Source organism: Megascapheus bottae, chromosome 8 (assembly GCF_031878675.1).
Source record: "Megascapheus bottae isolate mThoBot1 chromosome 8, mThoBot2.hap1, whole genome shotgun sequence".
Lineage (NCBI taxonomy): Eukaryota > Metazoa > Chordata > Mammalia > Rodentia > Geomyidae > Megascapheus > Megascapheus bottae.
The window spans coordinates 61,133,488-61,205,576 of NC_143516.1; the positions used below are offsets into that span (position 1 = coordinate 61,133,488).

Consider the following 72,089-nt stretch of genomic DNA (forward strand, 5'->3'; position numbering starts at 1 on the left):
TGTCTTATGCTTCACCATGGCACCCAGAACTGCAGGTGAGCAGTGCAAAAGATGAAGATCTTAGCTGGCATCACTGGGATACCAAGGGACATGCCAAGGTCTACTTCTAGACTTTTTATTGTGCTGGTCTGGGGCTTGAACTCAGGGCCTTGCATTCTCCTTTATCTTTTTCCCCTCAAGGTTGACACTCTACCATCTGTGCCTACCTCAACTTCCAGCTTTTTTGGTTGGTGATAGGGCTTGAACTCAGGGACTAGGCACTGTCCCTGAGCTTTTGTGTTCAAAGCTAACACTCCACTATTTTGAGCTACAGTGCCACTTCTAGTTTCTCAGGATTAATTGAAGATGTGTCTTAGCACCTTGCCACTGGACTATCCATTGGCGAATGCATTCGTTCTAGGCGCTGGTTGATAACCATCCATTTTTAAGTCCATTTCAAAACAACAGTATTTTCTTACTAGCCCAAAAGAGGATGAATAAAATGTATGGGACTTATGGATCTCTTTTTTTTCTTTTCTTTTCTTTTTTGCCAGTCCTGGGGCTTGAACTCAGGGCCTGGACACTATCCCTGAGCTTCTTTTGGTCAAGGCTAGCTCTCTACCACTTGATTTACAGTGGTTCTTCTGGCCTTTTCTGCTTATGGGGCACTGAGAAATTGAACCCAGGGCTTCATGTGTGCTAGTCAAGCTCTCTATCACTAAGCCACATTCCCATTTCTTTTACAATGTCTAGATCCTATCTCTAGAGCACAATAGTTCCTGAGATTTCTTAGGCCTCCAGGTATTTTGCATGATGCTTTTGCTTTCATTGTAACCTGTGGCAGAACATTGTCCTCATGGGCCCCCCAGAGAAAAATGAAATTCTCCTATGCCAGGTACTATTGCTTCACATGAAATACAGAGGCTTGCAACAAATCCAATTAGAAGGGATTTGAAGCTCCACCCAGCCTAATGAGACTATCTCCAACACATAAAAGTCACCTGAGCCCCTGGAACAGCTTGTAGCAAGACTGTGACTGTCTGCAGAAGACACACTTTGTCAGCTTTCCTAAGAGAATGTGCACTGGAGAGAAGAGTCGCCAATGCTTTTCCGATGACTTGTTCCCACCACACAGGCTTTGTAACCTAATGCAAAATGATCTATTCCTGGTAAGAGCTTTTTTTCCCTGCCTTCCTAGGCAAGAATTACTGTTCTCAGAGAATGCTCTTCACAGCCCACTTCCTATGTCTCTTGGTGGACAGATGATTCTAGAACAGCTGGGATGAGAGCACAGCTGTTTGACTTGGTTGCCTGCAGACATTTTGTTTCCTGGGGTAAGTGGAAGGCCTCCTGTGGCCAGCCAAGGGTTGGGTCAGGGCAGCTGCTTCCAGACAGGTGCCCCTGGGGAGAGCCAGGTATCCAGTGTACACCGTGGATATGACAGGGTTCTGAGGGGAAGCATGCTGTGGTTTCTTTAGTGGGAACGTATGTAGACATTACAGAGTATGTGTTGGCATTGCTCTATTTGCTTCACAAAGACTCACTGGGGGAATTCCCACTAGTGACCCTCAGGATCTTATCAAACAGTGGAGAGATGAAGGCACTAACAGGCTGGAAAGCCTGTGCAGAATCAAATACACAACTAGGAGCTGGAGAGGCTGGGCACATGGCCCGGATTCACTCCCTTCATCCCTGTTTTGTGCTCTCGCCAAGAAATCCTCATAAAGTAAAGGAGTGGGCCAGGTGTCATGGTGAGTGGGACCCAGGAACAGGAGCTCAGAAGTGCAGGCTGAGGGCAAGGATGGGACGTCTGTGGGAGAAGAGCACTGGTGGCTCACACCTATGTCCTGGATACTCAGAAGTCTGAGTGAGATCTGAGGATCTCGGTTCAAAGTCAGCCCGGGTAGCAAAGTTCATGAGAGTTACACACCAAAATGTCAGAAATGAAGCTGTGGCTCAAGTGATAAGAGTGCCAGCCTTAAGTGAAAAAGCTCAGGGACAGTGTCCAGGTCCTGAGTTCAAACCTGTGCCAGAAAGGGAGAAGGAAAAGAGAAAGAAGGAAAGAAAAGGAAGGAAGGAAGGAAGGAAGGAAGGAAGGAATAAAGGAAGGAAGGAAGGAAGGGAAGAAGGAAGGAGAAAAATAAAACTTAGAAAAATGTGTTAAAAGCCGGGCAGTGGCTCACACCTGTAATCCTAGCTACTCAGGAAACTGAGAGCTGAGGATTGTGGTTCCAAGGCAGCCCAGGCATACAAAGCCCAAGACTCTTTTTTTTTTGCCAGTCCTGGGCTTGAGCTCAGGGCCTGAGCACTGTCCTTGGACTTTCTCAAGGCTAGAGCTCTACCACTTGAGCCTCAGCACCACTTCCGGCTTTTTTCTATATATGTGGTACCGAGGAATCGAACCCGGGTCTTCATGCATGCTAGGCAAGCACTTTAACCACTAGGCCAAACTCCTGGCCCCGCCCAAGAGACTTTTAACTCCAATTAATCCCCAGAAAACTAGAAGTGGCATGTGGCTCCAGGGGTAGGGTAGTAGCCTTGAGCTGAAGAGCTCAGGGACAGCACCCTGGCCCAGAGTTCAAGTCCCACAACCAAGGTGTGTTCACTAATGTACATAGATCTTCCAAATGCAGATAGCAAAAAATTGTACTGAGTCATAAGTCACATTTATTAATATCTCAAAAAATCCCATAAAACGAACTGTCTTCTGGCACTGAAAAGCCATCAAACTCACCATGCAAGAAAGGCACTTTATGAAACTCTTATCTATAGGAGTTAAACTTTATTATTAACAGAAAAAACCCCACCACAGTATCAGCCAAATTGGTGAAAAAAAGTCATCTTCAATAGTGAGTGACTGTGTTGATCTTTTAGAAGGTGCCTGAATAATTAAAATTCACATATTCCCTTTATTTTCTGCAGAATGTGGCAGCTAGCTTAGCCTGAAACCTGGTGCTTTCCTTAGGAACCCTCCTGCCTTCTGGAGCACAAGTAACCACTTGTCCACAAGTTGCTGTAATAGTTGCAGAAGTGCTGGGCTGGCCCTTACTTTCCATTCAGCACCTGTGCAACAATAGCTGGTTGCAAAACTGCAGAATGGTTCTCACAGTTTCTGTTCTTTCAGTGAAAGAAAAAACTAGAAGATGTTCCTTTTGTCCTTCCCAAGCCCTAATAATCTCCCATTTACTTTCATGCTTTTCTTTCCTCCTTCTGAAATTCCACAGGCAAGAGAAAACATTCAAGAGTTCCCTAAGGGATATTAACTTCTTTCACATAACCTATTCATCAGCAGTTCCACCATTTGTCTTTAAATGACTTAATTTCCTTCTTCCTGTTGAACAATACTATATATATATAATTTAATGTGCTCATTGATGAGCAAGTTAGTAGAAAATGACATGATAAATGTTTCTATAGACAGCTGATGTTGATTCTTTTGTGTACATAATTCTTTTGCAGGGACATAGCTGAATCATTGTGTTTAACATCACATTGATTTCCATAGCGACTAGCCTAGATTTATATTCCTACCAATAGTATACAGGGATCCTTTCCCCCAATATCTTCTGCAACATTTATTTATTTTTTTGTTTTCTTGATGATAAATAACCATGCTCTCTGGGGCAAGCTGGGCTCTCAGTGTAATTTTGATATGCATTTCTCTGATGGCTGGAGATGCTGAATCAAACTCTTTCTTTGCCATGATGATGCTTTTGGATGGTATCTGTCCAGATCACTTGTCCATTTATTGACTGAATAGGGTTATTTCGTCCTTTGATGTTTGTTTTGAGTTCTTTTTATTAAAACTTAGATATGGATCCCTTGTCTGATGGATAGGTTACAAAATCTTATAGTCTGCCTCTTCATTCCAGCAGTTGTTTTCTTTGTCCTGTTATTTTGTTACGACCCCGTCAGTTGGGGCTGATACGAGCGGAGTTAATGGTTGCCCTATTCAGATATTGCCTATGTCTATGACATGAAGTGTTTCTCTGGATGTTGCAAAGGTTTATGCCTAACATTCACATCCTGTCCTCATTCTGAGTTGATGGCATACAGCGTGTGATAAGAATATTGGGGCAGGTTTGTATGGGATAAAAAGGAATCAGAATGAAGAGAGGAAATGATGCCCATTTTCAAAAGGGGCCCCTTCTGCTCCATGTCTGTGAAAGCCTCAGTACAACACACAGACAGAAAAGCCCATGAGCTTATGCAGAACCCACCACTGCACTCAACGACCCATCCTGAAAAGCCCACAGTGAGGTTTCCAGGAACCTTGGCCAAAAAGACTGAAGTTCACGCACAGTAGCACTGATGGAAAGTAAGCAGCCAGAGTCTGCGAGGCCTCCCTGCCACCTGCCCACCACAGAAGCAGCAGGAAAAAAAAAAGAGCTCTTAGGGATGGAATATTCTCCTCTCCCAGCTGGCTTGGATTTGTAAAAAGAAAAAAAAAAAAAAAGAATAAAAATTCAACTCACTCCATAATGATTATTTGAGGCCATGAAACTGGATCTTACAAATATGAAAACTCATATCTCTTTGATGCTTTTGACTTTGGCTAAGAATGGAAAGAATGGATCTCTCCAAAGATCTCTTATGTTTTCTATCCCACCAGGCCCAGCACGGCATGCCTGGGAGATGTCTCCAATACCTTGTGTTGGTGCCTTTCAATTCCCTGTAAGGCACTAGTCCAGTATTGTTGCATTCAACCACATTTCTACCACAAGGATTAAAAAGTACTGAAGTATAATTTTATTTTACTTTGCATCAGTTGCATACATACAAAAAAATTGGGGGGGTCACTTAATAAGTTACCATATTTTACATTTTAATATTCATAACAAAGAAAAAATGATCAATTCCTGAGTAAAATAGAATATATTGCTAATAATACATTACAATACTATAGAAACATAATCAAAGTGATCATTTACACATGGTATGGTAGAACTGTAATACAATCTGAATGTGAGAAAATCTGTAATCCATACCAAAAAATCTTGCATGTCATTGTTACCAGGATTGGCTGTCCAGGTAAAAATCAGTAGTAAAAAACAAGACCAAGAAGTTACCTCAACTGAGGGAACATTTCATTTAAGAAATGGAAGCTTGGACTCTAGTTAACCATTAGGACATACAAAAATGTTCACTTAAAAAAATGCCAGTCAATTTCACATGAAGATAACTGATGAATATAAGACAATGGAAGTTCTTCGTTATGCCGTAAAACTATGGATCTCATCCGTCGAAAAGGTAAGATCATACAGCAACCTGAAAAAGAAGTGCGAAATGTTGAGTAATATTTAAAGACAAAGCAATAGTAACAAAATTTATCTTTGTACCATAGTAGATTTTCACTAGGTAATTTTAATGTAATTTTACTTTTGAATCCTTGGGTTCGAGTCCTTGGTACCACATATACACGAAAAGCTAGAAGAGGAGCTGTGCCTCAAATGGCAGAGTGCTAGTCTTGAGAAAGCCCAAGGACAGTGCTCAGGCCTGGCAAGAAACAAACACAAAAGCAAACTATAGTTCTTAAAGAGTGTTCAATTTTCATTTGTTGACTTTTAAGTTGTTTGAGTCAATATACTCATTGTGATGTACTCATTAACGTCAGTAAATAAATCTTTTACGTATATTTTTCTCTTTAAATTCTTTCTCTCCTTCCTTCACCATTCCTCCATCCCCATCCACATCTTGCAATGTATTTGTTTTTGAAAAAATTAATTTGTCGAGTCCACTGACTAACAATCTGCACTTTGCAGTCTCTCGGTCATGTTTCTTGGTAATATGCTCCTGTTACTTCAGTCCCCAAACTGAATACTGCATCTAGAGATTAATGAAGGTTTAATTCTGCCTGACAAAGCCAGTCCAAAATGCACATGATACATAGTTGCCTGTCTTATTACATTGTAGCAAATACTGATGACATTCTACTTTTATCCCTAATATTTGAATTACTTTTTGTTCACTAGATTTCTGCTTATTATGTAGTTATCTAGATATCTGGCTCATAAAGAAAAGGCAGAACAGATGCTTGATTTCTGTTTCTTTATTCACTAGTTTTCAAAATAAGGAATTGATTCTAGCGATCTACCTTCATAAACAGACATACCTACTGAAATGCAATTCACCCTGGAGAACAGCATGGATGGAGAGAAAACTTTAGGAGTAGCTCTGCTTCAAATGCTGCTGTAAACAACCACCTTTTATCGCACACTTACTAAGCCATACATAGCTGCCCCATTATTAAGCATTTCACAAGCAGACTGTGGTTTATTTGACCTCACTTTCTGGGTAGCATGTGATTGTAAGTGAGGAGGCTGGCACTGAACCTCCAACTCCAAGCTCCTTGAACTTGTACAAAAAGGGCCATCAGGCATCTAGAATGTGGATCCGCTTGGGAGGTTTACAACAGACCCCAGACTCTTCACAGAGTCGATATAACAGCCACCATCTTGCGACACACTTGCCATTGCCCTGCAGAATGTGTTTCTTTAATAAGATTCTTAGTCCTTGGGTTCTAGAATGGATATCATCTGCACAGGCATAAAACAATACTCATCTCACTGTACCAGGTGCCTTGTCAGGGAACAGTACTATTTCGAAAGGAATCCGTTTTCCATTTGGAACAGGAAATTTCATCTGTAGGTTTCAGATATTCAGTGAACCATGCTGAAAACAACAAACTGTTATCTAGGCTTTGTTGTCCATTTACACAATATTAGCATGTTAAATTCCGTACAATTCTTAAAAGTACTAGGGTTTGGGAAATAGCAGAGGAACATCAGGTTCAACCTGAAGTCACAATCTGCATTCGGCCCTAACAAGAGAGTCCTCTGAATGTTTGAAGCAAGGATGCAGAGTAAATACAATTCTGTGATCTAAGTCATCCATTCTGCAGTATTTCGTTATGCAACCTCTGGCTGACTAATGTGGAGAGATGGGAGAATGGATTTGATCACATGCACAGGCTGTATCGTATCTATTTCCTATGCCCTGGCTTACTTTGAGGCTATTAAATTCAGCCCATTTGGATGATGTGTATGGAAATTTCCCATTATAATTGTGTATTTATCAGGCTTTCCTTATATTTGTGACAGATTGTGTTTTACTTATTTAAATGCTCTGATGCTTCATGCATACAGGTTTACAATTTACTCATACATTTTGCCTCCTGAAATTGTATAATATCCCTGTCTGTTTATTCTATTAATGATTCTATCTTTTCTGTGTTTTTCACTTTAGTTGTATTAATAATTGTCTAGTGTTAATATCAAAAAAAAGGGGGGGCCATCGGGGTACAGGAGTTCTACTCCTGCAGGGAAGACTCTCAGTAGGTGGTCCCAGCCCACCTCCCAGCTCCCTTTCCTAGTCTAAGGCCTTTACTCTAGCGGAGCCTGTCTAGTCTCTGATTCCCTTTGCCCCAATGCATCTGCTTGGCCCAGTGTTTCAGTCATCATTCAAAGCATGTAGCTTCCACCCCCATCTCACACCAGTCCTCTGTACCTGCCCAGAAGTTTATCTTCAGTGAAAGTACTCACAATGTGAGTGATGGGCACGTGCTTTGATTCCCACTACCAGCTAGAGCGGGCCTCTAAGCGGAGACTGGTTTACTCATCTCTATAGTACAGGGAGTAGCTGACCAATCAAAGGAATATTATTTGCCAAGTAATTATACGCTGTTTATCTTTATTAAAACAAGGGGGAGGGGTTCTGAGTCTTCTGCTGCTGTTCATTTGCCCAGAATGAAGAACATCCATTGAATATGGACAATTACCCCGGCAGGAAGGCGGGGGAGTAGGGAAATGGGGTGTGGGGGGAGGGGGAGTCTGTAGTTCACTCATGGAGAACAAATCTTCAGACACTCAGGTCCTGCACATAAAGCTATGGTGCATTTGCATCCTCCCATACACCTTACAGTGTATTCTCCAGGCTGCAGATGCACAGCCCCTCACCTGCAAGAAAACTAAAGCTGCCCTTGCTGCAACAGACTGAGAGACAGGGAAGAGTCTCCAGAAGATCTCTACTTCCGCGCACCAGGCATGGCATGCCCACCGCCGGCACTCACCGAGTTCCCTGCTCTGTAAATGGGGCCGGGCCACAAATGCAGAGGAGGACTTTGGAGTTTTCTAGGCTTCTTTTCAAAAACTCAGAAAGAAGAGCTGGTGCAATGTGTCCCCGTTTGCCATTCCATTCCAAAGCAGGTGCTGAGAGAACAAATTCAACATCAAATCTAGGGAAAAGAATCAGTTTTTAAAATTCTATTATTTTAAACGTACTATTAGAACATTTCAAATTCAAGAAGATGCTCCCCGAGAGAACAATTTACAATGTGACCCTGGCCAGACACGGGAACAGGGCAGAAGAACAGCTGCAGCAACTTGGAAAAATACATTAAACAAAGTAAGTCAGACCCAAAGAAACATAGGCTGCATGGTTTCCCTCATTAGTAATAACTAGAATGTGCCAATAAAGGTAAGGGTTAATCCAATGGATAGTAAAAGACAAATATTACACTAGAATTGTTTTCCATTGGCTACACCAACATTTCCATGGGAAATACTCAAGTTAGGGCCATAATGGGTATCAGTATACTGAAGGCTCTAAGAAATTCTGTATCATGTCACTGCTCATCCATCTTTATCACATGTTTTATCTGAACCCAATCATACAGGGAAGTATGCGATTGTAAAACTGTGTACACACTGCAATTGTTTCAATGAAACAACACAGTATAATATACATTTAAATGATACTTTACATAGACTTTATCAAACAGCATTTTTTAGGGGGTTGAGGGAAGTATTAACATTATTTGTTTTGAAAATAAGGTTAATGGGGGCCAGGAGTTTGGCCTAGTAGTAGAGTGCTTGCCTTGCATGCATGTGAAGACCTGGGTTCGATTCCTTGGTACCACATAAACAGAAAAAGCCAGAAGTGGTGCTATGGCTCAAGGGGTAGAGGTCTAGCCTTGAGAAAGCCCAACGACAGTGCTCAAGCCCTGAATCTAAGCCCCAGGACTGGTAAAAAAAAAAAAAAAAAAAAAAAAAGAAGAAAACAAAATTAGGTTAGTTTACTTTTTTCTTTGAAGAGGAGGCTTCCTGATCAATCTGAAGCTTCAACAACATGAGTTATAAGGCTTATACTTACTATATAGATATGAATATATAAATTTAGAGTTAATACCAATATAATACCTTTCACTTTCAAATGCTAATTTCTCCAATTGGCTTCTCCAAATTATATCATCCTCCGTTTTATTGAAGAACATCAACTTTATCTTCCTTAAAAGAAAAACAAGTCTCATTAAATATAATTATATTTAAAATATGCACATGTACAGAAACTAAAGTGAATTAAGGTGAATGCTTTTTTAATGATAACCAAAATTATAAAAAGCTGAAATGCAATAAAGAAGCAAGTTAATATACTAACTAAGACTTGAGGAAGCAGAGTAAGAAATGATAAATGAGAGAATGACAATAAATCTATTAGGGTCCAATGAATGATTAATTTAGAATACCTTAAGTTAATAAAAGTCTCACAAGCAACAGTAATTACGAGATAAAATTACATACCTGAGACTGGGTGTATTAGTCAAAGCATAATTCAGAATTTTAACCATTGGTGTGAAGCCTGTTCCGGCCGCCAATAAAAAGAGATCTTCTAATTCCTGGAGTTTGGATATGTTAAAACTGCCCTCAGGACTGCTTACAGAAACAAAATCTCCTAAACAATGAAATATAAACTAAATCAGAAAAATGAAACAAAAACCTAGAAGGGAAACTGAGGTTAAAAGCTGGATTTAGAAAGTTAATAACACCATGGCTATTTAAGCTGCAGACACTCAAGCAGTCTTTAAGGTGTATCAGGAGTTCTCAAGTAACCTCGGCTTCACAGTAATGTAAGGATTAAGTCTTGTAATAATAATAATGAGATTTTACTATATCGTTTCCCACAATTCTCCTCTCCAACAAGCTGAAGCCAGAACTTTACACATCACTACAAAATATTAATCCACAAATACTCTGTACAGGTTTGACTAATAAACTACACTACAGGCACCTCAAAAGCAGATCCCTATAGACCTGTATCACATGGCACAAGACAGAGGAGGAATACTTGCTGCTCTTCTACTGATAGGATTGGTAGGAGAGAGCTAAAACATTTGAAATGCATTCAAAACCTTTATGTTAGGCTGTGCTAACTTCTCCATGAAACTTTCTGAAAACACTACTGATTAAATCAAAGAAAGCGATGCTGAGTTTAATTCCTAGAAAAACAAAGCAGAATTAGAAAGCAGCAAGCTATGCTTGGAGCACGTTGCGTCCCCATCTAGAAGGCCCTCAGTGAGGAAGCAGGAGGAGGGGGAAGGATAAGTGGGTAATGCCTGCAGTAAGGAAATTACAGCCTGGCGACACTTGAAACCTGTCAATGCAATTTTACAAAGAAAAACTAAAGCTGTGGGCCAGGTTGGGAGTTTGGCTGAGTGGTAGAGTGCTTGCCTAGCATGCACGAAAACCTGGGTTTCATTATTTAGTACCACATACATAGAAAAAGCTGGAAGTAGTGCTGTGGCTCAAGTGGAAGAGTGTTGGCTTTGAAGAAAACCCTAGGACAGTACTCAAGCCCTGAGTTCAAGCCCCAGGACTGGCAAAACAAAACAAAACAAAAGCTGTGTATGCGATTTATAAAGAATTTCAAATTTTTGGGCTGGAGAATTTGGACTAGTGGTAGAGTGCTTGCCTAGGAGGTGTGAAGACCAGGGGTTAATTCCTCGGTACAACATACGACATACATAGAAAAACTCAGAAGTGGTGCTGGGGCTCAAGTGATAGAGCTCTAGCCTTGAGAAAGCCCAAGGACAGTACTCAGGCCCTGAGTTCAAGTCCCAGGACTGGCAAAAAAAAAAAAGAGAGAGAAAGAAAAGAAAAAAGAATTTCAAATTCTCTAATTTATTTCAAATGCTAAGATGTTCAGTTTTTTTCCCTTGTTTTTTTTCTGTTTTTTTTTGTTGTTGTTGTTTGTTTTTTGCCCCTAGATAGAAATTCATAGCAATTGATGAAAGAATTTAGAAGAATTTAAAGTAAGTGGGGCTCTGGTGGCTCACGCCTGTAATCTTAGCTAGTTAGAGACAATAGGAGAGACTAGCAAGAGATTAATACAATAAGTATCAATATGCCTGTTTTTAGAGGGTGGCAAAGGAGCAGAGAGGAAAGAAGGGAAACTCCTTGGTATTCGGGTGGCACTTAGTGGCTGTCTAGACCAGCAGAGTGACAGTGGGAAGATCCAAGTCTCCAAATAGAGTGGAGAACAGTGAGGCTGTAAGCAGTAGTAAAGATGAGAAGATGGAGGGGAGGGCTTGGGCTGTAGACAAGCTCAGTTTAAGGGACTCCAGCAGGGAGGCATGGAAAGGGCATTCTACCAGATCTGGAGCCCAAGGGAGGCTTAAAAACTGCAGAATTACTCACCAATCTGAAGATGATCAAGCTCTGGTGTGAGTAGTCCAGAAGGATAAATTTTGATCAGAAAGTAGATGTATTTATTGTTAGGAAGAACTGGTTCTTTGAACTCTGAGACTAAGGAATCAGACACAGGTGTATATGGCTTTACTATTTCTGTACCTAGGAAAAAAAACAAAGACATTAAATTCCAAAATCCTAAAAAGCACTTATAGAAGATAAAACACAAAATTTAAATATATAAGTGTACATTTTATACTAATGTGTATATAACTCTAAATATCTGCTCTATGGCCACGTACTATATACATTTATACTTCTGCTTATACCTGATGAAATAATTTTAACAGATCAAAACCTTCCCATAATATAGACAATCCATTTTTATTGAATATGATCTAAAATAAAAAAGATAGTAACATATTTAGACAGCCATCTGTTCTATCAGCATATGCATTTCATAATGGGTCAGAACAAAAATGGCACAAAGGTTCTCCATGGCAACAAAGAGATATCCATATAATAATTTAATTATATGTATGTCAATTTTTTAATTATAGCAATTGCCAATGAGATCATTTGGGAGAGAGAAAGGGAGAAATTGCATCTTTAATTCTATATATTTGAATTGACTTAAAACTTTAGCATATGCTATTTTGGTAAATGAAAGAAATATCAATCCAACTATTTCCAAGAAAATGTTCTATTTTAAAAAGTAAAATGAAAATGCATAAGTTAATTTTAGATAACTAAACTGCAAAGAGAAGAGTCACCAACCATTTCAAAGCTCAAAATTTTGTACATGGCTCCTGGACCTGTATACCATGAATTCACGTGTACCAGGCACAGCTGGGTACACTGCTCAAGCAGTAGTCCCGCATTCATGCCATGGTAACACAGAATGTCTACCAGATCCTGGTTTGGAGTTGCTTAGACTCACTGCTGAAAACAGGACAATGAGGATGGGAATTTTACCTGTCACTGCTTCAGGGGGAATCGAATATGGAAACCATTAAGAAGTATATTTAAAACATTAGTAAGACAAGTAATTTTAGGAAGAAAGCAAGGAAAAAGAACTTTCACAGCCAGGAAGACAGTATTATAGCTTCTTATACTCGTGGCACACATAAAGAAATCATTTAGATGGATCAGATTGATTTGAACTATCTAGATCCAATGTTTTAAGTGACATACACCAAGCAACGTGAAGAACAGATGCAGATAGCAGCCTCCGACACTGGCGTCCCTAGAGGACCTCGGCCGCCCCTCACCCTCCTCCTTCAGGGTTATCACAGTGCGAGGCTCAGGCCCCTGGGATGACAGCTGTCTGGGGCCACTGTGCTAAGGGCAGCCAGGCATCACCAGGGTACCAGCAAGTGTGGGAGACACTGCATCCACAAACACGTGCTGATGAGCACCAACACTGAGCCATCACTTCAAGACCACCTGGAGCTAAGTGCCTTACCTGCGATGCTTAGTTTAAGGTAAACATGGTGCCCCACTGGCACCTGCAGATGAGTGCCTGGAGGCAATGCCACACAGAAGAGCCTCGTGTCCGGAGTCACTGCTGCCTTCGAGACCAGCCGGCACTTCCTGTAATATAAGCCTAGAAAGCAAACCATTATGTCCTAAGGAACTAAAGCCTGTTTCTTAAGTTTAAGTAGTTTAAGTAGTCCCATCTTCTAAGCTTTATATTTACAGTAACACATTCTACATGGGAGAGATACCTAAAGTACTCACAGGATGTTTAAGCTGGCTTCCTGACTTGGGCAATCATGGCCAGGCAAGAGACCCTGAGGCCTCCTCAGAATAAAACACTGAGCCAGAGGTGGGGGTGGAATCTGGCTTTCCTATCTACAATAGGAGGAGTAAAACATGAGGACTGTGGTCTACACATAGGACCAGTTAGAGACCAAGACCCAATCTCAAGAACAGCCCAAGTAAAAGAGAGTTGGAAGTGTGGCTCAGTGGTGGGCTGCCTGCCGTGCAGGTATAAGCCACCAAAATGGAAAAAGTATCACAACTAATAAATCTGAAGAACATAGAGATTAGAGATGAAAATTCTAAAACATTATCTGCAATTCCTAAAAATTAAGGATAAGAATAGGAAGCTAAAACAACAGAACATTTTTCTTTTAAAAGCCCCAGGACTGGCCAAAAAAGTTTCTTTAAATTAGAAATATTAGTGGAAGCCAGATGTGGTTAGGCAAGCTGGAAACCCACCGCTGAGGATGCAGAAGTAGGAAGTTGTAGCAACTGTGAGGATCAGCCAGCCTGCAGGTCTTCCAGACCCCGTCACAAAGAAAGAAGAGGTAGAGGAGATACAAGACATAACTGAAAAAAGTCAATAAACAGCAGAACAAAAGGACAAAGTTGAAAATGAGAGAAAATTGGAGTAACTGATTAAAGGCGGTTAGAGTAAGAACGTCTAGAAAGAAGAAGGGAGGAAGGAAGTGAAATGATACTTTTCAGAACTGAAGGTCACAACTCCCATACGGCACAGAGATCTCAAAGGATCACAAAGGTCAAATGCAGAAGGATGAAGGATAAGAACTGACACACACGCTGAGAGATCACTGTGAAACTTCAGAACACAAGGAGCAAGTGCTGTTAGGCCAATGAGAAAACTCAGGATACATTCCTTGTGATCTTCCAGCAAACAGAGCAGTTTGCAGGGGCATATGTACTCTTTCTGCACATACATAAGACTGAAATAAAGAATTTTTTTTTGAAAACAGAAACAATGAAACAAAAAACTATAAATGAAATGAACAGTATTATCTTCTAAGAGTAAACTGAACAACTTGTTTGCTTGAGCAGAAAAATATTAAATGTGTCTTTCACAGAAAAAATAAAAATGTGCATATAAGGCATAAACATAAACTGTGCACCTTTAATTTAAAAGACTGGAAAGGAATAAAAACTTAGATAATAGTCTAGCCCTAGTAGGGTTCTCCACTCAAGGTGTTATCTAATGACTTTGTGAAACCTAAATATGAGACACTTTCATCTGAAATGCAACCTCTGTAAAAAAACTAAAATAAAAAGTCCCTGGCAGACAGTATTTCTCTCAGACCTCCCAGAGGGAGACACCAAACCTATAGACAAATACCGTGACATCTTTTTTTTTTTCAGTTGGTCATGAGGCTTGAACTCTGGGCCTGGGTACTGTCCCTGAGCTCTTCAGTCCAAGGCTAGTGCTCTATCCATTGAGCCACAATGCCACTTCCGGTTTACTGGTGATTATTTGAAGATAAGAGTCTCATGGACATTTCAGTGCCCGGGCTGGCTTTGAACCGCCATCTTCAGCCCTCAGCCTCCTGAGTAGCCAGGATTACACAGGTGTGAGACACAGGGCCAGGCCCGTGACATCTTTTAAATGCCACCATTCCACCACTGCAATCCCAACATCACCAACATGAAATGAACACAGCAAAACAAGAGCACACACCTGCATCTTTCCTTGGAATAAATGAACTATGCTTCTCCAGGGGATGGCCAAGAAATTTCCAGGAAGTATTCTCTTTTTTCTTAAGGGTAATCTCTATTTTTCCCACATTCTCAACAACCCTCACTGAAAAGAAAAGAAAATTCCAGTGGTATTATTAATACTAACCATGATATATTTTTTCTATTTATTTATTTATTCGTTTGTTTATTGCCAGTCCTGGGGCATGGACTCAAAGCTTGGGCATTGTCCTTGGACACTTCTTGCTCAAGGCTAATGCTCTGCCACTTGAGCCACAGCACCACTTCTGGCTTTTTTCTGAATATGTTGTACTGAGGAGTCAAACCCAGGGCTTCATGTATGCTAGGTGACGCACACTCTAACACTAGGCCAGACTCCCGGCCCACCATGATTTTTTTTTTTTTTTTTTTGCCAGTCCTGGGCTTGAGCTCAGGGCCTCAGCACTGTCCTTGGACTTTCTCAAGGCTAGAGCTCTACCACTTGAGCCTCAGCACCACTTCCAGCGTTTTTGTATGTATGTGGTACCAAGGAATCGAACCCAGGTCTTCACGCATGCTAGGCAAGCACTTTAACCACTAGGCCAAACTCTCCGCCCCCCCACCATGATTTTATTTTAAAAGTCCTTTCAAATGGTCAGAATGTTCTGATTCTATACAAGGATACAGATACTTTGTGAAAAAAGTAAAATTTTGTTTACATATTCACTAGAATTATATGGTACTAATCCATCTTATTTTAAAATGGTTGCCAGTAAAAATGGACCTGTGGATCTTTGATAGTTAAAAACCTTGTAGATTTTCTTCCTTTGAATGATTAAAGTAGTTTAGTATTAAACTACTGCTAGGCATCTGTGGCTCACACCTATAATTCAACTACTAAGGAGGCTGAGAGCTGAGCATCAAGGTTTGAAATTAAGCCAGGCAGGAAAGTCCACGTGACTCTTACATCCAATTAATAAAAATAGCCAAATAGAGCTCAAAGTGGTCCAAGCCCCTGGACCACTGGCACACAAAAAAAATTATGTTGTATATTATGTATGTGTGTGTATGTATCTGTGTATACATATACATTTTAGCATCTCTCCATATATAATAGTAACCATATATACATTTTTTAGTAACTATACATATTTACATCTGTGTAGACTTCTTTATATTGATTTTAACTTGAGTCATTGAACATGCTTTTACAGGTACAAAACATTTCAACTGGGTTAGATGAACCTAGGTTTTGTGTTCTTTAAGTACTGAGCTATTTTCTTCAGACACAATAATATCTGCTCCTCTCCACTGCAAACCTTGCAACAATCTAACATTTCAAAGTAGATTAGCCACAGGAATTCAATTGAATGATCACTAATTTGAAGCAGCATGCTGTCTTTGAATATGCAGCAGGGATTCTGACCTAGTGAAATGCCCTGGGTGGGAATCTGAAGACCTGAGAGCAGGAGCTAGCCATGTGTTTGCAGCAACATGGTGTCAACAAAGACACTTAAAGCTATCATCTAAGAAAACATACCCAGCTAGGGCAGTGAGAGACAGTGCAAGATGAAGGAGATGGAAGGAAGAAGAGAGAGGAGACAGAAATTGTTTGGTTTGTTGTTTTGATTCTACTGGTGCCAATCCTGGGGCTTGAACTCAGGGCCTTGGCACCAAGCCTGCCATTGGACCACTTGAGCCACAGCACCACTTCTTGGTTTTTCTGAGTGGTTTTATTAGATAGTATCCTCAGATTATCCTGCCCAGGCTGACTTCAAACCAGGGTCCTCAGATCTCGGCTTTCACAGGCTTGAGATACCAGCAACCAGCAGAAGTTGCTTTTTAAGTATGAGAAAAAGGAAAAACAAGCCAGGTTCAGTGGCTCACACCTGTAATCCTAGCTACTCAGGAGGCTGAGATTTGAGGATCCTGGTTCAAAGCCAGGACAGGCACTAAAGTCTGTGAGACTCATCTTCAGTTAACCACCAGAAAACCAGAAGTGGCACTATGGTTCAAGGGGTAGACTGGTAGCCTTGAGCTGAAGAGCTCAGGGACAATGCCCAGGCCCAGGGGTAGGGCAGTAGCCTTGAGTTGAAGAGCTCAGGGACAGAGCCCAGGCCCAGAGTTCAAGCCCAACGACCAACAACAACAACAAAAAAAGATAGAGAGGTAAGAGAAACAGTAAGAAAGAAGGGGGTGGGAGGAACAAGGCATACATTTTTAAATCAATGTTTTGTTTCTACAGAAAACATTTATAAAAACTACTTTATAACATATAAATATGTGTGAGAAAATAAAATAAAGGATGTGTGTGTTTGGACATGTATGCACAAAAACAGTATTTTATTTTTGGTAGCTTACCAGAAAAGTCTTCCTGAACCTCATGGCTTAGTCCTATGTGATTTAAAAAAAAATGCACTTAATTAAAACAATTCATACAGCTGTGAGCACTATACAAGACTTCTGAACTGAGGGCCTTGAGGTTGTTCGGGCTGGCATTCTATCACTTGAGGAATACCTTCAGTCTAGGTTTTTGCTGCTTAATTAGAGCTAGAATCTCAGAGACTTTTTTTTCTGCCCAGGCTAGCATTGAACCATGAGCTTCTAGATCTCAGCTTAAGAAGCTAGTATTACAAGGTGCGAGCTACTGGTAAACAGCTCAAAATCATTTTTAACATACTATTTCAAAATCCTTTAAACAACAACAACAACAACAACAACAACAAAATACCAGGAAAACATTTTCTGAGAGAATAACTAAAAGTCTAATTATTTAAACACACATTTCTTCCATTAATTTCCCTCCCTATGAACTAAGGAATAAATATTCAACTGCCCATAAATGGCCAATCCACATCAGTCCCAGACTCAATCTTAGAAAGCAAGGTGCATGTGGTCCAGGCAGGAGAGCACAACTTAGCACATGGGTGTCTGGTGTGCATGTATATGCTGCACAAGCGCAGGCCACACCCAAGTCCAGGTGACTTTTTCTCACCATTGACTCAGGAGACAATTACCCATCTGATACTAAAAAACAAACTCCTGGGCAGATACTTCCCAGGTAGGATGGATATAATGGCCAATAAAAGAAAATCCTCTGACCCTGTGGAAATCAACAGTCAGGAAGAGAAAACGTAAGAAATACCTTTTCTAAATTTCACCATGTGAATATAGTCATCTGACACTGAGGTGTGTACATGATTCCAGGCTTTCCCATGCAGTATGGCAACCAAGAGTTTCCCCTTTGTACTGGATTTTGTTTATTTCATGTGTGCTGTTTTTCCATTTTCTCTGTTCTGACAGAGAAATACAAAATGTCTTGGTTGCCATGTGACCCAGCCAGCTACACATGTTCCTCTGCAGGTTTGGACCCTAGCAGGAGTGTGAATATATACATTTCCAGGTACTGTTTAAGAAAGCAGCTAGTCTCCAAAGCCAGACTTCTCAAATCCAGCCATACCCCCCACACCCTGACCCTCACTGCACATCAAAGCATGCGCCTCTCCTCCAGGTCTGCCTTGGCATGTGCTGCTGCCCCTTCTGCCCCTCTCCTTTCCCTAATGCATGTCATACAGGGCTTCTTGGAGATGACCAACTCTCCCTGGAATCCCAGCCTTGCAATAGTTTAGGCATGACACTCCCTTGTGAGAAGTTCCTGCCATGGTGGCTTTTGGGGCAACTCCAGTTATGGCTGTGGCTGGACTGAACAGCTACAGTGCAAGAAAAATTAGCCACACAAAAATTCTAAAGCATAACAGATGTGGGCACAGGAATTCACTCAGAGAAATCAGGACAGAACTAATGACTACACTTTTCTACTGGGATGAAGATGCACCCGGGAAGGTGCTACCATATTGTTAACCATAAACAGAAACCTTCTTAGGGAAGGATGTGTTTCTAAGAGAACTTTAAGAACTTGCAGTTGGTGAGTCTTGTGAATGAGAAAATAGGGGGGAAAAAGATCAGTGCTGGCCAAATTCAGAAGCAAAGGTACTTCTTCAGTATCAGCAAAGCCAGGCACAGATACGGGAGCTGAAGTCTGAAGTCGCAGTCTGTTTTACAAAGGTAACAGCAATGTTCATTTTAAAGAACACATTTTTAAAGGTGCTATGATTATGTTCTTGTGGTAGCTTTTTGTGTGTGTTGCTTCTCCTTCTAATCATGATAAAGTCCTAGAGCTTTCATACAGCTGGGAATGAGAGGAATGGAGTACTGATTCTGGAGTTTACTGCTGGTTTTTTTCCTCTGATAGACCTGGAATTCCTCAAAACTGCTGAGTAAACTGTCTGTCCCGGGCCTGGGTATGCTCTGAGGTAGCTGAAGGAGCAGAATGAGGCTGTGGTCCTAGCCTTGTTGCAGGCAAGGAACAGGTGAGCGGGGGAGCTCTCAGTGAGCAGGGCACCGGAGGAGCCCAGGCCAGTATGTCTCCAAAGACTTATTTGTAGATGCTAAGCAGAAGAGACTCATCAGAGCTGGAACCACAAACATTATCCATTCGGAATACAGCTACTTGCTTAAGCTTGGAAAGGTGAGACCATAATACCATTTGCTAGCAGAATTCAGCCTGGCAAGGGTGTTCTCACTTCTCAGGAGACTGAGACCCAGAGGATTTTGCTTTGAAGCCCACCAGAGTACAGAGAAGGGAAGGGAAACCCTCAAAACTGTTTTCAATTAATTGGCAAAATGCTGGATGGAAGGTGTGGCTCACATTGTAGAGCACTAGCAAGAAAATCAAGCAAGAGCATCAGGCCCTGCGTTCAAGCCTCAGTAATAGGACAAAAAAGAAAAGGCAGAATGACAATAGGATATAAAATATAGTCACCTAGCACCTAAACTGTTCACCAAGTAATAAACACAACTAAAGGCATTCTCATTAACAACAAGATACTCACCAATATGTATAAGATACGAATAGTCCTTCATGATTGTTTCTGCTCTAAAGGAACCATCTTGATGATCAATGATGATTGATTCTAAACTAATATCCTTAAACAGAGGGCAAAGGTAGAGTTATTAAGAAGTAAAATTTCTCCAAAACTTGTACAAAACTATTTTAGGATGATGAGGAGGAGTTCTTAGGCCACTGTTTTACACATCCCCAAGTTGTAATCCAGGTCTTCACATTTGTCTGGTTAATATCTACTTTACCGGGTAGCTTCTGAGTGTAAACTTTAGGGACTACCTTTAGAGCACTGTTTGGTATGAATAGCACCTGCTAAATCAGCAAGGTGTCAAAAAACTAGAATCAGGGCAGAATCAAGAGACTTGTATAGACTTATTTTCATTTTGTGTACCATGCAATGAAATACACCTTTCTACATAAAAACTGTCCCTTAGCCAGCCATCTTATCTATGTCCCACTCATCTTATGGTGGGCTTCGAGGGGGCTCTGCTCCCACAGAAGCAGAGATGCGCCAAGATTCCCAGCTGCCAAAATGTGTCTTTAAACACTACGTGGCTCATAATTATCGAACTACAATAGTTGTTGGAGATGTGCTTGGAGATGTGAGCTGGGCACTTATTTGTTCCGTTCTCCAGCGGGACTATGAGCTGGTAAAGGCCAGGTCTCTGGATCTGCGCCATTACTAGAACTCTGACACCTAAGACAGTGTTGGATAAAAGGAGTTATTTACACAAGCACAAGGGCATCTCCCTCACTGGCATCTGACCACCATCTCTGATTTAAACAAGCTAAGGCACAGCAGTATAGTGTCTCTAATCCAAACCTATGCTCTGGAAATGTATTCTTATGGTGAAGTTATTGTGGTTCATTTCTTCCATTCATTCATACATTAAAAAAAAAATCATGGACAAGCACATAAAAACCTTTGAGTATATGTAGTTTTTAAAGAGGCCATGCATGGTTGGTGAGGCAAGAACATTCTTTCTAGGCAGGAGCCATATTGCTCCTGACACTTCCTGCTTTATGAAGCAGGAATAGCCTGAAAGAGGCATGGTGAGGAGGAAATGAGTGAATGTAAGAAATGGCATACAGAACTGGCACATGGCTAGCATTTGTTACCTTTTTTTCCCTCCTCAATTTTAAGGAAATACTTATCTTCTGCAGGGCGCAGTGGCTCATACCTGTAACCCTAGCTACTCAGGAGGCTGAGATCTGAGGATCACAGTTCAAAGCCAGCCCAGGCATTGAAGTCCTTGAGACTCTTAGCTCCAATTAATCACTAGAAAATGGGAAGTGGCACTGTGGTTCAAGGGGTAGGGTGGTAGCCTTGAGCTGAAAAGCTCAGGAACAGCACCCAGGCCCAGAGTTCAAGCCTATGACTGACAAAACCAAAAGAAATACTTACCCTCTGTTTCGTGTATATGACGATGGTAACTAAAGAGTCTGTTTGGAACCAGTCATAGCTGTAAAGATGCACAGATGACAATGTGACTGACATATATTAAATCAAGTGACCAAGTGTTTAAAATTTACAAGGAGAATAAATAAATGTATTTGCTGGATTAAACTTTTCTGTGTAACAGTGGTTTTAGCATGTTCCAATCTACATTAACAGCTGAATATTAGTTTTAAATTAAAACACACTTCCATGTATTTGAATAAAAACAAATATCCCAGACAAGATGCTTTTCATAAAAGTTGTTTTTCTTCCTATTAAAACCTTCTTTATTCTGATTACAGTAGAATATACCATACTTATTGAGGAAATCTGTGCGCTTATAAACTCCATACCTTATTCTAAAGAAATAAACCCATCAAGGTTGTTCAATGGGTCAACAATAAAATTTAAGGTAAAACTAAGGCCTTTGTTTACTGTAACTACTGATCAAATCACTAATGTTTTTGCACTTTTTACCAGCACATAGACAATCATATATAAAACTGGAAGAGGCATTCTAAGCCCCCTGACTTACTAAAATTGTCCACAAAAAATTCTGACCATGTATATAGAATGACACTAAATGAAAGAACCTCCAGGATATAGAAACAAAAGCCATATAAGGTGTGACTGTTGTTCTTAATGTACTATGTTATTTCTCATCTCTTTTGTTGTCCCTTGGTTATTCTCATATTGTTACAGTATCTTACCTTGTTATGTGATATTTTGTATATATGTTTATTTGAAATTGGATAGGGAAGGGGTAAACAAGATGAGGGGCGGGGGTAGGGACCAAAACATGAGAAAGGGTAGCAATGTTTGTGAAGTAGTGCACCTTCTATCTGGAGAATATAATGTAACCCCTCTATTAATTACAATAAAAAAAAGAAAAAAATTCTGACATATACAGCAAGATGCTCTCCTAGAATGATATTGGCAGTGAGCTAAAGCAGTAAGAGAAATGATGACAAAGAACAAATGGAATGCACATCTGTTCGGCTTCACATGGTGTTAACAGTTTAAGATAACTGTCCAATCCATCTTAAAATAGTTCCACTAAAAAGTGATAATTCCATTAAATAATTGAATAGCTAAAACTATTCAGTTATGACACATGGTATGTGTTTTACAGAGTATTTAAACCACACCACTAAGAACTCATACAATATGTTATAATGTCAGTATTATAAAAGTAGAATAGTATGGAAATAAGTATTATATAAATCAAGCTAGAAGGAATAAATCAAAATGTCAGGAATATACATCTAAGAGTAGTAGGGCTATAAATGTTTTTGCTATTTGATTTTATAGTAGTTTGTGTTTTCTACCATGAATATTCTTTTGGGGTTTTTTTTGGGGGGGTCACTTGTGGGGCTTGAACTCAGCCTGGGCACTGTCCCTGAGCTTTTAAAGGACAGTGCTCTACCACTTGAGCAATGGCACCGCTTCTTGTTTCTGGCAATTAACTCTTAAGGACTTTAGTGTCCAAGCTGGCATTGAACTGCGATCCTCAGATGTCAGCCTCCTGAGTAGCTAGGATTACAGGTGCCCAGTGAAGATACATTTTTAATAAATCACTTACAGAGGTTTCATGTTTAAAATGGATCAAACTTCTGTGGTTACTGAAAATTGACTTTTTTGCCCCAGTTTTTGAACTTGGACTCAGGACCAGGGCACTGTCACTGAGCTTGTTTTTGTTAAAGTTAGTGCTCTACCAGCTGAGCTACAGCTCTACTTCTGGCTTTTGGGGATTAAATGGAGAGAAGAGTTGAATGGACTTTTCTGCACAGTCTGGCTTCAAATGCAATCCTCAGATACCATTTTCCTGAGTGGCTGGATTACAGGTGTGAGACACCAGGGCCTGGCTTAAAATGGACATTTATGGAAGAGTTCACATTCCAGCAACAGCTGAATGGGTCAAAAATCAGGAGTTTTCTCTTCCTAAATGTTTGCATTTTGTGTAAAACTGATAAACTTAAAAAAAAATGTAAAGCAAGAAAGGTATCTACCTTGGAGAGGCAGGACTTCCCACGGCAGGCGGACCTGTCACTTGCCTCTCTGGAAGCATACCTTCAGAGGAAACACAAACGACAGCAATAACTTACTTACACAACACTTTAGAGCTTGTCTCTTCAGTTAACTACTCACTGTGTTCCTACACAAAAGGACACAAGTGACAAACACTACCAATCTTCCAAAATGAACCTTCATTGTAGCTTTTATTTAACACTATGACTAGTACTTTTGAATTAGTGCATATTAACTGTACACCATCATTACTTCTTGCAATAATACAAAGGAATTATAAAATACATTCTTTTGGTCTAGACTTTTGGCTTGATGTTATAGACTATAGTTCTTTTATGACTGATAACAATAAATCAGATCCAGAGTTCCTTAATCATGCTGTTAAAGCAACATGGTTTCAACACAACAGGTGTTAAAACACACAGCTACAAGAGTTGTTTAAACACACCTATTGTGTCAGTAATTTGTCCCTCTTATTACCAAATTCGATCATACTGCATTAATACACCACAGTTTATGCTGTATCCTGTTGATAAGACCTTGGGGCTATTTCCAGCCAAGTCCATTACACTCAGTCTTCTCAGTGTGTTGGTTTACTGGTTTACATGGTTATTACCACAGTGTTCCAGAGTTCCAGGAGTTCACTAACTCAGCAAGGTGGTATTCTCTTTCCACTTTACTCATGCTGTAGGTCTACAGCAACACAGCCCTCCACTGACATTCTGAGATAGGAAGGAACCCTCCCTGCAAGCATTAAGTATTTAATGTTTCATTCATTCTTCATACCTATTAAGAGTCAGTGTTTTCCCCCAGTGTTGCTGCTATGTGACCAGAATGAAATGTATCAGTTATATTGCTAGTTCTCAAACTAGGCAGAAAAAAAATAATGGTAAGTTTCTGGCAATTTATTCAATAAGAAGTCACCAATTAAAAGCTGAAGTTGACTGCCCCCTGAGAGACAAGGTAGAAGTTTCCAAGATTTTTTTCAGCCACAAAACCTTCTAACAGCAGCCTTCAGCATGCTTAGGGGCAATCACAGACATAAAACAAGCAATGTTGAGAATGTGGCTAACAGTGAGACCTGAGCTTGTGCCTCACACCTTCGACTTCCTCTCTTCTCATGCAACTCTGCAGAGCAGATAAACAACGGAAGCCTCAAGATACAATAACCGTTTGAATTATGAATAAACTGTGACTAAGCAGCAGTAGACACAAGAGAATGCTTACTATAAAACCATAGGTAACAAAACAAAGCATCAGAAGAACTTAATTTATGACAAAAGCAAAAAAAGGAAGTCTCATTATTAGAGAATGGCTGAAAGATATTTCATTAAGATCTTGTCGTTTCTCTTTTAGAAGTCTCAAGTATGTAAATAAAACGTGTACATGACAATCTAAAATTTTCTGTGAATTTAGTTTGGCCTATAATTGTCTGGTTGATTATGACCAGAAAATCTGGATTTAAGCTCAGTGTCAGTGCTTATCTTTAATTACAAGAAAAGCAGAAGAGGCACAAAGGCAGAAAATGGTAGAGTACTAACCTTGAGCAAAATAGCTCAGAGTGATGCCAGATCCTGAGTTCAAGCTCCATGACCAACAACAACAACAAAAACATTTGTTCTTATCAGTAGCAACATCATTTACCATGACTTATCTATGTATGTTGTCTAGTTCCTCAGCTAGTCCAAGCATTACTCGTGCCAGAAATAGCACCACTTCTCCACATATACTTCAGAATAAATGAATAAACTTTGACTCCATTATCAAAACAAAAGCAGAGTGTCAGAACTGTTATCCCACACTGTTTCCTTTCTCAAACACCATGAGAACACAAAAGAAGTTCCAGAAGTTTTTTAGAAAACTAAGGAGTGTTATGATTAAAAACATCACTTATTAGAACAAAATAATGTCATTGCTCATGGAATGTATCTTGATTTTCAACATTTGCAAAACAAGCTCATGTAACATCCTTCTGGGTACCATGGAAAAGCACAGGGTAAATGAAAGTTGAAGTAAAAAAATTGAGTAAGCACAATGAGCTGAGAAAATATTCTGGCATCCAAACACGTAGTCCAACTGAATGATGTGTGTCCATTTGAAGACTGGAACACAAAAAGAGTCTGTCCCCATGTGTTCTAGGTGGCCACTGGAATGACAAAAGGCAGGCAGGCCACACTCAAAATATACAGACTCTGCAACCAAAGACCTCCAGGAGCCAAATCTTAGAGGCAGCCAGTAAAACCCAACATTTTTTCCAATTCTACAGGATCCAAGCCACAGGGGCACTAGAGAGCTTGCTGTGGCAAGCTCTGTGTCACGCTGCAGGAAGGGGAAGGGGGGATAAAGGTTCTGGAAGTCACACCTGGTGGAAGGGAAATGCCCAGTCCCGCAGTAATCTGCCTGCAAAAAATGGTTGCTTCAGTGATATCAGAGAATGGCCAATAACCAGTTGAAACACCATCAGCCCTGCATTTCATGCATATATCACAAACTGCATACACTTATCCACAGTACGGATTCTGCTCTCCAAGCAACAAGCAACTCAGCTTGTTAGCTGTGTATTTTTGCAATGTTCTTTGCAAACAGGAGGGAGAAACCTATTTCCAAACGTACACGAGCACTAGTTCATTCCATGGAGACTCAGTGCTGCAGGAGTCACCACACACGTTCTGAAGGAGACTGTCCTGAGAGGTGGGGACCTCAAGGCTGCTCAGGAAGGGCTGCACTCATGGACCGCTCACACTCACACATAAACCCAGGGGGGTTTTGGCCATGGTTTACTTACTACCATGACTCAAACTTCAGGCAGAGGAACAGTGTCTATGAACGTGTCACCAGAGCTAGAGCAAGGGGCCTGTGAAGTCCTATTGAATCCTCCTAAGTGTGGCAAGTAAGATGACTTCTCCACTGAAAAAGCCTCCACTCACTCCTCACAGACATTGATGTGACACAATAGTGCATTGTAAGCAGGAGTATGGTCCAGTGCTTGTGACACATTTACATCACTTACCATTTAAGACTCTCCTTTCCTCACGATAGTCTGAGCGATGATTTGGCAGGAAGAGCAGGAGGGAGAAGTCAGAAAAGAACAGATTGAGAAAATAGTGGGATATTTTATTGATTTAACTGAACCAGCCCTTCAATCCAGGTTCCCTCCCACCCCCTGTCTTGAGAGGAGATGAGGCTTTTTATTAAAGTTAGATAAGTCAGCTTTATTTCTGAAGATTACCAGGCCACTTTTCTATGGCTGTAACTTTGCACTGAACATTCCTCCTTTCTTGGGTGGTTTTTTTTCCCCTGATACACTGGGTAATTTTCCACTCCCCCCACCCTGCTGAACAACTAGAGATGAAACACGGAGCTTCAGGAATCAAGACAAGAGGGAATCCAGACAAAAGCTCTACTTCTGAGCCATGTATCCACATTTAATGTCTTTGGTGGACATATAAACCCCAAGTTTTATCCAGAATATAATATAAATTAGGCTAAAGTAGTAAACATCATTAGATTTTATTCTATAAAATACTCACTAATAATAAAATGATACTTCATTTCCATTCTTTGTTAAAAAAATTGCTAAGAAAGATATTAGCACTCGAAAATTATACAAATACAAATTTAAAGTGGCTGAAACCATCAAGTATATTAAGACATTCACACAAATTTACAAGGTAATTTGTAGTGTTACAACCCAGGCAAAATTTCACGGATACTCTCTTTCAGGATAGCAACAACTCATAATGTTGTAAGATATCTTTATAAACATGACCATTATGACCAAATTAAGCAAAGAAACTTTTCGGTTTAAAAAAGTTTTCTAACAGGATAATAAACTAAATCAACATATCTAAGTGATCAATTCAAATATATAATTTTTGACATTTTGGAACTACAAAAAGTAGTTTAAATCCAAGTTTTTTTCTCTCTCATTTTTAAAACAGAATATTTATTTATTTATGTAAGGGTGTCAGGTCTTGCTGCATAGCCTAAGCTAGTTCTGCCTCTGGACCTCAATGCTGGAACAATATGCATATGCCTTCATGCCTAGGGGCGTTCAAGTTTTTGTCTTCTAGTCACCATAATTTACATAAATATGTCCACTTCACTCACCTGACACAGAATAACATGACTAAGACCACATGACCATCTTTTCTCTTGCCCGGTTTCCTATCTTAATTTTATCACTGAAAGGGTTCTTTTTAAAAAAATTTCTGGTAGTTGGAAGGGTTGAACTTGAGGACTGGAGCTTAAAGTCAGGTACTTGACCACTGAGCCATGCCTCCACCCCTAAAAGGGTCCCAATCCTACAGCTAATGAAGACAGCAGTGGGTAGGGACCTGCCCTCCTCCTTCCATATTTGTATGCCAGCTCACCACACACAAGCTCCAGTGTCCTTTCCAAGAATAGACACTACAGCATACAGGAAGGTCTCTCCTGTCAGCAGGACATTCTACACTGGAGAGTTCTTTGCGGGTAGTCTCACCTATGAAGGAAAAGTACTGAGCATACCCTGGCCTCTAGCCACTAGTGCAAGGAAGGCTCTGTTGTTTGTTTCCTCATACTATCTCAAGTTCTTTGTTGAACACTAATAACTGATCTGCTCCTATGAGAATATTGAAGGTTTCAGGTTGAAAGCATATTCTTCCATTTAAAAATATGCAGGGCTGGGAGTTTGGCCTAGTGCTAGCATACTTGCCCCAGCATGCACAAAGACTGGGGTTTGATTCCTCAGTACTACATACATAGAAAAAGCCTGAAGTGTTAACTTTTTTGCTGGGGCTCAAGTGGTAGAGTGCTAGCTTTGAAGAAAGCCCAAGGACAGTGCTCAGGCCCTGAGTTCAAGCCCCAGGACTGGCAAAAAAAAAAAAATATGTGTGTGTGTGTGTGTGTGTGTGTGTGTGTGTGTGTGTATGTACATATATATATATATATATATATTCAGGCAAGGTTCCAGAATCCTATGAGGATGGGCTGACGCTGACTTAAGAAGGCAGCCTGGGGGCCGGGAATTTGGCCTAGGGGTTAAAGAGCTTGCCTAGCATGCATGAAGACCCGGGTTCGATTCCTTGGTACCACATACATAGAAAAAAGCCGGAAGTGGTGCTGAGGCTCAAGTGGTAGAGCTCTAGCCTTGAGAAAGTCCAAGGACAGTGCTCAGGCCCTGAGCTCAAGCCCAGGACTGACAAAAAAAAAAAAAAAAAGAAGGCAGCCTGTGAGGAGGGATGGCCTGTCTGTAAATGACCCTCTTCCCCACCCAATCAGCAAGCTACTTCCCCTACCTCTCCTGTAACTCTCTTGTTATCAACTAATGGAGACAAATCTCAACAGCTCCTGGCCACTCTGCTAGCTTGATAGTGTTTCCTCACTCTAGCATTTTGTAGAAACCCAGTGCTATCATTTGGCTGACATGCACATCAGATAGCAAGCCCTCCGCCGAGGGGACTTCTCTTTTCTCTCCCCATCCCCTTGTAAACTAGGTCAAAACAGACAAGACACTATATTCCAGCATCTCTCTTTGATATGACAGATTTTTTTTTAAGCCTTCTCATTTCACTGATGAAATAATCAGCAGAGTCCAGGCAATATACAGAGGTCTTTGTTCCAACTTCATGCCTTTTATGGACCCAACAACCTGTTTTTCATGCCAGTGTGAACATGAAAATATCTGAATGGCTCTAAATCCTAGTATCTATAAAAGGTTAAGGGATATAGGGGTCAAAGCTAGCTTATCATTCTTGATTTGTTTTCACTTGAACTTTTATTAAAATCTTGGGATATCTTTGTGAAATAATCTGCTCAGTTTTGAAATGGTGTGTTGTATGAGATGAAGCTTTCTGAGGATTACTTCTCTTTTATTTGTAGAGAGAAAGGAGGAAAGCAAAAAGGACTCTTACTAATGACATCTCTCCTGTGAGGCACACTGGTGCTAGCATATTTCCTGACCAAAGAAGAACACATGGTCTTTACTGCTGGGCCACACAGACATGGAAATCAAGGAAAGTTAGTCATTCTAAAATGTTACTTAGGATCCTATCCCCTGCTGGCACTGGATCAGTGAAAGGAAGCCAGTGAAAACGTGAATGGGATTGGTTCAAAAACGTGTTAGTTTAGAAGAATTTCCAAACACCAAAGTTCAAATGTGTTAACTTCTGGCTTATCCAACACTGCTTATCTGTTTGCAGTAAGAAAAAGGAGTCTTCCTCCTCATCCCTCGTCCTCCCCTGCACCCTGGCCCATAAATCACTGCACAGGGTGGGAAAGCCAGACTCAGAGGGGAAAACTGGCCTGAAGATCACAGGACTACCAGGCTATGGGGAAAAGGCTCAACTCTAGGTTCAAGCCCCAGTCATACACACATATGTACACATATGCATGCATACACACACATACACACAGTGCTTAAACCTGACACATCAGTAGTATCAGCACTTACTTACCTTTCAGAGCAGTGGGCTTCACTGCCATCCTGCCAACCAGGCATTCCTTCAGCATGGATTCATAATTAACCCAACGGTGAACCTGGGATGGAGATAAATGGCAGAAAGCAACATGACTCTCACTACACGGGCCTCCTACTGACCTGTGAGCAAAACTACATTAAACCTTAAACTATTCTGAAGTTAACTCAATTAACTACCAGAAAAGTGAGAGAGAAAGTGGCAAGCACAGACACTGTACAGGGCAGCACACTCTGAGAGTTGGAGCCCTTGGTCATGTGTCCATTTAGCTCCACTAGAATACTAAGATATTATTTCTGAATGCAGTGATGCTGTGTTGGGCAATGAGTAAAGCTACTGGCTAAAATCTTAGCATTAACCAAAGCAGGAGCTCAAAGCTATACTAGCAATTACTATGTTTCTGACCATCATAAATTTATGGAAGGAATTTTAAAATACTCTTCACAAAGTTGGGGGGGAAAAAAGTAATGTGCTGGCCAGGAGTGTGGCCCAGTGGCAGAATGCTTGCCTAGCATGCACAAAGACCTGGGTTCAATTCCTTGGTACCACATACATAGAAAAAGCCGCAAGTAAGTCTGTGGCTCAAGAGGTAGAGCACTAACCTTAAGAAAGCCCAAGGACAGTGCTCAGGCCCTGAGTTCATGCCCTGGGACTGGCAAAAAAAAAAAAAAAAAAAAAATGTGATCCTTTAAATTTTCTATTTTCAATAATCTCTGTGATAAACCAGAAAACCTCTTATAGCATGATGGCTATCCTGAGAAAAGATACATTATCTGATAAATAATCTCTCTTTTTTTTTTTGTTGGTCATGGGGTTTGAACTCTAGACCTGGGTGCTGTCCCTGAGCTCTTCAGCTCAAGACTACCACCTACCCTTTGAGCCACAGTGCCACTTCCAGTTTTCTGATGGTTAACTGGAGATAAGAGTCTCATCGACTTTAGTGAGAGGGCTAGCTTTGAACCGAGATCCTCTGATCTCAGCCTCCAGAGTAGCAAGGATCACAGGTCTGAGCCACTGCACCTGCCACAAATAATCTTTTGATTTGTAAACAAATCGGGTTTTTCTCCCCAGGTGCTGTTTATTATACATGAGAGAAAAACTGGTAAATTAAGCCAGTTATTCAAACTTAGGCACTTAAACAACATTATCTTAAAAATGAACGAATTAAGATTATTCATTCAATGGTAACAAATGGTAGAATTGCTGGGGAATTAAATTTAAACATTTAGGGACATCACCTCAATAAACATGACAAGTCTTAAAATATATAGCTACTTTACTCACATTTGGAAACTTGTCTTAGAAGATATTTGCATACACACAAAGAGGTGACTTACCAGGCTATTCATATCATAGCACTGTTTAACAAAATACTAGAAAAAAATCTAAATATTAAAATGTCAATAAAGGAAAACCTTAGTATTCTATTTAGTCAAATACTATATAAACAAACACTAAACAATCAGGTCAAATGATATTGACATAAAATATTTGGTATGATAGTAAATAAGTAACAAAAACAGGCACATTTCCTAGGATAAACTGACATTTCACTTGCCAGATAACTACAGAAAATCACCAAAATGTGAATCAGCGCCTCTGGAGGCAGAGGGATGGGAGAGAGGTGGGAAGGCAAAGGAGGAAGGTATTTAAGAAGGCCAAGAACAGGGGCTGAAACTCATGAGATGCCCAAAACAGCAGGTACTTCCATTTTCCCAAAGCAGAATAGCTGCCCTGACATGCTCTTTTTAGGGCCTCAAATACCAGGCAAATGATATGCCACTGTCAGTAGTGAGCCACTGAGTACTGTAAAATAGCAATATATATGTATATATATATATATGATGTTATCTTCAAGAAAACTAACCTAGCTCACTCATTTCCTAAATCAGTACTCAAGATGAAAACATCTGGACAGTATTGAGATCTGAGATCTGAGGATCACAGTTAGAAGCCAGTCCAGGCAGGAAATTCCATGACACTCTTATCCCCAAATAACCACCAGAAAACTTGATGTGGTGCTGTGGATCCAAATGGTAGAGCACTATCCTTGAGAGCAACAGCTCAGGGACAGTACCCAGGCTCTGAGAATTCAAGCCCCATGGCTGGCAAAAAAAGAGAAGAAATAGCAGTTAGAGAACGCAACAGTGATCTGAATTAGGCAACAAAAAGGAAGAAAAGGTGTCATGTGTGAGACACTACACTGGATTCTGCAGAGACTGATGCCAAAGTAGTATGGGAAACAAAAATTGCTCAAGTCCTACCAATAGAGGCAAACAGGAAAAGGGTGAAAAGAAATTGGTACTGAAGACACAGAAGAGTGAAATGCCAATAGATAAGTAGATTTCCCATGAGGCATTTGGAAACATAAGAGGTGAGAGACCTTCTGAGATGTAGTATGACAATAAAAAGAATATCAAATTATAAAATTGGGTATGCTTTGTAGACCCCAAATATTGGGATTTTACAAGACAGTTACCAGTAGCTCATTCCTTTAGTGCTAACTACTCAAGAGGCTGAGATCTGAAGATCACAGTTCAAAGTCAGCTTGTGCAGGAAAGTACATGAGAATCCTACCATCAATTAACCACCAAAACCAACCAGATGTGGAGCTGTGACTAAAAAATGTAGGGCACTAATCTTGAGCATAAAAGCTCAGAGACAGTGCCAAGTCCGAGTTCAAACTGCAGAACTGCACATAAAAAAAGAAAACATTTTACAATGAAAGACTTAAGAGGCTTTACCACAATCTCCAGAATACAAAGTTGTTTACTCACAATGCTGAAGAATACCAATAAGATTACATTTTACGGAAGATTCTTCTTATAGAAGAACAAATTCAACATCAAAGATTACAGAGCCCATATAAGAAGGAAAGATATCTAGGGGAGCTTTCAGCCAAAGGATCCTGAACTTTTATAGCAGGCTTAGATTGCTAGATAGTGACAAATCACAAATGACAATGGGAAGCTACCTTAAAAAAGAAAGCAGAAAGGAAGCTGGGTATTGGTGGCTCACACTATATCTTAGCTACTCAGAGGCTGAGATCTGAGGGCCCCAGTTCAAAGCCAGCCCAGGCAAGAAAGGCTGTGAGACTCTCCAATTAACCACCTAAAAACTGAAAGTGGAGCTGTGGCTTTCGGTGGTAGAGTGCTAGTACTGAGCAAAAGCAGCTTAGGGACAGTACCTATGCCCTGAGTTCAAGCCCTGTGACCAACAACAAAAACCAAAAGGGCCTTGCCAGGAGAATGCTATTATGACAATGTATAAGCATGATTTTTCTCCAATCCACAAAGAATACCAATAGCAAATAAAGTTCTGTACTTAGATACATCTAAGTACTTTTAAGTATAAAATGAATTAAATTTCTGATAACCTGGTTTAATAAAACCCTGCTAACATAAATAAGAGAACAGAATACAAATAACCAAGACATAGCTAATCAAAAACAATGTAAACCAATATAACAACTCAATTTGATTTAGGTATCTCGTACTGAACCCAGTACTATCACCTAATTAATTATTACTAAAACACAAAACAAGTTATGCTAGACATTCCTTCTAAACATTCTGAAGGATCACATTATAACAACTCAGTAAATATAGTAATTAAGGTTATATATTCTGTATATAGCTTTTAAGCAAAGTAAAAGCTAATATTGAGGCAAATAGTGTAAAGTTACTAATTCAATATGTTTGAGATAGCCACAAAGAATCTTTATTTCTACTCTGATAAAGGTAAGCTTTCTGGTCCGGGAGTTTGACCTAGTGGTAATAGTGCTTGCCTAGCATGCATGAAGACCCAGATTCAATTCCTCGGTACCACATACATAGAAAAAGCTGGAAGTAGTTCTGTGGCTCAAGTGGCAGAGTGCTAGCCTTGAGAAAAGCCCAAGGACAGTGCTCAGGCCCTGAGTTCAAGCCCCATGACTAGCAAAAACATAAATAAATAAATAAATAATAAAAGTTAAATAAATAAATAATAAAAGTAAGTTTTCTGGAAGTCAATAATCATCATTATTAAAATTAATCATGTCTTACTAAGTACTTGACAGCAGGAAAAGACACAGAACATGCCAACAATATGAAACCATTTCTGGTTTTGAACGATTCAAAAGTTACTTGTGAACATCTGCCTACATTTCACAATATAAACCATACATCTGAAATTATGTAACTATTTGCTTTCTTTCTGTAAGTGTCACATGGCTCAACTACTTCACCCTCTCCCACTGCAGTAAACTCACTCCCTAGGTTACTTTCAGTGTCTCACCTGATGGAAAAGCTCAGTGCCATCTGCTCCTGCGGCCCTCATGAGCTCCTCTTCTCCACCAGGGTGATACTCCATGTACGGGCTGACATTGTAAACATAACCTGTTCAAAGCAAGGGAAACCACACTCCAATGAACCTCTTAAAAAGTGCACAAACTGTAACTGCAAGCACTAACAGACTATTCCCCGTCGATTTTATCAAACATTATTATTTCAAAGTATCAGGGGCTATAAAGGGACTGAAATGACACTGTGGTTCTAAATTCACAAGTGAACCTGCCCATTACTGGGGCCTGGCAGGTAAGCTGAGACTCCAAGGTCAGAGGGAGATAACAGGGTAGCCTTCACTTCCGGAAGTGCAGCGAGAAAGTGAAATATCCACAGCCAGGCTTCAAGCAGTGGCCAGCAGGACTGGAGAGGCTCTGCTTCCTCCATGAGAGGCAGTGTCCTCAGCAAGCATGGCTCTATCATAAAGGATCTTTCAGGAAGTACATCTGCCCCTTGCTCTTCAGAGAGACATCTTTATTATACTGAATCTGCCCTTTGCTCTCAAGGAGGCACTGTAAGCCAAGGCTGTTCACACAAAAGCATCCTTGGGAAGAAAACCCAGAACAAAGCCAGCGTTTCTGTTTACAAGATGCAGAGATGCGAAAGACCCATATAAAATTGATTCCCAACACAAAGGAATGATGAAACACTCTATAATTTTTGAAAGTACATATGCACGTGCACGTGTACACACACACACACACACACACACACACACAGCGGGGGTGACAGGTTTGGCAGAAATTATCTTTCCTCTCCACCTTCCTTCCTGCAATGGTAGGAATGTGTCGTGGCGCTCCCTCTCACACCTAACCTTCAGGCATTGCTATACTGTGATGAGCTCTCTCCTGCTGCTCTCTGCAGCTGCCCAGAAACTATTACCCACAGATTCTCCCTGTATTTATTTAACCAATTCATGTATTCAACTAACTTTTCATTTAAGAAGGAAGAACAACAAACACAAAATAAAAAAGACCTTCATAAAGGCCATAGCAAACTGAGCTGCTTTACCAGAAAACTAAACAGTAGACAAGTCTGGCCCTGATCTCAGAAGTACAGAACTGTCTCCTAGAGGTCTGAGGTCTGAGTGTGGGGCCCCTGGGCGCTATCACCCCTCATGTACCCAGCCTGGTGTTTACCACTGGGCATATGTTCAGGTACCAGCACTGAGAACCGGGTACAGCCCACTGACATGAAGTCACTGCATGAACTGTTACCATGATGGCACACCGACACCAAAGCTGGCATCAAATTCATGATCTTCCTCTCTTTGCCTCCCAAGAGCTGGAATCACAGGCACAATACCAGGCAGAAGCTCTTATAAATTTGTTTTGTGTTTGTTTGTTTTTTGTGCCAGAACTCAAAGGCTGGGCCCTGTCCTTGAGCTTTTTTGCTCAAGGCTAGCCCGGGCACAAAAGAACCTGACACTCTTATCCTCAATTAACCTCTAGAAAACAGGAAGTGGGGCTGGGCTCCAGGTAGGGCAGTAGCCCTGAGCTGAAGAGCTCAGAACAATGCCCAGGCCCAGGGGTAGGGTGGTAGCCTTGAGCTGAAGAACTCAGGGACAGCGCCAGGCTAATCAGCCAGGACTGAAAAGCTTATGAGCCTCTATCTTTCATAAACCAGCAAGAAGTCAGAAGTGGATCTGTGACTAAAGTAGTAAAGCATCAGCTTTAAGGAAGAAAATAAAAGTAACAGCATGCAGGCCCTTAGTTCAAGCCTCAACACCAAGAAAAGAAAGGGAAAGGAAAAAAACAACAATACTTAACTTTTGCAAAGAAAAGGAATATTTCTTGTCAGATCAGAACACATTTCTCTAATAGAAATTTTAAAGAAATTCAAATCAGCAACCTTACTGGAAGAGTTGTCATATATTAAAGTCATTAAAGGCGAGAGTAGAAGCAAATGCAGGAGTGTAGTCCTTTATCCCTGTCAATACATCACAGGAGGAATAGAAGGGGTATGTGTTCTCATAAGCTCTCACTGACTGTGGAATGTGAGTCTGGTCTCAGAGCAGAGCTGACGCCTGCCTGCACCCCAGGCCAGCTGAGGAGAGCCCCTGGGAAATGGACTCCTACCAGACCCCGACAAAGTACTCAAGCACAGGGGAGAAGCCACTTGGTACTGGTGCCTGCAGACAGTGAACAGGTAAGCAGCATGAAAGGAGGGGGTGGAATACTAGAATCCTCTAAGAAACAAAGGGATCTTTCACATCTAGCAGAATCTTAGATCTAGCTTCCTGGTAGTAACCACATCTGGATGACCCTGGAGAGCTAAGCAGTTCTAGCTTGGGACAAGCTATGTCATCACCTACTAGAAGTTTCCATATCATGGCCACTGACAACGTCATACTCTAAGCTGGAAACAGTGGCTCATATCTGTAATCACAATTTGATGGCAACCCAAGCAATAAGTCAATTTAGACCCTATCTCCACCAATAAGCTGGTGTGGAGGCCAGAACCTGTTATCCCAGCTATGGGGGAGACAGGAGTAGAAGATTATAGTTAGTCTAAGAATGAACATCAAGACAAAAAAAAAAAATCTATGAGACCCAACCAGAACAATAACCTACAATAAAAAGTGTTAGGGAGTGACCCAAGTGGCAGAGTACCTGCCTCACAAGCACAAAGCTCTGAATTCAAATCCTAGTACCATCAGAAGAAAAAGAAAAAAGAAGAGAAAACATGAGAAGAGAAGCTGTAACTGTGTCCTGGTTATTTTCAGGCGATGCTAAGATTTGAACTGAGATTCTCATAGTTGCTAGGTAGATACTCCATCACTGGATCCACTCTACCACTCCCCCACAGCACTGTTATTCAGGGTCTCACTGCACGTCTGGGCTGTCCTGGACTGCAATACGTCTATGTGCGCTGCTTTACCACTGGCATTACCCAGGGGGGACTACTGTACTTACTCTGAAGCTTGATATAACAGGCATGTGCCACGGAGCCCAGTCATCCACTAAGATGACTCCTGAGAACGTTCATATCCTGGAAGCCTCAAAGAGTGATCCCCAATCTCTGGCCCTCAAGTAGCAAGGATTCTGGGCTTGAACCAATATGTCCAGGTAAACTGTCTTTTATAGCTTGAATTGTGTTTTCTAAGATATTTGTCCAAATCTAGTAAGCACAGAGCCTAGCACACACAGGACTCGAAAGCCTTGAAGTAAAACCACACAACTGCCCCTGCCACACACATCCATTATATACATATCCATATCCATCATATTCTCCAATCCCTCTGCCTTCATTACCACATGGCTGTGTCCCTGTGCATTCCCAAGACAAATTTCCTATCTTATACAGACACTCATTACTCTGGATTAGGGGCCTCTCTTACCTTAGGATGATTCCAGCTGACTTTACATCTGTCATAAAAGCCACATTCTATCCTCTTCTGATGCTCTCATTTCTAATGTGAGACTTACAATGTAGTAGGAGCTAGAAAACTCATGCAACTGGCCTGGCTAAGAAACAGCAATCTACTGAAATGAGAACTGGAGGTAGGGCTTTAATGCAGTCCTTCTGGTTCCCTCTGGGTTCTCAGAGACATTGTTTTCCAAAAGAACTCAATTACGTGGCTCTGAGATGGAAAATTATTGGACACATACTGTGTGTTTCTGGATAATTCTGCTATTAAGTTTTGGCATTAAATTGTCTGGGAAACACTTGTTTCTTTTCAAAGAGAATACTGTACTGAAGTCAGAAGTTTTCTGCATCAAAACGCACATGATTATATAAGAATACTGTCCCAAGACAGGACACAGAAGATTAGGGTTTTTTTTTCGTTTGTTTTTTGGGTTTTTTTGCCAGTCCTGGGCTTGGGCTCAGGGCCTGAGCACTGTCCCTGGATTTTCTCAAGGCTAGGGCTCTACCACTTGAGCCACAGCACCACTTCTGGCTTTTTTTTGCTACGTATGTGGTACCGAGGAATCGAACCCGGGTCTTCATGCATGCTAAGCAAGCACTTTACCACTAGGCCAAACTCCCAGCCAGAGGATTAGGTCTTGCACTAGCACATTGTCAGCAAATTCTCATGAAGCAGCATGATCATGGAATCATTACATAGCAATACAAATAGGAAACCCAGACAACATCTTTTGACGTACTTAATAAACCTACCTCTTATGCATATCCAACAATCATCTTTTTTGTTGTGTTTTTTAAGCTCTTCTTCAGTGACTTCAACCAGTCTGCCTTTCAAGCCTGTTAGGTCTTTTCCACTTTTGGTCAGTCGAATCCAATCCATAAGACTTCTGCCTTGTTTTAAAGGGACCTAAAAACAGGAAAAAGAAAAACAAATTAGGCTTCTTGGAGTTGTTTTTCTTTCCTTCCTTTCTCCTCCATACTACTTGTCTTCAGGCCATTTCATTACGTTTATTCCCATTAAAAAAGAAAAAAAACTTCTCAAAAGGCTGAGTCAGGAGAATTGAAAGTCTCAGTCCTGCTTGAGGTAGATAATGTGACCAGGTCTCAAAAGCATAAAGAGAGCTAGATGTCATGGCTCAGAACAGTGATTGTGACTTGGGAGACGGAGCCCTGTTTGAGACCATGTGGGGTAAATAGTAAGATCTATCTCCAAGCTATACCCATGGCTTCTAGGATTATGAGTACACAACTGATCCTAGATAAGGAGGGGAAACAGCAGGATGACTGGCTTGGATTGCCATTTGAGATAGAAACTGCCCAACAACAACAACAAAATACAGTTGGCAATTTCAGTGGAGAAAGGCAGCAACTTATATTCTAATTCTAGAAAAGTTAGACGAAGGAGAAAAACATCAAACATCAGGAAAGAAGGAACACAGGATTTGAATGTTAGATATAGAAATATACACCATAAATAAAATGTCACAAACATGATTATATCACAAGCCTTCCAGATCTGAAACATTTCTTAGTTTCCTTTTTGTGAAACAGAACAATAAGAGCTGCCATTGCAGGATCACTGTGAAAATTAAATGAATTAACACAGAAAACACATCCAGTCACTAATTCACACAGTCACTATCAATCATGTCACAGACCCCTGTGGTAAAAGCAAATGAAAACGACATTAGTCGGGGATGGGAGTGTGGCCTAGTGGAAAAAGTGCTTGCCTAGCATGCACGAAGCCCTGGGCTCAATTCTGTGGTAACACACACACACACACACACACACACACACACACACACAGAGAAAAAGCTGGAAGTAGGACTGTGGCTCAAGTGGTAGACTGCTAGCCTTGAAACCACTAGCCCAAGGACAGTGCCCAGGCCCTGAGTTCAAGCCCCAGGACTGGCCAAAAACAAAAAACAAAAAAAAAACCTACAGCTCTTTAAAGCCACATTCTGATCTAAGATCAGAACTCTGGTCCACGTGTAGGGAAATAATGAAGTCAGTGAATGTTCCCAAAGTGATATTAAGACTCAAAGAATCTGGAAATGAAAATGAGCAGGCGAGAATCTCAGATCCCAAGCATGAAGATGTGGCTACCCACAATGCGAAGAAGAGGCACACAAGCTGCAGGGAGCACAGGGCAGGATGTACGTTCAAGAAGTCTGCAAATGTAAAGTAGTTCTATATGTCACCTGTGGCTAGCTGTCACTATGCCCAACAAATACCCCAGCTATCAGCTCCAACGATGGCAAGTAACAGATAGAAGCGGTCGGGTTCTAGAGAAAGGCAGTAAAAACAGTATGGCTTGGAGAGGTGTCGTTAAACCTGACATGAGGTTGTGGTCACTTATTCTCGGATCTCTGTTCTCCCAACTGGCCCCATAAGTTCCTGCCCTGAAAAGACTGACGGCTGGAAGGGAGGATTGGGAAAGGAAAGGGAGGACCATCGTGCTGGAAGGGAGAGGGTGCTGGAAAGGTGAGGGAAAGGAGGATCAGGAAGAGCAGGAACTTAAAAGTCTGAGGACCTTCCTTCAGGAAAGGACTTGGAGTAAGGGAACTGACGGAGCGATGAAAAGCCAGGAAAGATGGGGAAGGAGAAAAGTTTGAAGTCTAGAGGTTAGAGGAGATCAGAGAGCAGGAGTGAGAAGATTTAACAGGGTTGACAGGAGGGGTCAGGGAGATCCAGAGTAACAGGAGAGGGCCGGGGAGATCCAGACAGGATGAAGGGCGGGGGTAGGAGATCCAGATCCGGGCCAGGGCCGGGGCCGGGGCCAAGAGCTGCTACCAGGCCGGGCCCAGCGGGGCTGAGACGCTAGCGGAGGTGCCCAGGTCACCCGCTTACCTTGCTGCGGCCCCCGGAGGAGGCGCGCTGCTGGGATCCGGGACCTGGGAAGGATTGAGACGGGACGTTGAGCATCCTGGACCCCGGCCCGGCCCTGCCTGGCGCGGCCCGGCCCGGCACTGCTTGGGGTCCTCACCGCACCGCTCAGCGACCGCCGCCCAGGCTCCGCCGCCGGGCAGAGGCCAAGCCCGGGGCCGATTTCCGGGGTCACCGAACGTCAACACGCAGCACGTCGGAGGCGGGATCAGGGGGTAAGTGCGCATGCTCAGCAGCGAACTGGGCGAGTACGCACGCTCAGTTTTCCCCGCCGGATTTCAGCACCGCCCCGCGGCGAAGCCTGTAGGGGCGCTGGAGCAGTGCGCCGCTGTCCTGTGCCCCAGTGCTGATCGAGCTGGGAATGAGGCCTCCTGGAGGCCTTTCCCCAGAGCTCCAAACCAGGCGCTGGTGAGCAGCACCGCCGTGCCACCCAAGGGCGGAACAAGCGGAGGGCTTTGACCGCTCCCAGATCTGCAGCTGTCCAAGGACCTCGCTGCGCCGAGTGTGCACCTGGGTCGCCACAAGGCGGGGCATCGCCTGGGGGCCCCAGATGCCGACCCTTGCGGGGCTGCAGAGCTATGGGGCCTCGTGGGGTGGAGGGAGCTGTGGGGGTCTGCGGGAGGCTGTGAGGAGCTACCGGGTCTTAGGGGGGCGGTTTTGGGGGGGCTGCAGGGCCTGTGAGAGATGCGGGAGCCTGCAGGGTATGCAGGGGACTGTGGTGGGCCTCCAGGGGGCTGCGGGGACCTGCAGAACCTGTGGGGGCGGGGCTGTAGGGTCTGCTGGGGGGGTATGCGGGGTCTGTGGGGAGCCTACTAGGGGCTGCGGGGGGCCTACGGGACCTGTGGGGCTGCAGGGACTGTAGGGCCTTGCAGGCTTGCTGGACTGCAAGGGCTCCTGGCCTGTGAAGCTGCGCTCTCCCACTAAAAGCCCTGTCACTTCCCCTCTGACCAGGAGGCTCAGTCCTGATCCATCAGGGTGCCCAGTAGCTGAAATTTCGCAGATCAAATGGATGCTGAGGGCACGGGGGAGGGGCGCAGAGGATGGGGGGGGAGAAGAAGGAGGAAGGAGAGGGCAAAGTGGGGATTCACACCTATCATCCCAGCTACTCAGAGGCTGAGACCCTGATTAGAAGTCAGCTTGGGTAGAAAAGTCCATGAGATGCTTATCTCCAGCTTACCAACGCAAAGCCAGAAGTGCAGCTGTATCTGTAGCGGTAGGATGCCAGCCTTGACTGAAGCTCCCAGACCCTGAATTCAAATTTCGGAACCAACATACACACACACACACACGCGCGCACGCGCGCACGCAAATACATGCATTTGGTTTGGGGGACCATCCCCGCACTTAATCATGGAGATGTCTTATGTACATTCCTTTCTCTTCCTTTTGTGGCTCAACATGAAGTACCAGCCTAGCGGCCCCAATTTCAAACCCCTCCACTGCCAAAGCATCCTATTAAACACCGTGCATTGACAGTCCTAATAGGCACTCGATTCATGATAATGGCTCTTTTTACTGTTCCCACACATAGGTGGCTGCTCTGCTCTACATTGTGGTTCCTAAGGAAATACAGATGTCTGGAGAGCACCATTGGAGGGAAAGAAAAAACTTGCCCACAGTTCTGAAAGATTAGCCCTACTAATCTTTCTTCCATTACTGATTTTCCCCAGTGCGAAACATATTAGCATGGTTTAAAGCTCCTCTATTTCAATTATCTAGTTCTAAAAGTGCCTGAAACAAAGTTATATCTATAATAGCATTTATACTAGAAGGAAAACTGTGTATTTGCCCATATATACATACATGGACATGTGCATATATGTTTGTAGAGATACATAAATTCATTTAAGCAAAGGGGATTTCTTAGCTAACTACCTCAGATCCTTGCCACAACCCATTATCTGCTGGTTATAGACACATTTTTGAGATAGCATGCTGTTAAGGGTCCCAAGCAAGTCTTGAACTTGCAATATTCCCACTTTAGCCCCACAAGTGGTTTATATTACAAGCAAATGTTCTACTTGTACTTGAACTATTTTTATGAACTAAAAGAAATTCATGAACATAATTAATTATATTTTTCTGCCTTGCAAATATTGGGTAACATTTCTGCCCAATCTGGCTTTTGTTTGGTTTTTCTTCTTTTTTTTTTGGAGGGGGTTATTTTTGTTTTTGTAGGTCATGGGACCTGAACTCAGAGTGAAGGCACTGTCACTGCACTCTTTTATTCAAGGTTAGCACACTGACACTTGGAGTCACAGCTCCACTCCCAGTTGTGTGGTGTTTAATTGGAGTCTCATGGGGACTTTCCTGCCCAGGCTGGCTTTGAACTGTGATCCTCAGATCTCAGCCTTCTGAGTAACTCAGCCACGAGCCACTAGTGCCCAGCTTCCAGGCTGACTTTGAACCACCATTCTTCAAATCACAGTACAAGCAAGTACAAGTGAAGTATAGTAAGTATTGAACACATGTTCTCTTTTACTACAAGATTTAAAGACACTTTCTGTGGTGTGTGTTTGGCAGTACTGGGTACTGAACCCAGGGCCTCATCTTGGTAAGCTACCATTTGAACCATGCCCAGAGCCCTAATCCCTAAGAGCCCTAAGATTAGTTTTCTTTCTCAATTTTAGAAAATGGGCTTAAGGATTTTTCACTATCTTCACAACCATGGTGTGTGGTTGATAGCATAAAACAATGTTCTTTCTCTTCTTGTGAGGCATGCTACAAGATCCTGCCTTGAAAAAGTAAGTGCTGCCAGTTTGAAAAATATAAGTAAAGATAAATCTGCAATTTAATGAAAAAACCAAAACTATCCTGTGTGTGTGTGCATCTGTGTGTGTGTGTGTGTGTGTGTGTGTTTGTGTGCATATGTGTGTGTGTCAGAGTGAGATTTGAACTCAAAGCCTGGGTGCTGCCCCAGGTATGATAGGCTTATGTGCTACCGTTTGAACCAAACTTCCACTTTCAGCTTTTTGCTGTTGAACTGGACAGACTTTCCTGCTCAGGATTGGCTTCGAACCATGGCCCTTAGATCTCAGCCTCCTGAGTAGCTAGGATTACAGATACCTGGCCAAAATTATCCTTTGTAGGCCACCAGGGTTTATAATACAGAAAATACATTTGTAAATTGTACCAATTTTAAATTCCAACATCCAGTTCTTACAGGTCAAATTATCATTGTAATTACAAAATAATTCATTTTATTAATAATGTATATACAAATAAATTAGTTTCAAAACATTATGATACATTTGTACATGCAATTTAAATCCTTCTGTTTTGCATATTATCCAGAGTAACTAGATTAATTTTCAGGTCATCTCGGCAGTGTCATCTTCACTATCAGAATCTTCATAAAATGAAATAGTAGCTTGAACTGGAAAATTTTTCAGAAGAACTTCTGCTTCTTGATATAAGTAATCATAACACTTTGATTTGGGCCAAAATAATCTGAAAGAAGCAGAATATTCATGTGTTTTATCTTTTTCCCATTCGTGAAATGGTCAAATTTCAAGGGCACCACAGATACAAGAGTTGGTTTGGACATGCAGATCAACTCTTGAAATAATTTAAAAATAACCTTATCACAGTGTTCATGGTGATTATGCACCAATGTATCAATAAATGCCTCATCATTTTATATCTTTATCAAAGCTATAAGTTAGATCAAATAAATCCATATTATGCTCTGCATAAGCATAAGATCAATATTTGCCTTCTAAAGATAGGTACACACATGTATGTGTGTATATAAGTATATAGGTGTATATATGCATATGTATTTTTATATATACATATCTTATACAGAAAGTTTGATTTTCAATTTCCAAATTCCTTTGGAGGGATGACTTCTACCTCTACATTTGAAAACACCAGATTTATACAAATAATATACATGTCACTGTGATTATCTCATACAAAACCTAAAAAATATTAGATGTACCATCTGGCCTATTTGGGTTTTGCCTAAAGAAAGCACAGGAGAGTGAGGACAGAAGCTGCAATGTCTCCAGGGACAGGGCAGTCAGGTCTGTGCAGCCTGTGTGTGCACAGAAGTGCCTAGCCCCTGCTCCGGAAGCAGATTTGCTGCGAGGTTGAGCTGCCCAGCCCAAGCTGCTCCACGTGAATGATGCATCTTTCACCTCTGAACAGCACTAGACTGCCACATAATCAGGGTCTTCTAACTAGGACAAGATTACATTATATTTGGTATGCTCAAATTTAAGAGATACAACCCTAGGAAAATGAGGTTTCTAAGCGTTTTGGTAAAAAAATCTCTTTAATATTTAATGATAAAAATCACAACCCTATCCTCTACGAGGATGGTAACTGAGTAAAAATAAGAACCACAATAGTGGTCAAGATAGAAATTAATCAAAATAAAATAAGAAAAGTGCCATTAACTATAATAGCACTGTAGCCGGTTGTGGAGCCACATGCCTGTACTCCTAGGGCTCAGAAGGCTGATGGCAAGCTTGAGGATAGTCCAGGCTGCACAATGAACAAGGGCCTGTCTTGAGAGAAAATTGTAATAGCAATTCAGAAACTAAAGGAATTGTTTATTTTCTATTACAAAACTGGAATTGCCATCCCTGCAAAATGCTGTCTGATTTTTATTATCTGTGACACTTCTTCTAGAGACTCCACATTTGTCCTCAGTTCTTCCTGTTGGGATTCTTCTGTGTTGCTGGTGGCTCTCCCTCCATGAGTACTGGTTAGATCCTGGCCTTTCCCTCAAAGTTGCACTGAGTTGGATCACCTTTCCCCAGGACTCCTGCCCTTCAGGCCCCTGCCTTTCCTGGCTCCCCAGCCCTTCATTTACCACAGACTCCGGAGCTGGCCCTTACAAATCAGATGTTTAACTCAGGGCTCCCGGTGGATATACACCTGGTATCTCCACTTGCATGTCCCGAGGCCTATTAAACAACCCTTGCACAGCCTCACTCATTATCTTGCTCCCCAGGCCCTGATTTCCAGTTCTGCACTCAGTGGGCCAGCAGCCAAGGATGCCAAAGGCTTTCTGGCTTTTTGCCTCTTGTTCGCCTACCATATCCGAAGCATTCATTCTACAGCCTCACTTGGTCACCTTGTCCAGAGTCTTCAAAGACTTCATCAACGCTTACCCTAGCATCTGTAGTAGCTTCACATTTCACATTTGGTGTTCTAAATGCCTGTATCATTCCTTCAGGGCTTTTGTGAGGGAAACGAACCTGATCACACTACTGTTCTGGCTTAAGTCCCGTGAGTAACCCTTAATATGGCCACAGAGTAGAAGCTTGTAGGGGTTCTAAGCAGACTTTACCGACATGTCCCAGTTATGGCTAGGCGCCCCTAACTTCCCAGGTCCTGGAGTTCCCAGGAGGCCCCTGGTGTTCCATTTCCTTGGTTTCCTTGGTTAAGCCTGTGCCCTACCTCTCCTCTGCCCAGGGAACGTCTCTTGGAGACTTAGCCGCCAGCTAAGACACACAATTCCCTGAAATAACCCTCTTCCCCGACAGAGCAGGTCCAGCAGGACGCTTGGCAGTCGCGGTGGCGTCCTGGAGCTCAGCGACCCCGCTGTCCCCACCGGGAACCTCCAGGAGAGCCCCGGCTGAGCTAGCCTTACCCTCAGAAACCAGTCCTTCACCTTCCCCTTTCCACTTGGGTGCCAGGCTGGATTTGCTGTAAAGCGCTGAGCTGCTAGAGAATGAATTTTCTCCAGACCCATTAGAATTAAAAATAAAACGAAATGGGTTTGAAGGGCCACACAAAGCGTTTTTCCGCTCCTGTCCTGCCTCCCCTCCCCGGCCCACGGGGAGAGACTGACGACTCATCCTTCCCCCGACACCTGAAAGCCAGGCGGAGCCAGTGGCCCTGCACACTCACCTGACCGGGTGTTGGTACCGGGAGCGCTTGCCTGATGCCTGGGTCCCGCCGCGACCGCCGGGCACCTGGAACAAGGAGACGAGTTCCGGTCACCCACCTCCTCCCGGGCTCCCGGAGGCCCCGGGGCGCCCCGCACACGCACACGCCTGCACACGCACACGCGCGCGTGCCACTCCACCCGCGCGCTGCCCGGCGCGTACCGAGCCTCTCACCTCCGACCCCGGCAGCCGCGGCACCCGGTCCTCCTCTGCGGCTCCGACCCATGGCCTCCAGAAAACGGCTGGTGTGCGGGACGCGGGCCCGGCCTCGAGTGGAGACGTGAGCCCCACGGGCGCCCGTGGACCCCGAGCGGCGGCGCCGGCACACGAGAGGGGGACAGCGGCGCCCAAGCCGCACTCCGAGTCCGCGTCGGGGCCCCGCGTCTGGTGCCCCGCGCGCCCCGCGGCGGCGGACATGGCCAGGCTCTGCAGGCCCGGCCTCGCCGAGACCCCACTTTATACCCGCCGGGACCCGCGACCCCTCCCCGGATCCCGGCCTGAGGCCCCCCGCGACCCCTCCCCGTCTCTTCCCCACAAGACCCCTCCCCTCCTCGTCTCTCCCTCACACGACCCCCCCCCCTCCTGTCACCTCTCCCTTCGACCTCTCCCCGCCTCCCCGTCCATGTAAACAAAAAGGCTGCTTGCGAACCCCACTGGAACGTGTGCAACCCCAAATGGCCCGCCAGGCTTTGTGGGAGGTGCTGACCCCCATACAGGAGCAAAGAGAAACAACAGAGGCCTGGCCAGCCATTTCCCAGGAAGACAGGGAGAGCAGGGGCTCCCAGGCATTGCCAAACTGCCCGTTCCTGTCCCCATGGGGTTTGGGCCTTGGCAGATGCCAGGCCCTGAGCCCTGCCTTCTGCAAAGAACAACTGAGTTCCTCCCTCTGAAACTATATACACATGCATATTATATATATATACATATATATACACATTGTGTGTACATATATATATTCATCTATATAGGTATGTGTGTATATATACTTTAATATATATGACACATTGTATGTGTGCATATATATATTCATTTGTATATGTGCTCATGTGTATACTTTATGGGTATGTATGGGTATGTATAGTTAATATGCACACTTATATATCTTTTTAGTATGTATTTTTAATGTGTGTATCTTTTCAGTGTATATAGATTCGATGTACATATATATTCTGTGTATATTCTATAAACATATACATAGAAGACACACAAGATATACACTTGGCATATCTACACATGCACATATAGAATATATACATATATTCTAAGAATATCTATTTTGATGTAGGAGAGACTGAGGCAGGACTCAGGCCTGGAGGCAGAGGGGAGCTGAGAGAGCCAACAGCTGGAGGCAGATGCTCAGGTCACAAGGATGAATGGAATGAGGGAGGAGCATAGTCCTAGCCCAGAAATCCAGAAAAATCAGGGAAATCAAGTCACTAGCTGGTCTGGGTGGAAGCGGGGAGTGCCATGACCCACAGATCTGTGAGGGAAAAAAACATGAGGAGCAAGAGATAAGACAGAACCAGTTGAGAAAAGCAGCAAGATTTGTTTTTGACCAAATTAATGGTAAACAGAAATATGAACAAATCAAACTCTAGCCTTCCTTTATACCTTGATTCTGTTCATGCTGCCTCTCTGTACACAGCACCAAGCTGACTAGAGCCAAAGTGCACTCTCTCTCTTGTGCTCTCTTTCTTTTTTTCTCTCTCTTTCTCTCTCTCTCTCTCTCACACACACTCACATAATTTATTATTCTCAGATACAGAATCTCTTAGATAAATAAAGTACTATACTAATTTTAAACATTCTGATGAAAGTCAGTGTCGTTTTCAGAGATATTATTCTTATTGCTTCAAGATGGGTATTATATAAAATAAGTATAAATAAATACAAGATCATAATATCTGGGGTATTCATGTTATAGTTTTTATTTATTGCAGTAATTTATGCATATGTTTTTTGTAACATTGACCCTATTTTTAAGCAGGACATCAGTGAGTTAGACCAACCTTCATAATTTAGATTGAAATATGGAAAACTTCATTTATTTGACAAGCATTTATTGAATACCTATTATGGGTTGGATATGATTGCAGGACCTTGGACCACATGCCAGTGAGCAAAATAAATAATATACAAATGCATAATATAAATTTATTAAATATTAATATAAATATAAAACATACTTTCATGGAGCAAGCAATTATAAGCTATATTTTGTACTAAGAGAACATGTTATAAATTCACCTTACACATGGCACATGTCTGTCTAACATGGGTTTATTTTCTAGTCTTTGAATTTTTACCAGACCGTAAGATGATGGGAAGGAAGTGTATCCCTGGATACCTTGACCCTGAGGAGAGAGCAAGGATAAATAAGACCATATTTTAAGAAATGAGTATAAGAAGCTATCCTATTTGGAAAAATAATAATGAACAAACAAAAAGTGTATCTTAAACTCAGCTTCCATTTTGAATGTGACCTGATATGGACCAACACTCTCCAGGGGTGGAATGAGGCTGCTAGGGTATGACTGACTCCCCATGCAGGAACTGAGGTGAAAGCAAAAGTCTGACATTCAATGACTCGAGGCCAGTTTTGTAAACCATGAGCCCCCTGAATGGCTGACACTCCCCCACCCCCAACCCCCTGGCAAGAGCATGGTTCAGACATAAGTCCTGCTCTTCATGACGTTTCTCAATTGTTTTTAAGGAAGATTAATAATCTCTTCATAGCTATAGTGCTTATTTAAACATTGCCCTTCCAGCTAGGTGCCAGTGGCTAATGAAATTCTAGCTACTCAGGAAGCTGAGATCTGAAGATCACAGTTCAAAGCCAGTCTGGAAAAGAAAGTCCATGAGATTTTTATCTCCAATTAACCATCAAAAATCCAGATGGGGAGGTGTGGTTCAAGTGATAGAGTGGTAGATTTGAGCAAAAATATTCAGAGACAGCACCCAGACTCTGAGTTCAAGATCCAGGACCATACATACATACATACATACATACATACATACATACATACATACATAAATTGCACATCCACAATGTGCTTCTTTCCAGGAAAACAATTCATGTATGTCTGAATGAGAGTAGAGTATATTTATTAACACTTTTGATATTCTATTTCAATTATGGAATAATATTCCATATCCCAGAAAAGTCATGGGAAAGTTTGAAATAAAATCCTAAACATAATGCGCATGGGGAGATTTTTTGTTTTGGAGTGGGGTAATAGAAGTGTTCTAAAATGGGATTGTGGTGATGATTGCACAATTCTGTAAATTCACTCAATTTGTCTGGTTGAAACAGGAATTTGATTGTATGCAAATTGCAGCTGAATATAAAACCCTGCAATGTGACACCTAAAGATGGACTGTAGTCATCCTCACACTAAACCTGATGAACTAAAAGTCATAAACACAATGAAGCCTAATGGGCTGGGTTACATGTTTTTCACTGTGTTCTTTTTGGTAGACAACATGGTGGTGGCGCCTCTTTGCTGTGAAACATTTCTCAGAGCAGGAGTCACATTTGCACTGGTCTCTCTGCTAGCCTCGGTAGATCTGGTGTGGCCTAGTCTTCTGAGGCACCTGGAGGAGGCTCTGATTCCTGGTGATCAGAGCAGCTCCTTCAGAAACGATTCTCTCCATTCTGTCATATCTGCAGCAAAGGCAGTCTCTAATCTATGTAAACCCAGAACCTCACAAAAGAGTACTTGCAAAAGGAGATCAACAGAGCAAGCAGGTGAAGTCAGGTGACTCAGAAATGTGTTTGGAATTATTAAGAGATTAAGCAGTTAATAACATTCCTTAGCCAACCCAAATGCTTAATGGTTTCTGACAGAGGTTCAAATGTCTGTGGTCAACATTTTATACCAACAAAATTTCAGCTGAGATCGTTGATTTCATAGGCATCTTTATTTTTAATCTCATGGACCAGCTTCTTAGTTTGAGGTGACATTTCCAAGCTACAGGCATTACAGAATGTTCCAAGGTTTAAGGCAAAGATAACAGTTGTGGCCAAAACTGACTTGGAACTGGGCCAAGCTGTCTTGTGTTGTTTTAAAGCAAGAAGGTGTTCACAGATGGCCGAGGGAGAGATTTAGCAAGTCCGTGCTAATCACACCCAGACAGAAAGGGAATACCTCTCCTGCCAACAGCCACTCCTGTGTTCCTCTTGGAGCTTTCTTGCTTGGCTAAATCACAATAAAGTATGATATTTAATAACCGGAAGCATCTCATGTTCCTTGTTATCATTTTATTAGAATCTATTCATTGAACAAAAATGGATTTTGTTATAACATTTTCATACATGTATATACTTGCTCCCTTTCTCAAGTACCTTCACTTAGTCCTGTCTCCATGGGTCCCTTTCCTCTTTGTAAACAATTCCCCTTCTACTACCATTACTTTCTTTTTTCAGATTTAGGTTCTACATACAAGAGAAAACTTAAGATACTTGTTTACCTGAGTCTAGCCTCATTTGCCAAAGAGTATGGCCTGTAGTTTCATGCATTTCCTGTAATGACATAACTTTGTTCTTTTGGGGCTGAATAATGCTCTATTGTATATTTGTGCCACAGTTTCTTTACCCATTCATCTGTTGATGGGTGCCTAGCTGATTCCATGACTGTGAAGAAAGCATCAATAAAAAACAAATTACCCGGTCTGAATCCTTCAGGTGCCCAGGCAGGTGTGTGGGAGTGAGCTATCCCCATGAAAAGAGGTCCCAAGAGGTAATTCCAGGTCCGATGAAGAGACAGTGGATGTTCAGAAACTTTGGACCATAACATATTCTAGGGTCTTGGTGATTTCACTTCTATATACTTTTACACTTCTGTTAGAGCCTCAAGTAGATGAACCATCCCTAACAAATTCTATAAAAGGAACAAATTATTTTCCTCCAGCCTAAAAAGAAATTGATCTTTCTTTACAAAACTGTACTTTAAAGCTGGGTACCAGCGTCTCATACCTGTAATCCTAGCTACTCAAGAGGCTCAAAGCCAGCCTGGGCATGAAAGACCATGAGACTCTTATCCCAATAAACCACCAGAAAACCAGAAGTGGTGCTGTGGCTCAAAGTGGTAGCATGCTAGCCTTAAGCTGCAGAGCTCAGGGATAGTGCCCAGGCCCAGAGTTTAAGCCCCATTACCAACCAAAAAAAAGCAAGAAAAGAAAAGAAAAAGAAAAAAAACCCAACAATAACAGAAAAAAACTGTATTTTGCTGCATGAGACATTTTATATTAAATGTCTATTCATGATACAATTGCAATATCCTATATTACTAATTATCAGTAGCCAAAATGTGATAAGTACTAAGATTTATTTATTTATTTTGCTTTGGAACTATAACATAAAATGTTATATGTGAGAGATGATGCCGAAAAGAACATTAAATTCAATTGATAGACATGTATTTATCGGTTATGAATAAGTGAGTGTACAGAATGAGACTGATTTTGCTAGGCATGGAGGCCTGTGCCTGTGATGGTGGCAGTTGGTGAACAGAGACAGGTAGATTGAGAATTCAAGGCCAACCTACTCGGCTGTGCACCAAGTAATGTCTCATTTCACAAACACACAAATAAAGAAGAGATCAACATGCTTTAGAGTTCTCACAATGCTATTCTTGTTGGGAAACAGAAAATAAACTCATGAAGGAGACAGTTGCATACCTGTGAGAATTCTATAGATGAAATCATGAAGAGGTCAGAGGGGTCCTCATCTGTTTAAGGTAGTTAGTGAAGGCTGCCAGAGGAGGAAAATCAAAGAACCATTCCCTACGTGATCTAGACATGACTGCTGTTACAGAAAAATCAGAGCAGAAAATACCTCCCTGCTCTGATGCCTTCTATTATTGCTACAACACCAGATAGCTGGTGTTGGGCTGTTGCAGAGAAAGCATGTCATATCAGGTAATATCTTTTCATAATTTTTCTAGCTTTTATTAACTACCTATACTTCAAAAATACTCCAATTATTGAGTGGATTAATACTCTTTCAATATTTTCCCAGTTTGGTGGAGTCCAATTTTAAGTGGAAGTGTTATTGCACTTAAAAGGTGGGATGCTTGAATATTAGCCATAACAAAAATGATACTCCAGAAAACTACTTTTTTTTGCTATCAAATAGACCATGAATGTGGCTTGGTAGAAAATTACAAACCACACTGGAGTTATTCGTGACAAGTGGAGAAAATAAGGTTGCATTTTTAAAAAAGCGGTTAGTCATTAGGCTTTCAAACTACTGACTGAGGGAAATATAACAGATAGAGGTGATTTTTATAATGCCTGTCTGAGCTTCACCCAATATTGCATGGAAGTATTTCAATTATAATATCAATTGATTGTATAAGATGTAACCAGCTGCTAGCTCATAGCTATTTTCTGCCTTCGCTTCTATTCTTGCTAGAACCCTAATTTTGTGCTGATAGCAAGAAGCCCTTTTGGAAAAGCTAGGTCCTTTCTTAAGCACCAAGAGAATCACCCCATTCTTGCCCGGTGTTGTTTTCCATAGCCATGTGACCACATTACCACCAATGACGTGGGAAAGAGGTCTGGGTTAAGGTATCAGTGTACTTGAGAAATGTCTTTTTCTTGCCTATAAGAGAGCATGAGAGGAAACAACTTGCTCCTTCATATTCTGCCTTGGAGTCTTGGATCTACCTTTGATGTCAAGGATTTAAGGGAGGGAAGAGGGGGATGGGGGATGAGGAGGGAGGGCAGTTACAAGAGCCAAGGTGGCGAAACAGCAGACTGGATGGAAGTAAGAGTTCGGGAACGACTCTGATGCTGCTGAGCCTGTGGTTCTGCCATCCGTGGAAACATGTAACATCTACTCCAGCTATGTATTATGATTTTTTTGAAAAATTATTATGGTTTCTTATCTATTTCTACATATCTGCCCGTTTCATGAGGAAATATAAAGACTTGAAAAGAATTATATTTAAGTGAAGAAAGCCAGACTCAAACCATTGAGCCAGGCTCAATGGTTTCCCTCATTTGTAATAATTAGTACACGTCTAGGACTCTCCTAGCAGAGGATTACAATAGCTCAAAAGCTATGTACCTATGGTCATATAGGATGAGACTAAATGAAAGGAACTCTAGGATATGGAAACAAGAGTTTTCTCTTCCTTTCTTTTAGTGTACTGTTTTTTCTGTCATGTCTTTCTTTTTTCTTTCATTTCTCCCCCCCAGGGGGGTTATACCCTGTGATTACTTTTTTTTTTCAAATTATTTCAGTACCCTTTGCCTTATATATAATTGTATCTGATTTGGGGCAGGGAAGCATAATCACAGAAACAATGGGACAAAGAGTGAGGCAATGTAATAGCGATACTCACTAGACACTATATTGGAAATGAACTTGACAGCTTGGGGGCAGGAGGGAACCCGGGAAGGGGAAAGTGGGAGAAATAAGGGGGGGTAACACTGTTGGAAAAGAAATGTACTCGTGGGCCGGGAGTTTGGCCCAGTGGTAAAGTGCTTGCCTAGCACTTGACCCAGGTGCAATTCCTCAGTACGACAAACATAGAAAAAAACAACACGGAAAGGATGCTGAGGTTCAAGTGGTAGAGCTCTAGACTTGAGAAAGTCCAAGGACAGGGCTCAAGGCCCTGAGCTCAAGCCCAGGACTAGCAAAAAAAAAAGAAGAAGAAGAGGAAGAAATGTACTTGTTACCTTACTTATGTAACTGTAACTTCTCTGTCTTCTTTTTTGTCCTAGGCTCGAACCCAGGATGTTGTACTTGTTAAGCAAATGCTTTTGCCACTAAGCTACATCCCAGCCCTCTGTGCCTCCTCTATAGATCATCTTTACAAATAAAAACAGTTGTGGATAATGACCTCAGAGCAAAGTGATAAAATAAAAATTACTGAGAACCCTAAACCCTCAACAGTTTATGTTGAATATATCTAATGATAAGTTACTACCTTAGAATTAAAACAGAAGATTTAAATTATATTTATGTTAACTATTTTTGCCAGTCCTGGGCTTAAGCTCAGGGCCTGAGCACTGTCCTTGGTTTTTTCTCAAGGCTAGAGCTCTACCACTTGAGCCTCAGCACCACTTCCAGCTTTTTCTAAGTATGTGGTACCAAGGAATCGAACCTGGGTCTTCGTGCATGCTAGGCAAGCACTCTACCACTAGGCCAAACTCCCGGCCCCTATGTTAACTATTTTTAAATAACAACTATATATTGTTTACTATCAAGAAATATGTATTTATATTAAAAGCAACAGTCTTTATTAGATCTAATTTCTTTTCAGACTTTAAAGAAGATGATTGGATTCTTCTTTCTGCTCTGCCTTCAATCTGGTACAATATGTTGTACTGATTTAAAAAAAAAACTAGGGAAAAATCTGTTCTCACATATGCTTGGGAAAGGAAAGACATTATAGGCTTCTGAAGTGCATTCTGGAGATTCCCCAAGAGTCCTGTGCACTGCTCAATCAACTGAATTAAGAAACCATAGAATATACTGGTGACACTTTGAAAAGTGACTTTTTTTAATCAGAAAGTAGTCATAAACGAAAATAACCAATTAAGAGAGCTAAGTTCAATTTTCTATCTAGTATCATAATAAATGTAGTAGGCTCATTCTATTGATCAACAAAACTTTTATCTTTATGTGGCAGTTCCTCAAAAAGCTAAACATAGAACTACCTTATGGCCCAGCAACCCCACTCCTGGGCATTTACCTGTGTCCATAAACAAGGACATATTCAAACTACCAACACAAGCGTGCTCATTGCAACATTATTTACCCTAGCTAAGATATGGAACTAACCCAGATGAATGAACCAACCAACTCAGTAGATGAATGGATCAAGAAGATGTGGTATTAATGTACAGTGGAATTCTATGCTGCAGTACGAAAGAATGACATTGCCCCATTTGTAAGGAAATGGAAAGACTTGGAAAAAATTATATTAAGTGAAATATAGCCAGACCCAAAGAAACATAGGCTCCATGGTTTCCCTCATTTGCAATAACTAGAATACAACCAGGATTCTTCTAGCAGAAAACTACAATGATTCAATAGCTATGTGCATATGGCCATAAAGGATGAAGATAAGTGAAATGAACTCCAGGATATGGAAACACGAGTTTTATTTTTGTGTTTGTTATTCTTAACCTGCTGTGTAAAGTTATTTCTTCCTCTCTCTCTCTCTCTCTCTCTCTCTCTCTCTCTCTCTCTCTCTCTCTCTCTCTCTCTCTCTCTCTCTCTCTCCGTGTGTATGTCTTCTCTCCTTATGATTTATTTCATGTTGTTACAGTATTTGACTTTGGGTATACAGTGTACTGTATATATGTTATTTGTTTATTTGAAATAGGAAATGGAAGGTGAAAATCAAGATGATTGTGAAGAAGTTGGAGGGGGGAAACTTGGAGAAAAACATGGGAAGGGTTATCAATGTCCAAGAAGTAATGTACTCACTACCTGATAAATGGAACTGTAACCCCTCCATATATCACTCAACAGTAAAATACAATTGAAAAAAACTATCTTTAAAAATTACTGGCAGCTCACTTGCATAATCCTAACTACTCAAGAGACTGACCCCTGAGGATAGCAGTTCAAAGCCAACCCTGGCAGAAAAGGCCATGAGATTCTTATGTCTGATTACCAAAAAGCTGGAAATGGAGCTGTGTCTCAAGTGGTAGGCAGAGCAACACACACACACACACACGCACGCACGCACGCGCACACACACACACACACACACACACACAACCCACCCAGTGATGATCCTCTGAATCATTGTTTTCTGAGTCACAGATTATATTTTATCTGGAGTCTTTTGTTTGGTTGAGCTCAGCATGTCCACCTCTTTTTCCTTGTTGTGAACAGAGGTATTCTTTTTGCCTCTTTATCACCATTTGGATAGGATTTAAGATGAAACTAAGACAGACATATGTGTTCACATTTTGAGATCTTGCTTTAATTATATCACATGTAGATATTGAAAATTCTGCAATTTCTGTGCAAGTGATTATTTACATTGTAAAGTTGGTGTGTAAGCTGTGTGTGTGTGTGTGTGTGTGTGTGTGTGTGTGTGTGTGTGTACTGTGCATATGGAAGGCTCTCATCAGCCCCTACAGAATATTACCTGTATCTCAGCTTGACTCATATTCAGAACTTGATTTTCAGTCTTCAGCTGTCCTGCAAAAAGGGCATTTTCTTGGCTTGCGTGTCGGAGAATGAGGGGTTTGCTGCTTCAATTACTGACTTTCAGCTAGTTCTGTTTTCAGCATCCTTCCCCACCTCTTCCCAGCCTCACAGCTATGTCTCAGGCGTGAGCCTCCCCAGTTCTGCAGGGTGAGTCATTGGCTCTCGCTGATTTTTTTTCTCTCTCTGCTGATTTGGGTGTCAGCTTTCTTCTGACTAATGAGTTAATATGGCTCACAAATGTCCTCCTCTTCTCTCTGGCCTTCTACACACTCACTTTTTTCATTTCTTCATCATCATCGGAGTAGGGCTTCACAAAGGAATGAGGCAAACACAGGTTCACATTGGCAGATCTTGCTTTAAAATATCGTTAGAGTTGAGGTAGATTATAGCAGAATCAAGGAAATTTCTAGGTCACTATAAAGTCATAAGAGGACACTAATTCTTTTTCTGCAGTTCTTGGATTTGCACACAGAGCCTTAGCATACTACATGACTTGCTAGCAATGGCCACTCCCAGTCCTTCTGTGTTTTGTTTTTAATTCAGTTTTACACATTTTTCTATGTGAATTTTTTTCTTTTTTCAGGTTTAGTGGATCTAAGCTATTTCTTATTAATATCTTTAAATTGTTGTACAAAAGAGTTGCCATTTAATCAAGCAGTGTGTGAATACAGTGCATCTTGATCAATGTCACCACTGTCAACAGTCTAAATCAATTCTTTCTGACCCACCCTTTCCCTCACTTTTCTTTTCTTTTCTTTTTTTTTTTGTGGGTCATGGGCTTGAACTCAGCCTGGGTGCTGTCCCTAAGCTCTTCAGCTCAAGGCTACTGACCTACCCTTAAGCCAAGCCCTACTTCCAAGTTTTCTAGAGGTTATTTGGAGATAAGAGTCTCAGGTTCTTTTGTGCCTGGGCTGGCTTTGAACTTTCATCCTCAGATCTCAGCCAACCTGAGTAGCTAGGATTACAGGTGAGTACCACTGAAGCCCGGATCCCTCATTTTTCTTAAATTTTCTGTGAATTACTGTCTGTGTGAAATAAACTACCAAGTCAATCTGAGGAGAGGATTTCCCACACATAACCAGACTGATTTTTTTAGCATTAGATGACCTTCTCATTTTTCTAACTCTCACTACATTTTGCCACAAGATCATAATCAATAATAAAGTTTGGTTGAAATCATTTGTCAAATCTCATTTAACTTTATAGATCAATATTTGAGTACTAGGTAATATTTATGTATTTTTTCTAGAACATCTGTAGGGCTGAGGGTTTGAGGACAATGTAATAATCAGAGTACATCTTTATGTAATGAATTTAAGTATTTGAGTGAATAGTTTAAGTTCCTCACAAATTTGAGTACATAGATTCTACTTAAAGGACAAGTTCAACAGGCACTGTATAAACCTTTATGTTCATAGCATAACAATAAGGGAACTGTATTGGGGTAAAAATTCCAAACCTCCAACTTTAAAAATCAGAGCACTAGCCAGATATGGCTGCTGCACACTACTGGAATCCTGCTACCTGGAAGACAGAGGCTGAGAACATTGAGGAGTCTGGTCCAGGCAAAAGCACAGAGCCTAGCTTAAGAATATTAAGAGCAAAAGGACTGGCACATGTCTCAAGTGGTAAAGCACATGCCTAGAAAGTGTAAGGCCTTGAGCTCAATGGCAATATTACCTAAGTCATTAAAACTTGATGGTAGCAAGAAAGAGTCAGAAAGCCCCAACAATTTACGGAAACACAACTCAGAAGAACATGGGAATTTTCTCAATGGTATCTCTTTCCTCACTTGAAGAAGAGAAGCAAAGAAATAATGTGTTCTATAGAAATCGAACGCTGTTAAAATATACAGAAAAAGCAGGGTGCTGGAGGCTCACGCCTGTAATCCTAGCTACTCAGGAAGCTGAGATCTGAGGATCACAGTTCTTTTTTTGCTGTTGTCATTGTAAAGGTGATGAACAGAGTGGTTACAGATACATAAATCAGGTAATGAGATTATTTCTTTTTGAACTGTCCCCTCTTCCCTCATTTTCCCTCCCAGCCCCTTTCCCCCACCAGTCATGTCATGTAGTTCATTTTCAGCATGGTATCTATGAGCATATAAGCCAGCCTGGAAAGACAAATCCACAGACTTTTACTCCAATTATCAAAAAATAAATTCTAGAAGTGACTCAAGTGGTGAATGCCAGCCTTGAACCAAGTAAGCACATGAGGTCCTGAGTTTAAGCCCCAATACCATCACACACACACACACACACACACACACACACACACACACACACGAATTTTCTGAGACAGGTTTCACTATAGATTAGGTAGCTTGGAGCTCTGTGCAACCAGGCTGGTCCTGGTCCCTCTGGCTTTGGCATCTCAAGTACTTTTTAACTGGCATCAAACAGATAGGGACACACGTTTGCATGTATGCATGGTATGTTTGCATGTTATGCTACTGCTAATGAAATAGGTTTAAGGGCACAGAAGATCTTCCAAAACCAGTAACAAAGTAATGTCTACTCCTTCTAATTTCCTATAAGCTAGACCATGGAGCAGCCAACATTCTTTTGAGTTGGGAATTAGGAATTGCATAGTTCTAACATCCATAGCACCATTTTGAAAGAACCATTCGTATTTTTTTACTTTCCCAGCAGTTCAACTGCATTCCACTGCATTCCATCCCCCACAGCCCCACTGGTCAGATGCAGAAAGGTTTTGCTGGGAAGGACCTGGCTGTTCACAGTTTCCCTCATTTCTGTGGAGCCTGTGTGGGCACAGGGCTTTGTGACTGTAGAGGATGAAAGAGTTCACTTTATCTCCAACACTCGCTGGGAAACAAATGCTCCAGATCCAATCCCAGAAACCAGCAAATGCTTCCCAGATGTTCCCACAAATGCCTCATCTTTGTGTCAATGTTTTTTTGCTGCAAGAGTTTTGGTTTTAGTTGATGTTGTTGTTGTTCAGGAGAGAGAGGGTCTTGAGGGAAATGCCTTTAAAATCTCACTTGTTTTTAAAATGCATTTTGTAAAAGCATAGCACTATATTCTGCAGACTGCTCATATCACTGTCACCCAACCTAACACAGAAATTCCTGCCAGGTCCCTCAGGCCAAATTTATTTGGCGACCAGACAACATAGCTCAGGTGTGATAAATATCTATCCTTCACACTTCCCTTAAAGCAAACATACTCCTAACGTGGGTAGCAATTTGCCTGAATGCAAATGTAAACACCTCACAAGGTTGGGGCTATGGGACAGATAAGCATTACTCTGGAAATAACTGGGAAAACACAGAGGCTCCACGGAGAAGAGCACTACACTTTCCCAAGGCCTGAGCTCAGGCTTTCATCAAGTCCAGTGGATATTTACATCTCTTCACTTCTGGTTGACAGTGTCCTGCCAGGCATCATTTCCATGCTGTCTCACAGGACAGGAAAGATTCTTTAGCGATTGGGATAAAATAAACTAGAGCTTAAAACATCTTGCATTGGGCTCAGTCACCATGTGATTCCAGGAATTTTTTCCACTGTGGGAAGTTCTTCATAAACTCTACCATATTAAAGAAACTTCAGAAGGCTGTACGTACTATCTGTGCCTGGTTTAATTTTTTCCCTTTTACTAAAGTAGCTGTACCAAGAGGATTTCAGTTGAACATGTCAGTTCATATGAGTACAGTGCATCTTGACTCTTGTCACCCTTCCATTCTTCTCCCCATCTCTCTGGCCCCGCCCCGCCCCTCCATGATCGGCTTCCATGTTCACACTTGCATATTGAATATAATGACAGTACTGGTCCCTTCTTCTTTCTACTTATTCACCAAATAACCAAACACAAACTATTTTTCTTATTTCCACTTTCCTGGAGTTCATCTCAATAAATATTGCTTTATATGATCAGAGACAGCTTAGGCAGATAAGTCTGACAGACTCTTATCTCCAGTTAACCAGCCAAGAGCTAGAAGTGAAGGTGTGGTTTAAGTGGTAGAACACCAGCTGTGAGGGAAAGTGACTTGCACTCAAGGCCTGAGCACTGTCCTGAGCCTCAGCACCACTCTCAGCTTTTTCTATGTATGTGGTACGGAGGAATTGAGCCTCTGTCTTGGTGCATGCTATGAAAACACTCAACACTAGGCTAAACTCCCTGCTCCAGCCCCCAAGTCTTGAGTTCAAGCCTCAGAAGTAGCATGCATACACACACACACACACACACACACACACACACACACACACACACACACACACACACAAATTCCAGTGCGGGGCCTGGAAGCTTCTCACAAAGGTAACAGAACCTGTTTATTTCCTGTGGAACTTTCAAACCCTCTGACTCGGGCTTTCTGCCATGGAGTTTATCAGGGACACTGACTGAAGCCAGCAGCATGGCAGGACAAAAGCCAGAAGGGAAGTCTCAAAACCAAACCTCTGGAGAGGTCCTCCTCCACTGTGCTCTTCATCAAGCCAGATACAAACAAAGTTTATTAAAAAGCCTTCGAAAGGGACATCCCACATCAGCAGCAGGCTAGCGTGAGGTGACAGTCCACTCTTTTGCCTACTCTCATTTCAGCCTTGCTGGGAGCTTTCTGAACACCCTGTCACCTAAGAATTCAGGAAAGAAACAAGCTCAGTGACCTAGCTGTCTGCCTGTGCCTGGCTCTTGTGACACCATAGCCAGTGGGGTTAATCAGAATGACCCAGGATCTTAGCACAAACAGGGCAGGCAGGTCTCTTGGCCTGTGTGTGGGGTGGGGGAGGTGGGGAGGGGTTGCATGCACTCTTCTTTGGCCCTAAGGCCAGCCCACCTGACAGAGGATGTGCCTCCTCCCCCTCCCATTCTGTGATTACAAAAATGGAGGCTTGGTATAGTGGATTGAACACACACACACCACCACCACCACCAAATAGTCAGATTCAATAAAATAATGCACATGAAGCAGCTCAGTTGCTGGCTACAGGCAAAGCTCAACAGTTAATAGATGTAACTGAGGGCAGAGGTGCTCTCCTTCCTGGAACCAAGGTCAACGGACTTGCTGGCACATGCTGGAATCCACTGAGGTAAGTCCTTGGACCTCTCAGCTTCTCCACTCCTTTGGGGAGAGAAAAAGAGAGAGAAAGAGAGAGAGAGAGAGAGAGAGAGAGAGAGAGAGAGAGAGAGAGAGAGAGAGAGAGAGAGGGGGGCAGAGAGAGAGAAACAGAGAGAGAGAAAAAAACAGAGAGAGAAACACAGAGAGAGAGAGAGAGAAACAGAGAGAGAGAAAAAAACAGAGAGAGAGAAACACAGAGAGAGAGAGAAACAGAGAGAGAGACAGAGAGACAGAAAGAGAGAGACACAGAGAGAGAACGATTCTCTACTCCCATCCTATGAAAGAAATTTCAAAGCTCTATGTTCTACAAAGGAAAGGCTATCAGAAGACATAAAATAGATTGCAGTGTATCTAGTAGCAGTTCCTTGTTTGCATTGCATCATAGATCAGTGTTTGTTGGTCTTTGTATGTGCATGAGAGGATAGTCTTTGCAATTCCTTAAACTTTATCTGTATTCATTGTGATATCATTGTTATTCATTATTTTAAAGAGAAAGGGATGGTGTGGATTGTAGCAGGACTTCAGACACGTTAGGTAGTTACTATCACTAAATCATATCTCTGCTCTTTTTAAGTTTTGATTTTGAGATGTGGTCTTGCTAAATTATCAAAGCTAATCTCAAACTTGTAATCCTCTTTCCTAAGATTCACAAGTAGTTGGGATTATAGGAGTATTCTACCATACCTGGCTTTTTTAGGGGCTTTTAATCTACCAAGGATGCATTTAAAAGGAGTACATCAAATATTAGGGGCATCAAAAACTACAAATAAAGAGATCTTACTTTCTTTGGTTAAAATGCCAACCACTAGGGGAAGAAGATGGCACTGAAACACTAGGGACCTAGCCTAGCTCTCTCCCACAAAGAGAGAGAGGTGGGGTGTCCCAGGAACCAACTATGCTGAGAAATCAACAACTACAAATTTACAAAGCAAAAGAAGAGTATACGAAAATGGGAAAAGACATACAGATAAAGCTTATAACCAATGCTCAAAGATTAATTAGAAATGCTAATTAGAAATGCCAGGACCCTTCCCCCACCCACCCTGCAGAGCCTCAGAGCCACAAAAGTAGCACTGCATCCAGGAACCCCAGAAATCCAGCAAGCTGCAGCATCCAGACACAGCAACCTCACACAGCCCAGGCACCTGACAGCAGCTGAGACCCAAAGGGAGGTGAACGACCCTTTAACAACATGAACAGTTCACAGCCAGATGCTTGATGAGTAAGTAGCCCACCGGGATTCCTCCAATCCCCTTAGGAGAGCAGAGCTCTGGCAAGCTACAGAACTTAACCCAACTCCCCCCCTCACGCCCAGGAAGGATTGGCAAACATGGGGGGACAAGGAACCGAGAGTATTGCGCATCCCCCCAACTTCCCCCCGAAGGCCACTGAGACTGGACACTGAGGGGCATTGAGACCCAGCATCCCAACAGCTATGTGTATGTGGGGGTGCGCGCCTATGTGAGCCAAAACCCAGTGGGGCGCTCTACTGCTGGGAGCCTCTGGCAAGCCAGCACAGAGGCCACCCAACTGACACACAGAAAGACACACAGCCAATAACGGCCCTATGCCTACAGCAGAAATCAGGGGTGTGCTCTGCCCTACTACAGAAAAACAGAAAGAACAGGGATAGCAATCCTGAACCACTGTGGGGAACTAGAGGACAGACCAGCAAAGGCCCAGTGTGCACTCTAAGCACCAGAAAGGCACTGCTCAGCCCTATTGGGGAAATCCCAGAGCGCATATCATCAACCAGGCCAGCCTTCAGAAACAGAGTGGGAAAACTACTACCGGTTTGGATAGCCAACTGAAACCCAGATGAGCAACTGCATGCAGCCTTTGGGATCTTGTGGGTACAGGAGCAAAGGGTGCACACTCAGGCCCAGAATTGGGAGGACACTCCACCACAACACAGTGGTGCTATCTAACTAATACATGGCACAGTAACAGCCAGAACCTGTGTATCTAAACGGGGAAAGAGAAGAAGGAAGGAGGCAAGAAGGAGGAGGAAGAGGAAGAGAAGAGAGAGGAGGAGAAGGAGGAGGAGGAGGAGGAGGAGGAGAAAAGAAAGTAACTGAGAAAAAAGGAACAAAAACACAAATAAACACACATACACAAACACACACAAACCCAAGGCCTTTGAGATATCAGAGACTCTATAATGTTGAGAGGAGGACATGGGATGCTCTGGGCACTTTCCCAGAAGTGTTCAGCTCAAGACTACCACCTGATCTTTCACACAAGGCCCAAATCCCATTTTTGAGGGAGAGAATAGAGATAAGAGGTGCAAGTCCTTTAGTGCCAGGGCTACATTTGAAACCTTATCCCATCTCAGCATTTTGATTAGCTATAATTACACCCAGCTAAGTGCAGGGACTTTTAATGAGAATTAAGCCTCAGAATATAGGAAGAAGAGCTGAGAGCTTCAGGATACAGGACTCAAAGTGCAGTGAAAATGCTATGGAAGAGGACAGGGTCTAGCGTTAAAGCCCTCAGACTCACCATGTATCTCATGAACACACGCCAACAGTCTAGTCCTCTCCTGTGACTAAGAAAGTGATAGCTCGGCAAAAGAAATGAGGGTGTGATGCGGGTGTGTGGAGTCCGACGGAGCCTTTTTCAGGGCTACCATCAATGAAGGTAGGGAAAACTTTGCAAAGGGTGTGTGTGTGTGTGGGTGTGTGTGTGTGGGTGTGTGTGTGCATGTCTCTGTGTGTGTGGGTGTGTGTCTGTGTGTGTGTGTGTATGTGTCTTGCCTCCTGCGTAGACCGTAGATGTGTCTCCTAGAGGGAGTCTGTCAACACCAAAAAAATACCAAACTTGGTTCCACTTGATCCACATGGTATGCCTTTATTCAGTACGGGATGAATAACATATCTCCAAACAATCAACAATTACACCAAAGACCTTTAATCTGGCAAGATGTTGTTCCTCATGCAACACTTGACTACGAAAATGACATGACAGTAGTCTAGAGCCAATAGGGTCAAGTGGCGATTGCGCAGCACCTTCAGGCAGATGGCAACCAAGGGTGACTTTCCACCTGGAGTGGCTAAGTCCAAGAAATTCTCCTCTGCAAGGAATGACTAGGAAGTCAGACGGGGAGCTGTGGTTCCAGTGGAGCTGCAGTAGCCTGGAGCCAATAGGGTCAAGTGGCGGTTGCGGGCAGCTTCAGGCAGATGGCGAGCAAGGGTGAGAGCAAGCAGTTCATCCATCTGCAAAGAGGCTTCCACAGGCGCTGACGGCTGCCCTCGGGGCTCCAGCTGGGACTAGGAAACTGAGGCAGGGGCTGCAGCAGTGAGTCGGAGACGGAGCCCTACAGCTGAAAGTCGTCCAGGACCAAGATGGCGCAGCAGTGGCACGGCCACTGTCTGGACCAGCGGTGAGCGCCACAGGCCCGAGCGTGGGTCTGGACCAGGAGAGCTCCATGACATGGGGACCCGAGTCGTGGGCGCCCCCGCGGGCCTCTGTCTGGAGGGAGACCTCGGGGCCAGACACGCAGCAGAGTCCCTGCTGGATGGTGATCTCTTGCCACGTGGCGTCCTTCATGACCTTGAGGAGCAGGCCTTGGGACGGGGCGCCTTGCGGCTCTGGGTGCCTGTGAAGGCGCAGCAGGAGGTCCTCGGGGACCAGAAAGAGCCTCTGGTCTTGGAGGTTCACGGTGAGCACGGAGGCCAGCATGGGCTCCAGCAGCAGATCCGCGTGGCGCAGGGGCTGTGAGGCCGCTTGCCCATCTTGCCACTCGTGGGGTAGGCGGCTACGTCCCGACCTGGCGGAGGTCTCAGGAGGCAGGTGGCTGGGCTGGGCAGCACTCTCTTGAGGAGGAGGCTGCGGGAGGCGAGCAGGCAGCAGGCCGGCGCCTGGAAAAGCAGCTTTTGCCTGGAGAGACTGGCAGCTCTCCCTGCTGGACCTTCCAGGCGTGCTCACCGAAGCGCAATGGCCAGAGGAGAGGGCACAGGTCTCTATATAGGTCCGCAGTCCGAGCTGCACCTCCGCCCAGGGGCGTGGCCTGCAGCTCAGTGGCAGCCAGGCTCCAGTAGCAATGGACTTCCCATGGCCAGGCTGGGCTGATCCCTGGGTCACCTGACTGTTTGCTAGCTGGTCCTGGCTTCGGCCGCCCAACTCCGCCAAGGGCGTTGTGACTTCTTTGGTAGATGGAGTGCAAACCCTCAGCTACATGCTCCGGGCAAGCCAGCATCATCCACAACACAAGGCTCTAACAAAGATCAAAGTTCTACAGGCAAAGGGATGTTCCTCCTTGTGCTCACAAACACACACACTCACACACACCAAGGAATAACCCGACACAATCCCTCCCAATCGTTGCATATTGTAAATGCCCTTCTTTTTCATAACAAAGACATAATCACACTCACGGAGGCAGAAACCCAAATCCACAGCATTCTTTATTAGAACCACTGATCCAGATGCCTAGTAATCTCATTAAATACCTAGGTACTTTCTTCTCTCTTTAGCGGCCAAGAATATAGACACATTCCCAGCTTCTAGGGAGCAACTTGGGTTTAATCAACCTATCAATTCATCCATCCATCCATCCATCCATCCATCCATCTCTTGTGTTTTGTTGTGGTGGTTGATCTTGTGGTTGTTGTGGTTGTTGTGTTTGGTAAGGTTCTAAGAATCTAGGTAGATGCCAGGAGAAGTATGGCTGGCTTGTAGGGGAGAACTATATATGATTTTCTCTAGGTGTCCCTAAATCACAGTCCACAGCATCTGTCCTGGTGCACATTCCAGTCTTGGGCATCTACCCAGAATAGCAGAAACCAGGATACCCGAAAGAAACCACCCCATTCCTGTTCCTTTCTGCCCTCTTTCCAATAGCCAATGAGGGAATGTGCTCAGATGCTGAGTGCAGATGGATCCCACACCTGTGGGAACTGTCCACGGTGGATTGACTTTGACTTGTCTGACCTGGGCCTTGAGCTCAGGGCCTGGGCACTGTCCCTGAGCTCTTAGGCTCAAGGCTAGGGCACTACTGCTTGAGCCAGAGCACTGCTTCTGGTGTTCTCTCTTTCTGTGATCCTGAGCAATGTGCCCCAGGCCTTGAGGCTGCTAGGCGAGTACGCTACCACTAAGCCATATTCCCAGCCCACCATGTGTTTGACACAGCCATTAGAAAGCATTCTAGTATTTCATTGGCAGGGAAATGGGTGGCCCTTGAACAACTCCTATTGAGGGAATTTAGACAAGGTCACAGAGGCCAAAGCAGACTGTGTTCCCTCCTAAGAAGATGCTGGTTCTAAAAGACACTGGGAACGGAACAATGATCAGATACCCCAGGCATTCACACACAGTGAGAGGAAAACTGGACTGTCTTAGTAGAAGAAGCACTGTGGGGGGTTGGAGGGGGTTGTGGTGGTGAGATTAGGTGAGATAAGCAGGTTGTAGTCATTTCCCAGGCTTCCTTGCAAGGAGGCTTGGCCCTTGATGAGTCATAGACTCATTGCATGATTGCAAGAAAGTGGTCAGGTCTCTGGTCTTGGATGATAAGGATGCTGCGATCTGAGGATTTGGGATGCACAAATGAGAAGAAGAAGAAGAAGAAGAAGAAGAAGAAGAAGAAGAAGAAGAAGAAGAAGAAGAAGAAGAGGGAGAAGAAGAAGAAGAAGGTGGAGGAGGCATAGGAGGAGGAGAAGGAAGAGAAGGAGGACAAGGAAGAGGACGAAGAAGAGGAGGAGGAGGAGGTCTAGGAGTAGTGGCCGGCAGAGGCAGAGGAGGAAGAGCAGGAAGCTGAGACGGAGAATGAAGAGGACTAGAAGGAAGGGAATGGAGGAGGAGGTTGAGGGAGGTAAAAGAGGGGGAGGAGCAGGAGCAGGAAAGGAAGAGGATGGGGAGGAGGAAGAGGAGGCTGGGTGGGGGAAGGCCAGGAGGAGGAGAAAGAAGAGAAGGAGGAGGGAGAGGAGGATACCACAAGAAGAAGAAAGACAGAAAGGAAGAGAGAAAGACACAAGGTAAGACAGAAGGTGTGGATCCCACACCTGTGGGAACTGTCCACGGTGGATTTACTTTGACTTGTCTGACCTGGGCCTTGAGCTCAGGGCCTGGGCACTGTCCCTGAGCTCTTAGGCTCAAGGCTAGGGCACTACCGCTTGAGCCAGAGCACTGCTTCTGGTGTTCTCTCTTTCTGTGTTCCTGAGCAATGTGCCCCAGGCCTTGAGGCTGCTAGGCGAGTACGCTACCACTAAGCCATATTCCCAGCCCACCATGTGCTTTGACACAGCCATTAGAAAGCATTCTAATATTTCATTGGCAGGGAAATGGGTGGCCCTTGAACAACTCCTATTGAGGGAATTTAGACAAGGTCACAGAGGCCAAAGCAGAATGTGTTCCCTCCTAGGAAGAAGCTGGTTCTAAAAGACACTGGGAACGGAACAATGATCAGATACCCCAGGCATTCACACACAGTGAGAGGAAAACTGGACTGTCTTAGTAGAAGAAGCACTGTGGGGGGTTGGAGGGGGTTGTGGTGGTGAGATTAGGTGAGATAAGCAGGTTGTAGTCATTTCCCAGGCTTCCTTGCAAGGAGGCTTGGCCCTTGATGAGTCATGGACTCATTGCATGATTGCAAGAAAGTGGTCAGGTCTCTGGTCTTCGATGTTGAGCATGCTGGGATCTGAAGATTTGGGATGCACAAATGATGGAAGAAGAAGAAGAAGAAGAAGAAGAAGAAGAAGAAGAAGAAGAAGAAGAAGAAGAAGGAGAAGGTGGAGGAGGCAGAGGAGGAGGAGAAGGAAGAGAAGGAGGACAAGGAAGAGGAGCAGCAAGAGGAGGAGGAGGAGGAGATCTAGGAGTAGTGGTCGGCAGAGGCAGAGGAGGAAGAGCAGGAAGCTGAGAAAGAGGATGAGGAGGACGAGAAGGAAGGGAATGGAGGAGGAGGTTGAGGGAGGTAAAAGAGGGGGAGGAGCAGGAGGAGGAAAGGAAGAGGCTGGGGAGGAGGAAGAGGGGGCTGGGGTGGGGGAAGGCAAGGAGGAGGAGAAAGAAGAGAAGGAGGAGGGAGAGGAGGATACCACAAGAAGAAGAAAGACAGAAAGGAAGAGAGAAAGAGAGAAGGGAAGAAAGACCAAAAAAGTCTCATAAAAGCCCCAGGGCTTTTTAAGTGTCCCGGGACATTTTTGGGGGGTCGTGGGGCTGAGACTTGGCCTGGGCCCTGTACCTGAGCTCCTCAGCTCATGACTACGTCCCTTCCCCCGACCTAGGCAGTATCCCTGAGCTTTTCAGCTCAAGGCTACTGACTTGTCCTTTAGTGAAGCCCCGATTCCCATTTTCTAGACTGGATTTGGAAATCAGATTCTCATGTCCTTTAGTGCCCAGACTGGCTTTGAACCTTGACCCTCAGATCTCAGCCTCCTGAGGAGCGAGGATTCCACCCACCTGAGTCCAGGGACTCTTACTGCGAATTAACCCACAGAGTATAGGGAGAAGAGCTGAGAGCCTCAGGATACAAGACTCAAAGTGCAATGAAAATGCCATGGAGCAGGAGAGGGTCTAGAAGTTAAGCCCTATGACTCGCCATGTATCTCATGAACACACGCCACCAGTCTAGTCCTTTCCTCTGACGAAGAAAGTGATAGCTCGGCCAAAGAAATGAGGGTGTGATGCGGGTGTGTGGAGGCCGGCAGAGCCTTTTCTTGGGCTGCCATCACTGAAGGGAGCCCATGAGGGCCGTTCCTTCCCAAAGGGTGTGTGTGTGGGGGGGGGGGGGGTGTGTCTTGCCTCCTGCCTGCGTCCTAGAGGGCGTCTGCCAACATCAAGGAACACCACACTTCCTTCACATGGTATGACTTTATTAAGTACGGGATGAATAACATATCTTCAAACAATCAACCATTACACCAAAGTCCTTTGATCTGGCAAGATGTGGTTCCTCATGCAATACTTGACTACTACGAAAATGATATGACAACCAGTCAGAGATGAGTAACAAATCATGGAAGTGATCTGTCTCTCTCTTTTTTTCTTCATTTGAATTTTTTTAAAATATTTTTTCCGGATGGAAGGCTTACATTTTATTTGCCAGAGCAAAAGTGTATTTACTTAACAATCACTGCTACCCCTTCTCATGTTTTGGTCCCCCATTTCCCTCCCTCATCCCCTCCCCTCTTCTTGTTTCCACCCCCCCTTCCCTATCCTACTTCCAAGAAACATATATACAATATATCAGATAACAAGGTAAGATATTGTAACAATGTGAGATGACCAGGGGCCAAGCAAAGAGATGAGAACTCTCACAGGACATAATCTTGGAGGTCCTTTCATTTAACCTCGGCCTCTATGGCGTTATGTATGTACGTTTCCCCCATCCTGGTCCGCCTCTTTCTTGGAGAAAATGTCATCTTGTGGGGACCTGGCAAACACCGACTTGTGAGTCCTGGGTTTCAAAGTGCAGTTGAGAGCTGGGTGTGGCTGGCTCTTGCCTGTCATCCTCGCTACTCAGGAAGCTGAGGTGTGAGGGTCAACGTTCCACCTGGAGTGGCAAAGTCCGAGAGACTCTCCTCTGCAAGGAATGACTAGGAAGTCAGACGGGGAGCTGTGGTTCCAGTGGAGCTGCAGTAGCCTGGAGCCAAAGGGGTCAAGTGGCGGTTGCGGGCAGCTTCAGGCAGATGGCGAGCAAGGGTGAGAGCCAGCGGCTCATCCATCTGCAAAGAGGCGTCTGCGGGCTGGGCATGGCGGGCGTGGTGAGCGCCGCTGGCGGCTGCCCTCGGGGCTCCAGCTGGGACTAGGAAACTGAGGCAGGGGCTGCAGCGGTGAGTCGGGAACTGAGCCCGCCAGCTGAAAGTCGTCCAGGACCAAGATGGGCGCAGCAGCGGCGCCGCCACTGTCTGGACCAGCGGTGAGCGCCACAGGCCCGAGCGTGGGTCTGGACCAGGAGAGCTCCATGACGTGGGGACCCGAGTCGTGGGCGCCCCCGCGGGCCTCTGTCTGGAGGGAGACCTCGGGGCCAGACTCGCAGCAGAGTCCCTGCTGGATGGTGATCTCTTGCCACGTGGCGTCCTTCATGACCTTGAGGAGCAGGCCTTGGGACGGGGCGCCTTGCGGCTCTGGGTGCCTGTGAAGGCGCAGCAGGAGGTCCTCGGGGACCAGAAAGAGCCTCTGGTCTTGGAGGTTCACGGTGAGCACGGAGGCAGGCGCGGGCTCCAGCAGCAGATCTGCGTGGCGCAGGGGCACCTTGAGGGCGCAATCAGAAGCCAGGACCACCAGGGAGGTGAAGCCGCTGTCTGCCTGGGCGGCGGGGGCGCCATCCGGGACATGGGGATCGCCATCAGCATCTGCGGCGACAGGGCCATCAGCGTGGGCCCCGGGGCCCTGAGGGTTGTCTGCCAGGCTGGGCAGCGGATCGGGCTCGGGCTCGTGCGGTCCACGGAGGCGCTTGGCAGGATTGTGCCCTCCGGGCTGGGATTCGCAGCAGGGCTCAGGGCAGGGGCTGGGGCTGTGAGGCCGCTTGCCCATCTTGCCACTCGTGGGGTAGGCGGCCACGTCCCGACCTGGCGGAGGTCTCAGGACGCAGGTGGCTGGGCTGGGCAGCACTCTCTTGAGGAGGAGGCTGCGGGAGGGGCGAGCAGGCAGCAGGCCGGCGGCTGGGAGAGCAGCGTTTGCCTGGAGAGACTGGCAGCTCTCCCTGCTGGACCTTCCAGGCGTGCTCACCGAAGCGCAATGGCCAGAGGAGAGGGCACAGGGCTCTATAAAGGTCCGCATTCTGAGCTGCAGCTCCGCCCAGGGGCGTGGCCTGCAGCTCAGTGGCAGCCAGGCTCCAGTAGCAATGGACTTCCCATGGCCAGGCTGGGCCCATCCCTGGGTCACCTGACACTTTGCTAGCTGCTCCTTGCTTCGGCCGCTCAACTTTGCCACAACACAGGCGCTAGGCTCTACCAAACATCAAAGTTCCACAAGCAAAGGGATGTTCCTCCTTGCGCTCACAAACACACACACACACACACACTCACCCACACACCCCGAGGCACAACCCCACACATTCCCTAACAATCGTTGCCTATCTTAAATACCCTTCTTTTTCATAACACAGACACACTCACACCCATGGAGGCAGAAACCCAAATCCACAGCATTCTTTCTTAGACCCTTTGATCTAGCTGCCTAGTCGTCTCATTAACTACCTAGGTACTTTCTTCTCTCTTTAGTGGCCAAGACTGTGGGCACATTCCTAGCTTCTTCGGAGCAACTTGGGTTTAACCAACCTCAATCCATCCATCCATCCATCCTTCCATCCATCCATCCATCCATCCATCTCTTGTGTTTTGTTGTGCTGGTGGATCTTGTGGTTGTTGTGTTTGCTAAAGTTCTAAGAATCTAGGTAGATGCCAGGAGAAGTATGGCTGGCTTGTAGGGGAGAACTATATACGATTTTCTCTAGGTGTCCCTAAATCACAGTCCACAGCATCTGTCCTTGTGCACATTCCAGTCTTGGGCATCTACCCAGAATAGCAGAAACCAGGATACCCGAAAGAAACCACCCCATTCCTGTTTCTTTCTGCCCTCTTTCCAATAGCCAATGAGGGAATGTGCTCAGATGCTGAGTGCAGATGGATCCCACACCTGTGGGAACTGTCCACGGTGGATTGACTTTGACTTGTCTGACCTGGGCCTTGAGCTCAGGGCCT

The 72,089-nt window shown here is 43.3% G+C and overlaps 1 protein-coding gene across 1 annotated transcript; it reads right to left on the minus strand.

The window, feature by feature from the left end:
- Nucleotides 1–4,741: 4,741 nt before the first annotated feature.
- Cyb5r4 (cytochrome b5 reductase 4) lies at nucleotides 4,742–40,454 on the minus strand. Its single transcript, XM_090338499.1, has 16 exons — nucleotides 40,257–40,454; nucleotides 38,160–38,313; nucleotides 33,991–34,091; nucleotides 29,695–29,776; nucleotides 26,268–26,297; nucleotides 23,239–23,299; nucleotides 21,197–21,254; nucleotides 19,781–19,874; nucleotides 17,250–17,282; nucleotides 14,893–15,015; nucleotides 12,907–13,047; nucleotides 11,451–11,603; nucleotides 9,558–9,708; nucleotides 9,177–9,263; nucleotides 8,048–8,212; nucleotides 4,742–5,247 (listed from the first exon to the last, which is right to left on the minus strand). Exons 1-16 carry the CDS (start codon nucleotides 40,329–40,331, stop codon nucleotides 5,193–5,195), a joined length of 1,563 nt encoding a protein of 520 aa, XP_090194625.1. The 5' UTR covers nucleotides 40,332–40,454; the 3' UTR covers nucleotides 4,742–5,192.
- Between the last annotated feature and the right edge of the window lie 31,635 nt (nucleotides 40,455–72,089).

What these genes read in the sequence shown, in the direction of transcription:
- Cyb5r4 (XM_090338499.1), bottom strand. Translation starts at nt 40,331, where the DNA reads ATGCTCAACGTCCCGTCTCAATCCTTCCCAGGTCCCGGATCCCAGCAG. An exon ending in GCACTGAGCTTTTCCATCAG is followed by an intron (nt 29,777 to 33,990) that starts GTGAGACACTGA and finishes TCTCCATCCCAG; the next exon opens with GTTCACCGTTGGGTTAATTA. An exon ending in GGAAGTCCTGCCTCTCCAAG is followed by an intron (nt 21,255 to 23,238) that starts GTAGATACCTTT and finishes GCATCTTTACAG; the next exon opens with CTATGACTGGTTCCAAACAG.